Raw genomic sequence first — 72089 nt, forward strand, 5'->3', positions numbered from 1 at the left:
AGGAGCATAAACTGCTTATCTAAACCTTTTAAAATTTAAATAATTTTATACTTACTAGTTAATGGTTAAAGATAACAAAAAATTTGATATTTTCATGGACACAATCTCTGAGAATTCTCATAAAGATAGAAATTTGCTCTTCAAGTATTATGTATATTTTCTTTTTTCTAATTTATTCCACCACTTAATATCTGCACCATTTTTACTTCTCACCAAATGTGGCTGGATTTGAGATATTTGTACATCTCTTATATCCTAGTGAAACATCATCTTTGAATAAGTGGCCATTGATGTCAGTGGAAGCTTTGCCTGGGTAGGGATTTCACTGGCATCCCAGGATTTCGTTCACAGATGGCAAGGCACTCCAGGGACTTTGCAGGGAAGTAGCACTGAAACTATGAAGTCAGGGGCTATGGGGAGACTTCGGGATTTTCCAACTCATTTTTAGCTTTTGCCATTCTTAAGGTAAGGAACTGACCAATGATGATTGCTGAGAGGCCTCCAGCAGGAGAATGGCATATCTGGCAGTCATACATCAGCAAACTAGCCCAGACATGCCAATATCCAAGCCCCTTTCCAGTTGCTTGTCACAAGTGATGGATTATTCCAGTGGCAATGGAGAATGGTGTCACAGCAGATGAGTAGGTTGCGTGGTCCTTGCTTTAAAGAAGTTCTGTTAGTACCCAGGTGTTTTTGATTTTTCCATCCCATTTTGAGATGTCAGTCAATGGGTAGAGAAGGCAGGAAGGACTGTCTGTGTTGTCATATGGATGACTTGTGAGTTTTTTATCTTAAAATCTACACTTGACCCCTTAAACAAAGAGAATATTAAGCTTGATGAGCCAGTGCTCTAAGCTGATGTCTTGGTGTGCAAAGGCAGGAATTTGCTAGTGCTTTCAAGTGCAGAAACATCTGCAGAAGTGGGTGGAAGGGAAGTCCTTTGAGTGCACAGATAATTATTGGGATTGTAACATGATAGATGAGGTTATTTTCTCAGTTCTCTGTATGACTTCATAATGACTCCAACGCCTGCTGCTGCAAGTAAAAGGAAAGAATGTTGCTGCCTGACTGTCAACCAGAAGATTCAATGGCCTTTTCACACTAGAGAGGAAAATAAGGATTGTTTCTTCAATATTAATTCCTTTTTCCTTGGCATGTAAAAGACAAGAATCAACACCTACAATTTCTGGTTACAAGATAAAGTAGGTGCTGGATAATATTTAGGAGCCTACACACCTTTGTGATTCCAGCATGTTGCTCTTCACATCACTCCATATATCCTTCAATTATGAGGGGTTTTTTTCTTTATTTCAAGACCTGTTTTGTTTTGGATGCTGAATCACATGTATTTTTAAAAAGTGATTTGACAAGAATATCAAATGTTTTAGTTGATGTGGTACTAAATGGAACCACACACATATGCAGTTCTTCAAATTCATAACAAGTAAAGGAAAAACTGGGAGAATTTTCTCCCCATCATATATCAACATTTTGAGTTCATTGTCTTTGACTTTGTTAAAACACTATTTATCTCCTGTTACCTTACTTTTATGCTTGGAATAAGGCCGTATTTCTGAAATTCATGTAGATAAAGTTATTGACTATACTCGGTGTGAGTGGGGAGTGGAATAGCAAACTATAAAAGAAGAAGGTCTCTTTATATGAGTTATGTCACTGTTCCCCCCCATCCTCTACCCATTCTGAAGGATAGTACCAGCTCTAGATTATATTACACTGCTGAACATACTTGGGCCCACTCAAGGTTATAGAGTGCTTGTTCTCCTTCATCTTGTGTTACTGCTCTCTTGAGCTGTCATATTTCTGGCATATTCTATGTTCTATGATTCTTTGGAATTTAAGAGGAGGTTTGAGTCCTGGTGTGTTGATAAAAACATCTGTTTCACAGAAAATTCAACTAAACTGACAAATTCAACTAAACTGACATCTGTTGCATCAAGTTTCATAATTAGCTCCAGCTCTTATAGAGGAGTTTTCATTTCCAGGTGATAAGTGCAGTCAGAAATTGCTTTAGAATACCAAAGAAATCCTGTTGCAGCAGAACTCCTACATCTTCTTGACTTATAGCCCATGTCCTCTCACCACTTTTCCCATTTAAGTTACATAATTTTGATGAGGAACCAGTTACATACAACACTGTTGCAGTTTAACCCCAGCTGGCAACTCAGCCCCTCACAGCTGCTCACTCACTCCCCCACAGTGGGATGAAGGAAAGAGTCGGAAGGGTAAAAGTGAGAAAAATCGTGGGTTGAGATAAAGACAGTTTATTAGGTAAAGTAAAAGACTCATATATAAGCAAAGCAAAATAAGGAATTAATTCAACACTTCCCATGGGCAGACAGGTGTTCAGCCATGCCCAGGAAAGCCGGGCTCCATCACGCCTAACGGTGACTTGGGAAGAAAAACACCATCAATTTGAACATCCCTCCCTTTGTTCTTCTTCCTCCCAGCTTTATATGCTGAACATGATGCCATGCACTATGGAATATACCTGTGGTTAGTTGGAGTCAGCTGTCCCAGCTGTGTCCCCTTCCAACCTCGTGCACCCTCAGCCTCCTCGTTGGGGGATGGTGAGAAGCAGAAAAGGCATTGACTCTGTGTAAGCCCTGGCCAGCAGTAACTAAATCATCCTTATCACAGCACAAATCTAAAACACAGCCCCTAGTAGGAACTGTGAAGAAAATTGACTTCACCCCAGCCCAAACCAGCACAAATACATACAACAGCCAAGAAACCAGGCTGTTGGCACTGGAATCAAAATAACCACAAACCTCTTGTGGGAGTTTCAGAAAATCCCTTCTCTCCTATTTCTCCACTAAGGCTAGCAGACCTTGGCTGGTACTCCATATTGCTGTAGCTACAGTTCTGCCTTCAACTAGATTTTCAAGTTGTTTTTGCAGTACAATCTTTTGTATCAAAATATAACTTGATCACCTATGTAATTCTGAACAACTCTGAATTTTTTTCCCTTATGCAGTAAAGAGTTGATTCAGTGTCTATCAAAGGTTGTTCATCCACCATGGGGTGGTCTCAGCATAACTGACTGTGCAATGAGTGTTGCTATATACATTATCTTTATCTTATTGAAAGCATACTGCTGGGCAGTGGCTGCTGATATTTAACTTGGGACTTGGAAACATTATCCTCGTATTTTTCACATATCTGCAATTCTTTGTGGTACTATTTGTCAAGGTTTTTCACAGTTGTACCAGTTTGCAGTCTCTGGGAAGAATTTTTAGCATGCCTTCTAAATCATAAGCATTTTCCAGTTATTTCTGGAGAGAAATCTTTAGATTTGAAAATCTTTCCTAAGTTTCTTCTCATAAAAAGACACACAATATTGTTGTTTTATGCAATGGAATGGATCCTGGTGAAATTTTGACTTTGTCAGTGTGTAATTGTCACTGCACCTTGGCTACTTCCATCCGTTTGAACAGACCACACAAAAAAAGGAGACAACTCATCTATGATTGATTGTGGTTCAGATCTGCCTTCTCACAAGGTAACAGATAGAAAGAGCAAGTTGATATCACATTCAGCATTCTCTCTTTCCTCTTAAGGTTCAGAAGAACAAGAGGTTTATGTTTTCTCCCACGGGCACTACTTACGAATAACTCCCTGAAATTTAGAAGATCAGAGATATATTTGAAGGTTAAAGTCACTACACATTCAGGTAGGATGTCCTTGAATGTACAATTCCCAGACCATTTTGCATTGAAGTCCCACCAGGATACTCATATTGCTTCCTCCACTTTGGAAATGGAGTGCTTGGAATTAACTAAAGGCCAGATATAAGGATTTTAGCTAGGTATACTCATATGATTTAAATTTCCATCCCATTTATATTCAGATATGAATAAATCATAAATTTCTTAGCAAAATAAATCCTACATGGGAGCACAATCTTCCTCTTTAAATCTATGGGCACGCTTTCATATCAGAAGAAAATCTGCCTACAGAAAAGTTTGCCTGAAACTTGCACGGCTCAAAAGCTCTTACTTGCTATGCACCTCATGCACAGAATTGCCTTCTGCTGAGAAGTACAAGGAGCACAGACAGTATCTGGTTTTAAATCATTTGATATCACTTGTATTGTTCAAAAATGATTTTATGACATGTCCTTTTGCTCTGGTGATGATTTGTTGCTCTCTTGTGTTTCATTAAGCTATTATTTGTAAAGTGTTTTTTGATGCATTGCGTGAAAGCTGCAACATAAGCAATTTTATGGGTTGGAGTGAAAATTCAGGTATCAACAGGCAAGGATTAATGATGCTAATTATTCAAAACAATTGTTCGTTTCTTTAAGGACTTTGTTTAGAGGGAGGGGTGAATTAAAATGAGTGAGTGGATGTTGTGTGTAAGAGGTGTAAGCATTTCTACTGATGGAAGATAAAAGAGGAGATTGAAGAACATGAAAAATAGCTTCAAATATTATCTATTGGAATATGACTCCTATATGTCATGTAAATTACTCAATAAAATAGGTCCGTGCAAGCTACAGCAAAAGTAATAACACATCAAATAATCCATTTGTCAAGTACATAAAAAAAGGTAAAAAACGCATCCTTTATCACCTTCACCACTGACTCTAAACTACAGCAGGTTTGCTAAAGTGGACTGTACTATCCCAAAATTTTCAGGTGGAGGCATATGTTTACTGAATCCAGCTCTGTTCAGAGCAATCTGCTGGAAGAAGTATTACCCAGTGAAGAAAACATAGTTACTGGTTTCCTGTCTCTGTGACAGGGACAGTCTCTTCAGGACCAATAGTACTTTTTAATCCATAATCCTAGACAAACGTGTTTTCTGCTTCACAGGCTAGGTCATAGAATCATAGAATGTTTTGGGTTGGAAGGCACCTTATAGATCATCTAGTTTCAAGCCCCGTGCTATGGGCAGGGATACTCCTCATACACATTTTGGCTTGGCTCCTGTAACATCTGCTGGTTACTCCAGATTTTAATCCTGTTTCTGGGAGCTTCTGTCAATCCTGAGCAAGTGATCAGTTACTGGCCTTATCAAGATGTCAAGTAAAATCTATAATAACTGCAAGTATCAAGTGCTACTTGAATACAAGGTGAAATATGGTGGAGTTTTTTTCTACTTCTGTGCTATTTTGGGGTAAAGGATGCTCCAACCCCATTGTGCTGTTGTTTATCCTTGATAGTAGGATTCAATTTCTATCAAACCACCTCTTTCTAGAAAATGTGATTTTTTAATATTTATTAGTAATGGATTTATTAGATTGTTATCTATAAGCGCAGGCTTTTTTATTTCATACGAGAGTGCACATCTAGCTACAGGAACCTAACAGAGCAAATGAACTCTGCTTACCACATAAGAAACAATTTACAAGTTTAGGAGTAAAATAATTAGCCATCCAGCAGCACTAGATCTTTTTACTGATATATATGCTTTTTTCCCTGTGATTCCTCCTAAGATACTCACCAACTTTATGTCAGAGGGGTTCATGAACATTTCAGTACAGAAGGAAAGTACATGAGAGAAAACTTTTTCATTGTGAGGGCATCCTGCATAGCAACAGGAACAGGTTACCTTAAGATGGTGGGGAGTTTTTATCCCTAGATATACTCGAAACCAAATCAGACACAGTCCTGGGCACCTTGCTGTACTTGACCCTGCTTCAGCAGAGGAATTGGAGGAGAAGATCTCAAGAGATCCTTTCAATTCAGGTCACTGAAGTCTGTGATCCTTCAAGAGGTATTTCATAAAATCACATAATGGTTGAAATTGGAGATATGGGCTGTGAGGTGCCCAGACATGTATGTTATTGACTGATGTGATTTAACCTCAGTGGGCAGCTGAGCACCAGGCAGACACTCGCTCAACACTTTGCCCAGTGCTGTGGGGGAGAGAACTGGAAGGGTAGAAGCGCAAGGACTAATGGGTTGAGATATATTCAAGCAAATGCAGCCAAACCCAGAAGAATGATGCATATTTTTTCAAAACATTTAGATAATGTGTATTTAGGATTCCAATGTCTGGCACTTTAAAAATACTCACCAGGAAAATTATCTTTTTTTTTTCCTCTCATCCCGGAATGAGTTCCACAGGTATTGTTTCTCTATATGAGAAAGTAAGCATAGCTCTCACACTGAACTATAACCTACTTTGTTGTTCAACCTTCCCATTCCCCTGAGGTGGGGGTTTACCTGTGATAATCTTATTTAAGGCAGATAAATTCACTCTGTATCAGGCTACAGGAAAGCAATCTTTCAGAATGAAGTGAGAGTCCCCATTACTGTTAGTGTTTTACCTCACCCCACCAAGGTCCTTTGCAGCAAGGAAATGTTTGCACAGAGTATCCCAGTTGCACTGACTTCTGTATCATGTCCCATACTGCCACTAGGATTAGCAGGTGGAGAAAACATGGAGCAGTTTCTCTGTCAGACTGCAGCTTTAGAAAGCCAAAAGCTGTGTAAGTGAAGTGCCTTCTCCTTGTGGCTTTATTTATTACCTGTGTTAACTAGATTTGGGGAGACAGCTCGGGGAGATAAGGACAAACTCTTTCTGTATTAGCCTATTTCATTTGTAGTTTTCCTCTCTCCTGCTGGGTTCCCTAGGCAATGTCTGATACACCTAGAGATTTTTCTTTACTGGTAACTGCAACTAGGAGCATCAACCTGCAAGAAATGTCAATCTTCTTTGCATAAGAAAATGCCCGCAGCAAATACACATATTTCCATATGGAGTGACTTCCAGCTTCACCTGTTTATCCCACTTCCCAAGCATCCAAAAGACTGTATTTCAGTGCTGTCATGAGAATGATTTATTCACATTGTTCACTGGTGACTAAATCCTAGGCAAAACAGAACAACTTGTGGAGCTCACAGATCCAGCAAGAACTCTAAGTGAAACTCCTTCTTCCTTTCTGTAGGCTTCACATGGGAAAAGAAGATGCTGCTGCTCCATAAGGTAATGAATCCAAAGCATGACCTCTGTGTCTGTGAAGTTCCACTTTTCTTGTCTTCTACTAGAGCAGAAAAAAATAACAGTAGAGCTGAGGGACACACAAAGGTCTGACACTGGTGGTTAATTGCCTGCCCTGCTCTCCCCAGCAGCTGTGGGCTCGACTTGGATATCTCTGAAGCATTGCTGCCTTTTGGAAACCGGGGCAAGTCATAGCTTATGGCTGCAGGGCCACGGACCAAAGCATGACCTGGTTACTAATAAAACCAGGTAATTATTCCCTGATGGTTAGTGTGTATTCATTATAATGTGTATCTAATGCAAATGATTCATTTTAATTGTGTTCTCTCCTCCCTACGCACACTTAACTCCCATTGACAGGGAGGTGAGAACAGACTCCCTCCGCTTCCACTTATTAGCAAATGTTACAAGGATTATTCTGGTCGGGGAAGGTTTTGGGTGCTCTGCAATGATGTGTCTGACTCATTCCCTATTGTAGCAAGTAGGGAAGATTATTTTTGCAGTGTTAATATGAAAAAACATGTGGAAAATGTAATGCTTCAAAGAGGTGCCTTCTGTGGGAAGTCATTGCTAATTAGGTGGTACGTGGGTGTCATCTGGGTCTCAGTAAACTATAGGTCATGCCAATATTTGAATCCTCTGAAGATTTTAGTGTAATTAGGGGGAAATAATTAGCATTTCACCTTTCATTGGGAAATTGTGATTAATTGTGTAGTAACCTTTTTAATGATTTTCAGGTTTTCTAGAATTGCTAAGTTCCTTGCCGCTTTCGAAGCTGTGTGCCTAATGACAACCAGAGGGCATGTGGAAGTCTTATTGACTATCACAAAGGGTCCACATCGCTCTAATCCAAACAATTACTCTCATCACCTCTTTATGCTGAAATATTGTCCTAATCCACCTGAGACGTGAACCATACTGTGCTAAGTTCTGCATTTCAGTACAGAAAGACAGGTGCCCTGTCAAATCTAGTAGAAATTCGGAAGGAAATCAGAAGTGTCAACTATTTTGCAAAGAGTCACTTCACATGATAAAGCAGATTCAGGACTACAGGACTGAAGCTATGAGGCTGAAAACACTGTTTCTCCTAGCAAGAAATGTACAGTGTCTTACTCTCTTCCCAGTGGGTTTTAGAGAGATGAATCCCAGGATGGTACACCACTTCTTTCTGATGGATATAACCAGTCCACACAGAGGTGGTGAGCACAGCAGGAGACAGGAATGTGAGCAAAGTCTAAACCAGATAACTTCAGTAGTAATTACAGAGTAATCATAACTCAATCCCCCTGGGACTCTGGAATTATCTTGTGCTAAGCTCCTTGATGCTATTCAATTAAATGCTGTTTCAGGTGTGTGCCCAAGAGCCACAGACACACTTTTGATTGACATGAAGTCTTACCCATATTATGAAGGATTTCTGCTTTTGCCATTGATCGGTTATGTGCAATATGAACCAACCCCAGTAGAACTGTTCCCTGAGTCTGTTGCTCCCTTGCAGAGTATCTGTCCCTGTGCTTTTCTTATGGACACTGCTGTCTTGTGATCAGCTGTGGAATGCATCTCTGGGATCAAAAGTCCCTAAATTTGGCAGGTTTCCACTTCCTGTGGGAGGAGTACAGAATCAGATCATTTTCACAAAATAACAAAATAGTTTTTTGCCTTGGACCAAAATCAACAAAAATTTAGACTCCTAGAATACCTGCCAAGCCATACAAGGGGTTCATCCATGATCCAGACAAGAGGCCAGGACTCAGCGCTCTCTCTGATAGGCCCTTGAATATCAATTCCATTAGAATCACAAGACTAAACCTCCCCATATGTAATATGGGGTTTCTGTAACACAGTCAGGAGTATCTTAAGATATCTCAGGATAAGGACCTCCTCTTGGAGCTCCAAAGCATGGCTGTGTTGCTGGGATGCATGCATTGTGGATAAATCTGGCAGTTCTCTTGTATCTTAAGGGGACAGAGAGTTTGGTTCCCTGATTTGATGTGTAAAGCTGACAGATCCCCAAGAGGAATACATATCCCTCAGTAAGATGTGATCTGTTATTCTGCAAGAAAATGATACTGCCCTGACCATTCTGTACCATGGCTTTCCTCTTCCCAGTTACAAGCTGAGCAAGTACATAATCTTCAGATGTCACATTTGCATTAGAGACATGTGCAGACTGGTTCCCAAAAGCCTTTGATGAAGTGGTGTTAAGTGGGACAGAGCAAAGGCTCAGTATTTTTGATTCCCTGATGCCTTCACTGCTTTCCTGGCTGAGTACGGAATGGCCTCTTAGGAGCACTCCAAGGCACTTTGCTGTGTGGCATTTCAGCTGGTGCCAGCCAGCAGAATCAGACATGCCTTGGGTCTCAGTGGGGGACCTGCAGCAATCTCCTGTCCAACTCTCCCTGGAAGTTCTGTGGACCATATGTTGTCCCTGGCAGGTGCAACCAGCAAGACTGAGAGTAGAAGCTGGCAGTGCCCTGCCCGTTCTCCCTGAAGCACCACAGATTTCGGAGGAGTTGCCAGCCATTGACAGGCAGGACATTCGGCCAAGAGCCATCTGTCCAAGCTTACTTTCTGCCACTGCTGTTGCTGATGCCCAGCAAGTTCCCACAAGCCTGAGGAATGAACTGCATTTGACCTCACATAAAAAAAGCTGGTGCTGAGAGGGAAATGTGAAAAGAAGCCTGCAACTTTCAGCTTTCAAAAAGATGTATGAATCTGATACGAAATTAGGGAGAAGAGGAAGAACAGCATGACTACCTACCTTGCTGGAACAGAGAGATGTGTCACCATATGTGCATGTTCCAGGGCCTCAGGAATACTGTGCCTGGAAGAGAGGAGACATCTTCATCCAAAAAATTAATAATAGCTGTGCCTATAAAGACTGTGGTTTAATTACCCACATTAAACAGCTCAGCAGAGAGGGCAAGTAGTGAAGGTGACATGATAGGTTCTGCTAGCCTACCTAGTTTAGACATGATATTGCCTAAAACACGTCATTGGACTCCACAGCCATGTGCACATACACATGTGCATGCCCCAGGCTGGGATAATGCTGTGGGAAGTTTGCAGGTTATGCTGGGGAGCAGCAGGCAGTTCCCATACACTAAATCCTCCTTGAAAATAAATGCATGGAGGCAGGGGGGTGTCCCAGCAGCCTGAAACCCTGACTTTCACATCAGCTTGGCAAAGCAACCCCAAATAGTCAGACTTGAGAGAGCAGGAGTATCAAAAGGTGATGAAAAGTGGAAGATCAAAACTTACATGTGTTCCATGATGGCAAGACAAAGCAAATTTCCCCAAATGCCAGAGAAGCAGCCAGTGACTGGAACCACTCCCAGAGGTGGCTGCAGCCCAGACCAGCTCCAAGGAACATCCTTCCAAAACCCATCCTCTTCCTCTCTGCTTAATGTTTCTGTGTGTTTATGAGGAAACCTCTGAGCCATCTGGGAGCAGAAAGGCGACATTGGGATCAAACTGGCTGTAATTGTTGCCCAGGGACACTAGATGGAGAAACGCCTTTAGGGATAAAGAGTAGGTGAGGGGCTGTGTCACCAGTCTTACAGGAAAAAACAAAGGGAGTAAGAGCCCTCAGCTCACCATTATTGATGCTGTTGGCTTTAAGTTTTGCTTAAAAGCTTTCTGTTTTCGGATCCCATTACAGCTATACAGGCCATTAGTTAATTAAGTTATTCCAGCAGACTCTGTGAAAGCTTGGATATGTTGTTATTGCTAGCTCTCTCAGGCTCCCCCTCACCTCCCTCCCCTTCACCTCCCACCACTGACAGATTTGGAAAATACAATGAAAAACAAGACCCTGAGAGGATCAAAGAAGTTGTTCGATCACTGATGAGGTTGAGCCAACACAGCTTCCCTGTGCTAAGTATGTCAAATCACTATTTCCACACAACTGTGCAACACACAGCTTTCAAAAAGTTTACCAAACACATCGTCAGAAGTCATTGCCTTTTTTGTGTCCCCAAAAGTTTGCTCTCTGCCTCCCTGTGACACACCTCTCAGGAGCAGGAGTTTACCTATAACAAAAGAAACCCTCAATAGGAAGCAGCCAAGCCATCCATGCCTTGTAGAGGAAGGCATCGACATCCTCCAAGACAGAGGAAGAAACAAATGGGCAAAGCCAAAAAATTACTATCCCCACCTCTGTTTTCCCCAATTCATGTGCCAACACCAATAGTTTTGGCTGGGAAACAACCTCCTATGGTATCCACAGCCATAGATGCTTGAACTCTGGAGTGTCTCCTGCTGGTGTCTGAGTTAGTAGAGCTTGCGGTAATTCTAAAAATTGAAACAATGGGTCCAGGCTGATAGTCTCTGCTCCCAGTGATCTGAGCATTTTAGCACAGTGCCCTATTGATACAGCTCCCAAGACCTTTATCATATCTGACTGATTCTTCCAGTGACAGCCTGGTAATTAAAATCAAAGCGTGCAAAAGAACTGTGTTTATGAGTAAGTATCTATATGTAAAACATGCAGGTGGTACTGGTGGTCTCTGAAGACTCTCTGGATGCATCCCTCAAAAGAAGGGACACAAAGTGCTGTGTGGGAAAGTGTAACAGGCTGGAGGTTCAAGGCTTGAACAAAGAAATCACCATGAGCTGCCACTCAAACAGTTGTTTTTATGGGAATTCATATGCAGAGGGTTATGAATATCAAATCAGTCTTTGAACAAGACCAAGTTACTTTGATCAAGTAACAGTTGTTACTACAGCGACGAGTGGAGTCAATTAAAATGATGAATCTTGTACCCAGCATAGGCAACATTTGAGTTTCAGTGTCAAGGGCTTGGAGAAGATCACAACATTCTTCCAGTTTTGAAATAAGCCATACAGTTTGTTCCTCACAGCTGCAGATTTTACAACGAATAAAACTAGTAAACCTGAAGCTGCTGTGCTTTTCATTTAGCAGCAGGCTGTTTTATTCTTCAATAGAAAGGTGATATAGGTTGCATTTTGCCCAGTGCAAAAGCAGAAGCCAAAGGCTACTCAGCAAAGGCAAGAAGCAAACTGCTTTTGACAAGGGACAATGTGTTGTGTTCAGACTGCTTCTTATCAGAACATGTAACAATTTGGGAATTTGCTTCTTACATTTTCTAAGAGTGCATTTTTAGACTTGCTGACTAAATTAGATATTTTTTCTCCTTTCTTAGTGTCTTTACGGCAAGCAACTGGCAGCAAGGATGCAGGATTATCCAGAACTTTTCCCTTATAAGATTCAAGTCATGGTCTTTGTCATCAAACGTGATCCGAGGTGGGGAGGCTTTATCAGTTAACTGATCTTAAAAACTCGTGAAACTGGTAACTTGTGGCTGTATTGCTGTGCCTGAGGCTGACAAATTACTCTGTGTAGGTGTGTTTGGGCAGGAGGAGAGAGCTGGGAATCTCAAGGGGCTAAGCCACAAATTTCTTGCTTTTCTCACAGCCAGTATCTAATATTTTGTTATCATATATTGGGACTATGTCAAGTAGACTGAATTACACACTTGTCAATGGAAAAGGTCTGAACTTAACTGAAAACATAGAGAAGGGAATGAGATGAAAGTTGAAAATAGCAACAGGGAATCTAAATCCAGCTGCATTAAAACTCAGTGGATGCTAGAGTTTGTGTTATCTGAGTACGATGTTCAAAGTCTCCCTATAGTTTTAAAATAAAACTGAAAGGACATAATTCACTGTTGCCTTTTCTTGTTGCCTTGTCCTGCAATGTCAGTTAGTTCATGCAGAGTGCCTCAGAATGTCTGATCTTCCTCTGACACAGAAGACGTTATTCCTTTCATCAAAGTGAAAACTGAACACAGGATCATAGAATCATAGAATGGTTTAGGTTGGAAGGGACCTTTAAAGGCCATCTAGTCCAACTGCCTACAATGAGCAGAGACATCGTCAACCAGATCACCACCCAATCTGGCCTTGAATGTTTCCAGGGATGGGGCGTCTACAACCTCTCTGAGCAACCTGTGCCCTTATAGTAAAGTATTTCTTCCTAATATCTAGTCTAAATTTACCCTCTTTCAGTTTAAAACCATTACCCTTGGTCCTAACAAAACACACTCTACTAAAAATTGATCCCCATCTTTCTCATAAGCTCTCTTTAAGTACTTAAAGGCCACATTAAGGTCTCCTCGGACCCTTCCCTCCTCCAGGCTGAACAACTCCAGTTCTCTCAACCTTCCCTCAGAGGAGAGGGATTCCAAACCTCTGATCGTTTCTGTGGCCCTCCCCTGGACCTGCTCCAGCAGGTCTGTGTCATTCCTATGCTGAGTCCCCTAGAGCTGGATGCAGTACTCCAGGTGGGGCCTCAGGGCTGCTCTCAATCCATTCATACCCCAGCCTGCATTTATATCAGGGTTTGCCCTAACCCAGACAATCAATTCCTCATCTACTAAACAGTCCATCCATCAAATCCCTGTCTCTCCAATTCAGAGAGAAGGATGTTGTGGGGGACCATGTCAAAGGCCTTACAGAAGTCCAAATAGGTGACGTCCATACCTCTTCCCTTGTTCACTGATATAGTCACTCCATCATAGAAGGCCACTTGGTTGGTCAGGCAGGACTTGCCCTTGGTGAAGACGTGCTGGCTGTCCCAAATCACCTCCCTGTCCTCCATGTGTCTTACAGCTTCTAGGAGACTTATTCCATGATCTACCCAGGCACAAAGGTGAGGCTGACAGGGTCCTGCTTTAAACCCTTTTTAAAAGTGGGTTTAATGTTTTCCTTTTTCCAGTCACCAGGGACTTCACCTCACTGCCATGACTTTTCAAACATCTTGGAGAGCTGCTTGGCAACCAAATCAGCCAACTCCCTCAGGACTCTGGGAGGCTTCTCATCTGGTCCCATAGACTTATGTATGTTCAGGCTCCTCAGGGGCTCAGGGATCTGGCAGTGGAAAGGGGGGTGAGTGTTCATCTCAAGACAAGTCTCAGCCTTTGATCAATAAGCAGCTTCCAAACTCTGAAGTAATTAGTGACCAGACTTACAAAGGGATATAGGGACCTGAATTTCCACTGGGATGATGAAATCTAGTATGTCAAACTGCTTGTGAATGCTGACCCAGGTGCCTACTGGTATGACTAAGTTTTGAATTCCAGTTCAGGATCCCATAGGACCCTGAGATTTCTCAAGAGATGACCATGAAGTGAGATCAGCCATTGCTGCAGTCATAAATAGTTAACTGAGCTAGGGCTACCTTGTGTTTAAAGAGTTGGTGAAAAGTGAACCAGTTTGGAAGTGACTGTTAAATAAAGCTCTAGCGCTTGCAGTGCTTTAGACAGATTCTTCTTATACAAAACTACTGAGACTTATCAACGACTTTCTAGACAGAAAAAAGGGGCAAAATGCGGAAGGTCATGTAGTCTGTCTCCCTGCCCCAAGACAGCATATGGTCTGCCTAAAATAACATCAGACTGACGTGCAAGAGGGAAAAACCTGAAAAGCACATACTAAAACTCTGAAACTCGTCGGCTTGAAATTAGGCACTGCATTCAATTCATAGATACCATATCTCAGAACAGCCAGAGTTGAGTGGTATATGCAGTGCCTGAATATAGGCAAAGGCACTTCAGCGTATAGTTCTTAGCACCTTCTGTGTGAAAATGAATTATTTGAACAAAATAGCCCCTGGCATGGACTCTATCTTAAATTCCTTGTGGTGAGGGGCTGAGGCTCTAAACACAGGCTTTTCACCCTCGAGGACAAGGGTTACCAGGTGAAATGGCAATGGGAAAAGGCTAGGCACCAGGAAGGACTGCTTCATCCAGATACTTGTCTAACAACACTGAATGAAAATGGATGGAATTAAGCCCAAAGGACTGGATTGTTAGCAAGAGAAAATAGAAGCAGCCAAGTCCCAGCACCGCAGACAGCAGCTTGCTCCCAGCAGTCTGGGAGCTATTCAGGACCACTAAGTATTCAACCTGAGTATTTCCTTTCCCTGTTAATTTGGCCCTGTTTACACTGCTCTGAGTACAATCAATCAGCTTTGTGACACTGGCACAGAAGTGAAGCTGCAGATGTGATGAGACCCATCCATGTGGTCACACCAATGAACAAATGATCACAGCAGGTCAGGCCCACTTCTCGGGCATGGTTCACTTTGATCCTTTATGGAAGGGCACATTCCCATTGGATCATTCCTTCTGCCTCTCCACAGAAAGACTAAGTATATTGTTGGTCCCATAGGGTGATGGCATGATCCATTCATCAGTGGATCAATATGATAGACTCGACTGAGTGGGAGAAGACACAACATCTGTTTTTCACTCTGCCAGGAGAACAACTCAACCTCTTTGCCTCTATTACTCTTTCCAATATTTGTCAGCTTAAAATGTTACTCTTCTGGGGCAGGAGCTGTTTTTCAAGACAGTGCCACTGGTGAAATCTGCTGCCCACCAGCTCCCGGTGTGTCCCGTTTCTTCCCTGAGGGCAACTTATCTCTCTCCCAGTACTTCCCCATTTTTGTTCTGATGCCACCCTTCAGCTGTGCCCGTATAGCAAAAAATGATGAAGGTGGGCTGTGCCAAACCATCCTCTCCCCTTTTCCTTTTGCTGTTGCATGGGTTTTGGCACACTTTCACTGTGAAACCACAGAAACAGGTGGGGGCACAGGGCACTGGTGGCCCAAATAGTCAAGTCCAGGAGGAGCAGAAGGAAGAGAGACTGGGAGGTTCTGCAGCGTGGGTGCAACCATGCCCCCACTGTGTCTGCAGTGCCTAGTCCCAGGGCCAGGCTACAGGTCTAATCTGGGACTTCTACTAGTTATTACCGTGGAGTGATGGGCTATGACAGTTATTAAGCCCACGAGCACATTGACGCTCAGCATGCAAAACCTCTCTCCATGAGATGGGTTTTCTAAGGCCACTGTGCAGAGCCGGGCTGATCTCAGAGTGCTCTGACGTCACCCTAGCCAACCTGACCCCAAATGCTCGCTAAAAAAGCACCAAACGCCCTATTTTGCATTGCCTGTAACATCCCAAAACAGTGTCTGACTTCTCAATTAGTCCGAGAGAGGACTGCAAACTTGAAATACAAACTGATGGACTGTGAAATCCATATCACGTTGTCACCCACAGCACACTCTCCCTGCTCTGCACTGAGCTATAAATAGACTTTCATTATTAGCAAGCAGACAAAGGCAGCCTGGAAGATGTTCCACACTGACACTACTCCTGGCTTATGGATTTCTTGTTTTCACCTTGGTATAGGAGTGAAGACGGGGACAAGCAGGGAGGGGCTGCTCAACAGCCATAGAGCTGAAATCGCTTCTTGCCCTAACCAGTATTATTTCTGGGTTTTATTTTGGGTTTGGGTCATGGTTTTTTTCTTTTTTTTTCTTTTTTTTTAACATTCTCTTCCCTGGAGCCAAGAGGCTCAGAATATATTACCCAGTGCTACAGAATGTGTTACACCCACCTCCTCTCTTAGGTCATCAGCTGAAGTTCCTGTAATCTGACTACTAATTGGAATTAGTAATAATTTGGGAGTAATAATTTGGGAAAAACAATGCAGTCATTAAATCCCTAATGTTTTCTTTCTCCATGTTTTGTTTAAAAAAAAAAAGTTTATCTTTGCTTCAAAACATTTAAATATCTTAGAGGAGCTATTAACTTGGAAAAAATGAAAGGCATTTGAATTTTCTGGGAACAGGCCAATCCTGACATTTCTGTCTCTATTACAAAGAGCTTGAAACTCTGTCTTTGCAAAGAAAGAGCTTTGTACATGCGTTTCTGAGAAAAACAAATCCACAACGAAGGTGTCTGATCACGAGCACTGGTGAGACACAGAAACTGTGACCCTGAGGCATAAACCTGAAGATTTGTGTCCTTTAACCACAAGACACAGACACTCTTAATACACCCTTTTTCCTATGGTCCTGTCATCCTTTGACAAAATAGAAATTTACATTAGGAGCTGAGATGAGGAAAAGAGCTATCTTTTCCTGCTCATTCATACTTTGAGTCTGAATGCCAGCTCTGCCCTTCCCATGCACCAGTCCCCTATGACATGCAGCAGCTCTGTTTCTGCCTGGTTCCTTGGCACTTACAGCAAGGTCAATTAAAAAAAAGACATTGGCTGACCATTATTTGTAGAGCAGGAGTTTATTCTTTGACTAACAGAAATGAAATGGCTTGGCAGAAAACCCAGGAAGGTTTAGTTTTGGATCAAATAGCAGATTGAAGTTTTGAGATAGCTAGTTGTGTTCGTTTCCTCTGCAATCTGCTCTTTTCTATCTCAGCTTTTTTTTGCAAATGAAACAAACCCCCAAATGCCCATAACCCTTGCATGCTGTGTCTGTGAAGAAAATCTCATGCAGAGGGCTGAGTCTGAGGATGTTGTTCCATTAATGTTTCTTTCTCACAGCAGAGAAGTTCGCATCTTCCCAGCCCCCTTTTAGCCCTTCTGGCCCCTTGCTTCCCCACAATAGTTTTTAACTCCACAGCTTCTGCCGAGCTCCTAAAATGGTTTGTGAGGCTTTGCTGGAAATTGGTTCTTTGGGCAAGGGGAGGAGGGCATGTTGAACCCAAATGACTGTAATTAACCTACCTCTGTAAAATGATCAAGATTTTTAAAGTTTTGGTTTGGTCAGTTTAATACGTGTCTCATAACTGGTAGTATAGGTGAAAGGACAGTACGTTGCAGGCTGGGAGCATGGAGATGTATTTTTGACACTGAAGGGGTTGGAAAGAAAATGCTAGGTATTAGTAGAGCGGTTGGAAAGAAAATGGTAGGTATTACTAGAGCCACAGCCCTGCACAGGCTTGGTAAAACAGCTTTGAGAGACGCAACCTGTCCAGTCATCTTCAAGAAGTGTTACCTGAGTAGTTAGTAACCATATAGTCAAGACAATTCTGATTCTTCCTGTCAGAGTGATGCAGGGGTTACAGAGAAGGTGTCACCTTCTGTGGGGTTCCTCAGTGAGCAGTGCAGAGAAATGCAGCTAAGAAGCTATTAAACACTTATTCAAATGTTTCACCACAAAATCTAAGTTTAAGGACCATAACAAAACCCAGCAATATACCATTGAAAGCTGCATTTCATTTTTGCGAATTTTGTGGTGTATTATTTTGGGGTTTCCCGTGCTGCTATTCATCTTTTCCACAGGTAATGAAAACAAATTTCCTAATTTCTGAAGGTGTACAAAGCCATGACCAGTCATAACAATTTTCATTTGCCTAACCCTTTTTTAGAAAACCTTAAGACTAATTAAAGTTCATATGATGCAAAGACACTTTGGAACTCTATAGCGCACACTCACTGAGTAATGAAATTAATATCAGGACAATAGGGAATATTACCAGAATAACAAATGCTCCGGAGCCTTAATAACAACTGCAAAAAAGGGCAGATACTAGATGTTTTAAATCTATTAAGTGCTTTTGCTTTGTGTATTGACACAGGTAATGAGTTCTATGGAAAGAATGCTACACTTGAAAGCCTTTAACACTAAAAGCTTAATTTAGTGTGCAATGAATAATACAGGGAGCCCATTCATGGGTCGATCAGAATGGGATGAGAGAGCACCAAAGGAGCAGACAGATCATGTTAATAGGAAGCTTGAAACTTATTTAAAAATCTATACTGTAGTTAAAATTAGAACACAAATTGGAACTTGGCATTCTGTTGCTCAGGAAATTGGTAATGGGATACTAAAGCCTTGCACTTCTCTCTGTCTGGTCCTCGTTAGAAGAGGACAAAGGCGATGACAGGCACAATGTCGTGTATACCACGGGGAGTCATTAAAGAAAGTGCTAACATAAAGAAATCAGCCTTTTCCAGCTATTCTTGTAGTGTGGTGTGTGCTGTATTCCTCTATTATTCCAAGCATAGAAAAATATAGGTCAAAATATAGAATCAGACATTGTCTTCTTCATGAGTATTCCAAGGGTAGACAATAATTTTGGCTTTTGTTCTTTTTCTTTAGCTGTGAATTCTCAAATACCATTCAGTCTTCTGTGGCCAGTGGATTCATCTGGATCAGATGAATTGAGACTTCTGAATTAAATGGCTTTTGCTTAGACATGATGGTGCCCGGTGTCCCTACTGATCAGAGAAAAAGGTCAACGGGGGGTTTATCTCTCTCCCAGAGGAAAACTATTCTTATCTCAAAGTCCATCCTTGCAGTTAGGTAACATTTATCAGGACAGATCCTGAAAGCAAAAGTGAGAGAGGGAGAACAAAACTATCTTTCTATCTTTTAGAGGGATGATGCCTCTGAGTCAGGGCAGAGCCACCTGCCAGGGACAAATACCTCATTTCATTGTTACATTCTTCATAATCTTCCAATGAGACTCTGTGCCTCTAGTCCAGTGCCACCCATTTCATTGTAGACAAGTATGTTGCTGTCTGAACCACAAGCTGGGAAGCAGAAAGCAAGAAAAAGACCCTGGAAAATCCAATATGTAGCAAAAAGTGCAGAGGACAGATGTCCATGTCCCACCACAAAGGGACCAGAGCAGCTGGGTGACTTCCTCCTCTAACAGAGATCTAGCTAACACCCTGGAGAATGAACCCACAGGGAGAGTTCAGGAGAAGCCAACCATCAGGTGGATTTACATCCTGAAGGAAAAGGTGCCTGGAGATTCTAGAAAACACCCCTGGAGATAATTTCAGAAATAAATCACAGTAAAAAAATTACCAATGATTCTTAGGATAATTGTTTCTCAGAGTCACAGGAACAATAGAGAGTGGTTAAATAGTTTCTTGTTATTTTAAAACATATAAAAAGTAATAAAAAAAATTTAAAAATCTGTGTTCTGAGCAACGCCTTATGCAAACATAATGATTAAGAAAAAAAATTATTGGCTTAACTGGAGGAATAGTCACAATTTTTTTACCACTGTTCGATTGCCTTTTTTTTTTTTTTATTAAAGCCTGAATTCCTTGGCTGACAGTTTAATTATTAGGGTAATGTGATGGATAAAGGGACTTGCTCTGTAGTGCCTCCCACTTACTAAACACTTGCTTGCAATTGCAGCTGCAAAAAATGCCACAGTTCCTCAAAGCAAAGATAATAATTCCTTGTTGTCAGTGTCCTTACACTTATTATATGAACTTTTAAAGGAAAAAACACCTGTTCATCACTAAGTGCAGATTATGGAAGTCAGAGCTATATGAGACTCCAGATTACTTAAAGACTTAAGGTACCAGCCTTGAGCTGCTCTTGAGCGTCCATGCAGAAAATCAAACTATTCTACTTCATTGGGATTATCTGAGGGCATCAGAAAAGCACTTTGAGGATTTTGATTGTAGGTCTACAGTGCCTACAAGTAGCCTCTGTTCCCAATCAATTTTTTTAGACTGTTTGATTTTTAAAAAAATTAAAAATAAAAAAGTCAATAGACAAGAGGGTCCAGAATAACCACATAATCAATAGAGACAAAACCACATAATCAATAGAGACAAGAGCCGACTAGAGACAAAAAATCTTGAGCATTAGGAGAACAAATTTTACTGAAGATATGATATTACATGCTGTCATAAAAATTGCAAAACATTGCAGAATGATCTTCTGATGCTGGGAGAGAAACTGGCAAATAAAATTCTGTGGCAATAAATACAAGGAATGGCATTGTGGGGCTGGAAAAAACCCACTCCAAAATTAGCTGTACCCACCTAACAGTGCACTCTATATTTTTAAATATACCTCCAGAAAGAGGTGTTGATTCCATGCATACAGCTCAATGGAAATGTCAACACAGTGTCAGCAGGACAGTAGTCAAATGGTGCCAGGGATCATTACTAAAAGAATATAGAAAAAACCAGAATATTTCCTTCCAATCCAGTGTATGCTACTTGTATTCCCAGTGCATCATGTGCACTTCTGGTTATCTCATCTAGGAAAGGTACAAAAGCACTTGGATGACTGAAGTGAGGGACAAGAGAGGCAAATAAAGTCAAAGAACAGTTCTGAGCTATGACAGAGTCTTTAGCTCTGAAAAGGAAGAGATGTGGAGATGCTGTAACAGAATTTCGCACAGCATGGAGTCATTACACAAGAACTAGTGAGTACCAGATGAAATGATCGGCCAAAAGATTTACACAAAGTGCTTGTTCACGCAGTGCATAATTAAATCATGGAATTCATCACAATAGGATGCTCTGGAAGTTATAAATAGGTTCAAATAACAATTAGGCACTGCGTGGAAGGAGAGACTATCAAGGCCTGTTAAACTCAAAGCAGAGATACAGCAGAGATACGACAGAGGAAAACCTCAAGCTGGAATATGCCTGAAGGTGGAAGAGAATGCCACAGAAGTTGGGCAATATCAGCTTATTCCTGATTTATTTGGATATTCTTCCATTAGGCATCTTCCATGACTACGAACAGATACAAGTTATTGAGCTAAAAGAATCACCATCTGAGGCAGTAACTCTTTGGTGTCTTAAATCCAGCTGTGGAACCTCATATACATCTGTACATAAGGTGTTACCTCAAGAAAGGTTTGTTTCAGCCCTCCTTCGGTGAGATAACGAAGAAAACTGGAATATGTGTACAAGGGAGATAGCATGTAGTGGATGGAAAAAAAGGAAAGAAGGTGCTGTGTTTTATGGCAAGAGCATGTGTATTTTCCATGTAGTTCAGAAGTGATGCAGATTTGCTGCTGTCTCCACACGAGTATGAGAGGGAATAATGGAAGGAGATGGGTCTTTTGTAGGCTGTGAACACCTGAAGGAGGTTTGTAGTATCAATAAGGAATATCAAATGCTCAAATATTTGTTGGGGGAGCATGGTGGATTCAAACTATCTATGAAGTCCTTGAAATGAATCAGGAACATATCAAATGGTGGAGGAAACGATAAGGAGACAAAGTGTTGGGGATTTGGTTCTGCCTAATAGGAACTGATAAAAGGGAAGGTGACAGGTGAAAGGGCTGTGAATTGCTACTCTAAGAAAAAAGGAAGGAGTCAGAGAAAAAAAGTAAGGCTAATGGACTTCCCCCTAAAAAAAAATTTAAAAATAGCAAATTTCAGCAAACCCAGGGAACTCATCTGTAGGGTCTCTTGGGAAGGTAATTTAAGGGATAAAGCAAGAGAGTGTATTAAAGGCACGATAGCAGCCTGTCTTGATACAGGGAAAGGACAGAGAGCACAGTGAGAAGCCATTACAACTGCATCAGGAGTGTTTTAAGGGCCTGAAAATAAACTAAGAGAAAAAAATAATGACACAAAAGGTAAAAAAGTGCATCATTAAGGATGAGGGATAAAAACCTTGGGGAGGGTTTGGGATAAAATTGGTTGCAGGTTGAAAGGAACATATAGAGTAACATGAAAAAGTCTTAAAAATACATTAAAAGTAGGAAAAAACATAGGAAATTACTGGTCCATTACTTATCAGGGAAGGAGAATAAATAGCACATGATCCAAAGAAGACTGAAGAGTTCAATACTCTCTTTGTTGCAGACTGCACTAAAAAATTATGAACAGCTACTTATGGCAATTAATTTTAACAAGAGCATAAGAGGACAAGCTCAAAGAGAAAATTAACAGGTTAAAGACCATGTAGATAAGGTACAGCTATTCAAATTCATAAGGTATATTGGAATTCACCAAAGGATTTTGAAGAAGTTCACCAAAATAATCTGTGAACCATTTATGATCATCTCTGAGGACTTGAGAAAGACACAGGAGAGGTCAGAGTACTAAAGGAGAGAAAGGAGAGCACATAAGAAAAGGGGAACCCAAAACCATGGGGGCAGTCACATCACCTTTATCCCTAGGCTGACTCTGGAAGGAGTCACTGAACAATCTATAAGCACCATGGTAAAAGCCAGTTGATAGGAAACAGCCGACAGGAATTTGCAAAGAATATATCATGTCAGATCAATCAAATTTTCTCCTTGGCAAGGTAGTACAAGTGTTGGATGAGAAAGCAATAGTAGATATGATTACAGCTGACTTCACTGAGGCTTTCTCACAGTTTCACTTAACATCCTGTAAGCAGTTGAGAGGAAGATGGGACAGTGGATATTTCTAAAATGTGTGCTCATCATTGCAAACATATTTATTCACACTCAGATATTTTGCCTGTTCTGAGAAGGTCAAACAATCAAATTTTTTTAGCCAGAATATCTTAGCTGCTTTGAGGGCAGACAGCAGGACAAGAAGCTGCCATGCATTAGGTGCTTCACAAAAACTGGTCTTTTCCCACTGATAAATGGGAGGCAGCTGAAAGTGCCTTGCACCTTTGTTAAAGAGGGGTAATTTATCATCTTTTGCCTTGCATGAGAACATATAACTTGTTTCTCCCTGATGACAGATCAGGAGATGGAAAAAAACCAACTTCCCTTGTCTGACCCTCTGTATGCAGGAAGTGGCCATTGCCCTGGTGAAGTTAATGAGTGGTGTCCAGTCATTAAAGCTTTCTCTTTAATGCACCCTGTGCACAAGGGTGAAGTTTACATTACAGACGTGTCTTCGGATCCAGTAAACCCAGCATTTCAACTATTAATTGGAGCTTGCTATCAAACTCAGAGAGCATTACCAGGAGTCCTGTGAGGGTCTTTCATGAATGTGGCTCATTCATTATTGTTTTTAACACCTTGGATTATATTATAGAAAAGGCCCATAAAATTTGCTGATAAAATCAAGCTGAGAGATGTTGCTGAGACACCAGAGGGCAGGTTGACAAACAAAAATGATCTTTACATATTGAGGAGTTGCTCTGATAAAAATAAAATCAATAAATAAGTGTTCTGCTTAGGAAGGAGAACTCCAATGCAAAATGGGAAATAACTGGCAAAGCAGCAAAGCTGTAGCAAAGAAGTCAGGGTGAGAGCCGAGCACTAAATAGGACTCAACATTATGCTGCTGTGGCAGAAAAGACACATCTCATTCCTGACTGAATTGACATATGGGAGACACAGAAGATAATTAGGATTATTCTCCTTTATCTTGGTGGCAAAACCTCAGCTGGAGTATTGTGTCTATTATTGGGCATCCCACTAAGATGTAGAAAGATTGGAGAGAGTCCAAAGGAAAACAGCAAGGATAGCAAGTTTAAAAATGGCCTGTGGGAAAACTGACTTTCTTTTGTTTAGGAAATGATGATATAGAGAGGGATATATCAGTGGTCTCCCAGCACATGCAAGGTTATGGAAGAGGCCTATGAAGAAAGAGAAATTTGCAGAATAAATGGTTCACATTAGACTGTTAGAGGATGTTAATGAAGAAGGACAGCAGAAATACCTTAGAAAATTTGGAGAGCTCCTCCTACAGAGCTTTTAAAGAACAGGTTAGACAGATATTTATCACCGATGAGATAAAGATGTGATTAATGCTAACCTGTGTAGGAATAAATATCCTTCCACCCTATACCCTTGAATTCAAGTCTTGGCACTTTTTTTCCTACCCTATGGTTCAAAGGATTAGTAAAAAGGGGAGAAGGTAAGGAAGTTTTCACTTATAAATTGTCAGACAATAACACAAAAAAACCCAGCATTCAAAGGATATTATCTGAAAATGTAATTTTTACTCTGTAAGTGAAGAATTGTTTATTTCTGAATGCTTGGTGAACATATTTTGTCTGTCTTTGTCACATCTCAACTGCTGCTCCTGTCAGATTCCCTCATTTCACAGTCCTGTCTTCCCCCAAATTATCTACTTAAAGAGCAAGTAAAACCCATTTCCTGGTAGGTTTCATCTTGTCAGAAGAACAGCCTGATCATGTGCATGAATGGTTCTTGCAGCGCTTTAAAGTTGTACCAGCTACTTCCTCCCAAGAATAAACCAGAGGTTATGTTACCATAATGTCTGTTTTCTAAGAAATGAAAGGCAACTTCTGACTTGAAATGCCTGCTCTTGTGTCTTATCCAACGTAAAGGATGTTTCAATGGAAAATATCAGGGTAAAATTTAGCTTTAAATGCATTTTTTCCCTTAAAAGCCCATCTTTCACTCTGGAGTATACCTAGCAAACTAAATGATACCAAAGAAAAGCTGCCTTAAAAAGATGGTTCCAAACGCACAAGATTTGCCAAAATTGAATTTCCTCAGGTTTCTCAGATTTTGAGACATTTCTTAACAGAGTCAAACTTAGGAAAAAATAAAAACAATTGTAGCATCTAATGTAGCTCCCCTCCTAGCAAGACAGTTCTTATACTGTGTTGCATTAACCATGCAAGGAAGAGAGGGGGAGTCTGGTTCAAAGACTAATCCAGGGCTCCGGCCTAACAGAAGTGCCTTGCATTGCTGTTACTGAACTGACGCTTTTACAGCTTCATGCACTGTGCTGTTGGCGCTTTGCCAACACCATGGTTGCTCACCTGGGCTCACAAGATTGTCAGGTTGATCCCTTGTTCCCCAGGACTTCTGCAGCCGAAGCTGGAGTACTCCAGCAGGGTGGGACGACTACGGGTCAGAAGATGGAAAGTATATACAAACATCCAGGAGAATCTTGATTATTTGGGAACAGCAAGAAACTTCCATCTCAACATCAAAACCCATATGGTCCAGAATAAAGCAAGGCATATGCCTGCCATGGCTTCTCCCTTATCTACTCTGACTGGCTGGACTTGATGATCTTGGAGGTCTTTTCCAATATTAATGATCTATGATTCTATGACTGTCCCATTAGGAATACCCATGGAAGTGTCTAAGGCTGCTCAGATGGGACCATGTCTGGATGTAGAATGGAGGTTAGTGTATTGTCCACTGGGCTATGACCATGTAGGTTTAGACATGGGATGACTGGAGCTGTCATAGTCCACTCTTGTACAGTGCTGGAGAAAGTCATTGAAGCTTGCAAAAAACGAAAATAAACAACTAACGGAGGGAGTAACTGAGATCCACACAGCAGATCTGTGAGCTGCATTTGAGAGAAACAAAAGCCTTAGCCAGGGTAATGAACTCTTCAGAAAACAAAACACAGTTCAAAACAGTGGCTTGCAAGAGTTGCAATTCCATGCGTAAGGAGTAGCTGCATTTCCCAGTCAACAAATCCCTTCAGTAAACACTGGCAGCAACATAGTTTACTCAGAGAGAGCAACCAGATTCCAAAGAAACACTTGTCAGGCAGAGTTGGGAATGTCAATTAAATCAGAGCTGTTTTACTTCTTGTACATCACGCCAGTGCAACAACACTGCAGACACCGGGAAAGTCTTGTAAAAGGGGAGATGAGCATTTTAGGTTCACGAGAAAACAAAAGTTAGGGGTTCTGAAACAGAAGCAATCAAGTCTTAAATAATTAGTTCAGGGCTTCATTTTCCTTCCAAGGAGGTTTTATATTAATAGGTTGGGTTTACTGGATTTCAATACCATTAAGTCAATACCATGACAGTGACTTGCAGTTCTGTCCTTATTCTGCAAGGTAACACACAAGCAAGAAACCAAACAAGGCTAAACCTTAACGTTCCTGTAGCAGCTGGACATCCCAGGGGAGCTCAGACCCACAAGTGTTCGCAGCGCAGAGCCAGCGCAGTCCTGCCAGCTGCAGATCTGAGCCAGCTCGGGCAGGTCTGGCCTCAGTGGTTTGCAGCAACAGCAGAGTTAATCCACGTCCTGAGTAATCCCCTCACAGGTAATTAAGAATTGACAGTATCCTGGAATCACCTGAGAAAGGTGCACAGCACCCTGCTCATTGCAAGCCTAATTCTCTTGAAAATTCAGCCATGGAAATATAAGTGACATTACTGCAAAGAGTTTCACTGGGGACCAGAACACGCAAAGAGAGGAGAGGCACAGGCACTCCCCAAAGCTGGAAAAATCTCTTTTGGGTAGGGTTAAACTAGGTAGCAGATAGATCTATGGAGTACCTCCAATTTGCTTTTATTTAGATGTTCTGCATGGGAAATGTATGGTGTGTCCATCAGTGCTATGTGTTCTTTGGATGAATGCACGGCATTGAGTAAAAGTTAAATATGTATATATCTCTCACACAGCTGGACAATTTCAATAGGACATGGTGAAGAAACTATTTAATATTTAATAAGGAATAAATCAGGTCAGTAGCCGTGTGAATTCTTGTGCATTTACTGTTTGATAGTGCATTTACTGTTTGATGGATTTAAATTCATACAGAAGCAATATTACAGTACTAACCCAGTACAGATTAACTATACAGAGACTTAGGTTCCCCGTTCTTTTATTTTGAACTGCTTAAGTAACATTGACGACCTTACTGACCAAAGATCACAGAACCACAGAATGTTCTATGTTGGAACAGACCCACAAGGATCATTGAGTTCAACTCTTAAGTGAATGGCCCGTATGGGGATTGAACCTGTTACCTTGGCATTATTAGCACCACGCTCAAAGGCAAAGACCAAAGAGTTCCAGAAAGAAACAGCATTTTCTGGCATGCCAACGTCTGGACACTTAATTTGAGGTGTTTTAAAAAGATCTTGAGTTTCCCTAATGTACTGAGTCTGCTCACATCTGAGAACAAATTAGGAGTCCTCACTCCAGATCTGGTTTCAACCCATAAACTGAGGCACCAAAATTAATCAGCAATTTTGGAAATAATCTGCACCTAAAATAAATAGGCTTTAAAATCAGAAGATGAGAGTAAAACAAAGATGCTTAAAAAAAAAGTCTTGGCAATGAAAGCTGAACTCAAGTATTGTCTTTTTTTCAAGTGTGCATCTCTATTGAAGTCTCTTTTTGGAGATGGGAGGGTTTTTTCTTTCTCTGATTTCCTTCTCATCACTTAGGAAAGCTGCCAGCAGCTGAGGAGCAGGCACATTTCATGTGCTTACCTTTAACTTTATTTGATAGAGCCTAAACCATTACACTATTTGATTGGATCAGGAGGAGTGCACTGCGGCATTGCATCATTACCAGAATTTAGTTGACTGCTGGGAAAATGTACTTCTGATGTCTCCATCAATCCAGCCTTGTGTTTTTAGTGCCAGCAGGAGAGATGCTGAGGGAAGCTCCAATTCAGGAGCTCAATCCCAGCTCCTGTGCAGGATCTGTCCCCCGAGAGAAGACAGCACAGGCACTGACCCGCTTGCGTGACTTCTGCAGCCACTTGACTTTGCACAAGGTGACTGGCCCCAGCACGGGAGCGAGGAGCTGAACCGGGAATAACGCAGCCAGGAGATGTGCTGAGAGGCACGGAACAAGAGTGGAGGCGGAAGAGGAGGCTGTTGGACTGTGAAGCAATTTTTCAAACATGTGAGAAGCCTTTTCTCTTTTTTTATACTTTTTTTCCCTGTTCTCAAACAACCTCCATTTATCAACATATGAAGGAGATTGATTATAAAAGAAATATCCAGTCCACAAGAAGATGAGTCTAAAGCAACTGCAGCTACTCAAAACATGCAAGGACACCTTGGTTTTCCACAACTTACAGCCTTGATTTCATGATCAAGGACCCCAGAAAGAGATGCTAATCCCTGTCCCTTCCAGGTACTCATAGAAGCTTAGGGGTTCAGCATGAGAGAAACTTCTTGGGTTATTAGTATAGAGAGAATCATAGAATCATAGAATGGTTTGAGTTGGAAGGGACCTTAAAGATCACCTTGTTCCAACCCTCTGCCGTGGGCAGGGACACCTTCCACTAGACCAAGTTGCTCAAAAGACCCAGCCAGCCCAGGCTTGAACACTTCCAGGGATAGAGTATCCACAACTTCTCTGGGCAACCTGTTCCAATGCCTCACCACCCTCACAGAGAGCAAAATGAATCACTGGTAAAAGCTACTGCCTTTTTCCTGTGAGCGTACCTGTGCTGAAATCCCTCTCTGAATGTGAGCGAGGGGGTGAACTTGGTGTTGGTGCTAAATAAATCTTTGTGGCAGAAGGGGTTTTGGGGTAGATCTGTAATTGAGTTTGCTATGGTATTCTTTGTTCTTTTGAGTTTGATGTGTTTGGGCCAGGGAACCAGGTGGGACAGTTTTGTTTCTAAATGGTTTTAAACAATTATAACCATTTGCTGGTCAAGAGCCAGCTGAATATTAGCCAGCATGTTCCCAGGTGGCCAAGAAGGCCAATGGCATCCTGGGCTATATGAAAAAATAGTGTGGCTGGCAGGATCAGAGCAGTACTTCCCCTGTACTCGGCACTGGTGAGGCTGCATCTCAATTCCTGTGTCCAGTTCTGGGCCCCTCAATTCAGGAAAGGCATGAAGGGGCTGGAGCATGTCCAGAGAAGGGCACCAAAGGTGGCAAAGGGTCTGGAGCACATCCTATGGAGAACAGCTGGGGGAGCTGGAGGTGTTTAGCCTGGAGAAGAGGAGGCTCAGAAGTGACCTTATCACTCTCTACAAATCCCTGAAGGGAGGGTGCAGCCAGGTGGGGGTCAGTCTCTTTTCCCAGGCAACCAGGGATAGAATAAGAGGACATAGCCTCAAGTTGTTCCAGTGGAGCTTCGTGTTGCACATCAGGAAGGTTTTATTCACAGAAAGGGTGATAAGATACTGGAATGGGCTGCCCAGGGAAGTGATGGAGTCACCATCCCTGAAGGTGTTTAAGGAAAGACTGGATGTGGCACTTAGTGCCATGGTCTAGTTGACATGGTGGTATTTAGTCATAGATTGGACTCAGCGATCTCAGAGGTCTTTTCCAACCTAATTCATTCTGTAATTCTGTGAGTCTGTAATTTTATGGTTTGATTTCAATATAGAAACGAGTGGTTGTTATGGGATAGGTTCACAACAGTGCAGGCAGACTTTTAAATTATTTTATTGCAACCCTCAGCTACATAATTGATGTGATATATATATATAAATAATGAAAATATTTTACTTCTTAAACCCTTGAAAAAAGTTTGGCAGGAAACTTATGTTTTGGACTGAGTTCACCACATTCACCTCTCAATATGATTGAGGAAGGGAACTTAGCATTTTTCTATGTCAATCAAAGACTGTAGTTGTGGCAGAAGGATTCTTGGAACAGATCTGCTGTTGGGTTTCATTTGGGTACCTCTTTTAGGAGAGATTTCTTTTTTTGTCTCCTGCGATCTAATTCTTTGCACTTGCTTTGTTGTCACGAGATTTTTGTTTATTTAAGACAACTCCCAGGTTTCACAGGGAAGTGTTATTCAGTGGAGCTGGTTGCAGTGAGTGAGCACAGACAGGGTAAAGGATTGTTTCAGTTTTTCATTTTCTCAGTAGTGCAGTGCCATGGGGACACCACAGACCAAGACTTCAACTATGTTACCCCCAGAACCTCCACAGGATGCACAACTCCAAAGAGCTACAACGAAAAGTTTCACAGCACTCCCAGTCCTGTGACAGCTCAGAGCTCATATGGCCAGTTTTAATCTGAAATTGGCTCCAAACCACACCCTTCATGGCTATTGTCATGGTCAGACAGAGAAGAAACCTAAAGCAATTGCCCCAAACTCCTGTAATGCTCATTTTGAAAATAAACGTGGTCAAATGTTCCTTGAATTACCACACAATGGGTTAACTGATAACTTATCTTTTAATAAGCTTTCTGAAATCAGCTTTTACAAAGCCCAGCAGTCCAATATGTTGCCCACACTACAGTTTTTCATAATTAAAAATGCTTCTTATCCAGGTGCTTGTGTCTGTAAGATGCTTATAGGAGCAATTAATTATTTACTAAACCTTTAGCTGTTTATAATGAAAAATTCATAGAAAGTGTGACCATAAACAGACTAAGCTAGAAAAAGCTTCAGTAGATGAAGAAAAAAAAGAAAACTAAAAGCCTTTCATTTCAGACAGTCTAAGTGCCTTTTTACCCACCAGATCATGGTGCAGAATGGAAAAGTTCCTTTGTCCTATACCAATATATAGGATGCTGCTTGACTTTGAAGAGAGACACGCCATCTGTTTGACAGCTCTTCCTTCCACGCATCAGTCAGCTCTGGACAATGTTTAAAGCTATTTGCAAAGCTTGTCACACAACCAGCAACATCCTGATACTGTGGTGTGCAAGGACTTTCTCTTGCAAAGCAACTTCCCGTATTGACAGAGCACTCCCAGGTATCCTCATTTTTGCAGATTGTAAAGCTGTTTCACTCTTCCCCTGTGGCACCATCAAACCATCTGATTTTTGTAACTCCCCAGGATTCCCGTGGAGTGAGCTTAGGGGGATTGTTCCTTTGGGTATCATGTATTCAAAGTATCAAATGCATAAAATGACTGTTTGACTCCCTTTTATTTTTTTTCCCTCAGAAAAAAACTCCTTTTATCTTAAAACGTGGGTGAGCTATCAATTCTTCTGTACCATTACCCAAAAGGAACAAGCTACTGCTGAAGCTTTGCTTGACTGCCTTCATCATCAAATCTCATTTTTTTGTCATGGCATTGTCTGAAAAAAGCATCCACAATATATGGGGCACCCCTTAATGAATACGGCAGTGGAAGGCTGATGAAAGCTTTGTAAGACCGTTATGGGAAACAGAAAACAAAAGTGTAGGAGGTATGTGCAATACCAAATACATTAAAAAAAATAAAGGTAACCTCGTAGGAAATACTATTTTTCTACCCTGATCATTAGGCAAGAGGGATCTGAATTCCAGTATGCACTTGGTCCAAAGCTTTGATGGGAAATGTGCAGGTTTCTTTGTCTTATGTTCCTCAAAGCCTGCAAGATCAAAGCTGACCCAACAACAAACATTCAGCATCTCTCAGTTTCATCCAGGAAAAGAAGGGGAAAGAAAGGCACAGGAATCTGACAGTACTAGTGGTATGTACGAATGATATCATCTATCTTGACCATCTTGAACATCTATTAGTTTTGTTGGCATGGTCCCACATAACATCCATGTTTCTAAACTGGACGCATATGGATTTGATGAAGGCACTATTTTATGGATAAGGAATCAGCTGAATGACTGCATCCAAAGAGTTGCAGTCAATGTTCAGTGTCTGGGTGGAAACCAGTAGTGAGTAGACTCCCTCAGGGATCCGTACTGGGACAAATACTATTTAATATCTTCATCAGTGACAGACAGTGGGATTGAATGTACCCTCAGCAAGTTTGCAGATGACACCAATGACACACTAAAGGGAAGGGATGCCACCCAGAGGTCCTTGACAGGCTTGAGGAGTGGATCTATGCAATTCTCATGACCATCAACAAGGCCAAGTACAGGGTTCTGTGCCTTAGTCAGGGCAATCCTCAATATCAATACAGACTGGGGACTGAATCATAGAATCACAGAATCACAGATTCATTAAGGTTGGAAAACACCTCTAGGGCTATCAAGTCCAACCTTTGACCAAACACCACCATGTCAACAAAACAATAGCCCTAAGTGCCATGTCCAGTCATTTCTTGAACAATTCCAGGGATGGTGACTCCACCACCTCCCTGTTCCAATGCTTCACCGCGCTTTCAGTGAAAAAAGTCTTCCTCATGATAAACCTGAACCTCCTCTGGCACAGCCTGAGGCGATTGCCTCTCATCCTCTCGCTTGCTGCTGGGGAAAAGAGGTGGACCCCCACCTTGCTACAAGCCTCCTTTTCTTCAGGCTAAACACTCTCAGCTCCCTCAGCTGATCCTCATAGGACATGTCCAGACCCTTCCGCAGCTCCATTGTCCTTCTCTAGACAAGCTCCAGTACCTCAATGTCTTACATTGTTCTTACAGTGAGGGGCCCAAAGCTGGACACAGGACTTGAGGTGCAGCCTCACCAGTGCTAAGTACAGGGGGACAATTATTGCCCTGGTCCCTCTGGCCACACTATTTTTGATACAAGCCAAGATGCCATTGGCCTTCTTGGCCACCTGGCTCATGTTCAGCTGCTGTTGACCAGAATCCCCACGTCCTTTTCCACTGGACAGCTTTCCAGCCTCTCTACCCACAGCCTGTAATATTGCAGGGGTTGTGGGATAGTGGATTGAGAGCAGCCCTACAGATAATGACTTGGGGATACTGGTAGATGAGAAATGGGACCCGAGCAGGCAATGTGCACTTGCAGCCCAAAAAGTCAAATTTATCCTGGGCTGCATCAAAAGCAGCGTGGTCAGCAAGTCACGGACAGTTGATTCTGCTCTTGTGAGAACCCACCTGGAGTAATGTGTCCAGCTCTAGGATCCCTGGCACAAGAAAGACATGGACCTGTTGGATCGAGTCCAGAAGAGAGCCACAAAAATGATCACAAGGCTGGAGCACCTCTGATATGAAGACAGGCTGAAAGAGTTGGGATTGTTCAGATTTGAATAGAGAGGCTTCAGGGAGACATTATTGCAGACTTTCAATATACAGGGGAGAATTATAAGAAAGATGGAGCAAGACTTTTTGCCAAGTCCTGTAATGACAGAACAAGGGGCAAAAGTTTTAAACTGAAAGATGATTTGTACTAGATATAAGGAAAAAATTCTTTACTGTGATGTTGGTAAGACACTGGCACAGGTTACCCAGAGAAATTGTGGATGTCCCATCCCTGGAAGGGTTCAAGGCCAGGTTGGATAGGGCTTAGAGCAACCTGGTCTAGAGAAGGAAGACCCTGCTCATGGCAATAGTATTAGAACTAGACCATCTTGAAAGGTCCCTTTCTACCCAAACCATGACCATGACACTGACTCTGTTGGTTAGACCTTGGTGCTAAGAATGCAGAGGTTGTGGGTTCAATCCCTATATGGGTATTCACTTATGAGTTGGACTTGATGATCCTTTTGGATCCCTTTCAACTGAGAATATTTAGTGATCCATTTTCCATTTTTATTCCTCTTTATGTGGCAAATTGCTCAGAGTGATCAGGTACAGACAAACTTCTCAGTCCTGGCACCAAAGCTGTTCCCTGCACTTCTTCTCATGATGATCTCCCTCCACCTTTCTCTCTGTACTGCACAGATAACGTGGTGGAAGTCTTACTACTTGGACAAAGACCCAAGTCCTTTCAATCAGCATTTATAGTGAGGAAGTCCACAACAGAGTCTGGAGGAGGTGATGAGGTCATTGCAGCTATGCAATGACAGATACACTCTGCACCAATCTCTCAGTGACTCATGCTCCCAAAGAGCTGACTTTCACAGCAATGGTGATATTACACCTGATTCTCCTCAAAATGCTGCTAATCAACTGCTGTGTGTTGATATAAGTTTTATATTACCTTCCTTTATTGACTATCCTAAATGTGAAAAACAGCTGATTTCTTCTCTCCTTTGGTTTACATTTTGCAAAGATAATTGTGGGGCTCTAAGCGGTGCACCAGGACTCTGGGAGGTACAACTGGCACATGAAGCACCGATATTTAAAGCAGTATCACTCTGACTAACTTGTGTCCTGCTATTTTGTTCCTTTTTAAAACCCATAATCTTCATTTGTGAAAAAGAGTCAGCACACAAAAGTTGCTGATATCCCTGCAGGTGTCTGGAAGGTCTCCATGAGTTATGTTTTCTCTCTCTTTTTCCTAGAAATTCTTCTTTAAGAATGAAAGAAAAGTTCTGTGACAGAAGGCAGCCCTTCACACAGACATTTTTTGTTTTCTGTGGATGAATAAATCTGTAATTTAACCAATTTGTGCCCCAGGTGTAAATGAAAAACCTTGGCTTGAGAAAACTCTATACTCATGTGGCTACATCTTCCTAAGTGTTCAAAGCTCTGCTTCAAATGAAGCTTAGGCTTTTCACCTTCCCTGGAGGTGCCCTCCTCAGTGCATTATGTGGTTATTTGGGACAGAGCCATTTCATTTACTTCTGTTGACACTACTTTGCTTTGCGTAGCTGAATTAAGACTTAATGAGCAAGAGAAAATGGGAATTTCTCCATAATACAGTAGTTTGGGCACTCACCTGGGATACTGGACACTTTCTCCTAGTTCCTTTTCCAATGAATAATTAATTATTTATGTTAAAATAGAACAGCTTCAATATGTGTAAGTGAGATAGACACATCTTCATTACAGAAGAAGCTGAAGTAGCTGCTGGTGAAGGCTATAAGAAAATGCAAGCGAGGCACATTTACAACAGTTTGCCAGAAAACAGCAATAATCTGCCAGATGTAGTTTGGCTGGATCTTCCTTTTATGTTTTTGTTTTGGACTTCAGTCCAAGAACTGTAACAACTAAAGGCAGGAGGACAACAGCCCATCTCTAGTCAAATCTCTAATGGCACAAGACTTTTTTTCTTCCTTTAATGAATATTCACTCCACACTTTATTCTTTCTCATTTTCTTGGCTTTTAGTTCTGTTGTTTTTCTATGTGTCTTGGAAGATTATTATATAAGGACAGAATTAAGACTATCTTTTTTTCCTTTCTGCATATCTGATTGTTAGTTTCCTTTGATATAAGTAGCCACCCCTTCTACTTTCTTTTCACTATTCTCCCTTTCAAGTACTTTTCAGACATCTCTTTTGCTTGAGTCCACCCTCCCTATCCCTGCCCAGTGGCTTCTCTTCCACAGCCCTTGATTAGTGTCCCATCAGGTCTTCTCCTCCTTTTTCTTGGTGAAAACTGTAATCTTGGCTCACATTTCACACTGTCCTAGCTCTTGGGGGGCACATCATCCCTAACAGCCTTAAATCACTCTGGTCATCAATGATGACTAGTTCAACATAACATATCATAACTCTCCCTAGATCTCTCCTTGGACAGCCAGCTGTCTTCGAAGTCAGAAAATGTTTCTCTTTCTTTTTTTGTTCCTGCCTAAAATGCTGCCATATTGTGAACAGGTAGCAGTGCTTTCCCAGGCAGCCAGCCTGGGCTCCTCAGGTTCACCAGAACAAGTTGCACATCCCTCTTCTCTCAGCACTTCTCTCTTCTGTGATTCTATGAAAATTACTGTCAATTGACGAGATACACTCTGCTCTATTTCATTTCAGACTCCCTTCTCATCTGACTCCAAACCCCTCAGGACTGTCCAAATACTCTCTTAAAAGCTTCTGTACCATCCTCTTTCTCTCTTCTGCCATTTTCTCTCCCCCTATTCATTGAGAGTGACAATAAAACCAAATGGAAACTCACAGCTTGGTTGGTTTTTGACAGTTGAATGTTTGTAGAAGACCAGATGAGGCTCTTTCTGCAATCTGGTTCCCCATTCAAATTCAGGATTGTCTTTTTTTCCATGGCACTGAGCCGGTCTGCAGATGCTGCCTTTTATTCCTTATCTCCTTTGTGACTTTGGCACTCAGATCCCACATTCTGGCAGTTTTGTGCCCCTTATTCATGCAGCATTCTCATCTATATGAGCTAAAAATTATATTTCTTTTACATACCTGAACAATACTTGCTTCCCTGGCCCCAATTTTAAGAAAAAATGTAATACTGAAAGTCTCTCTTGAAATTCTCAAGATTCTTATTCATGTTTTTTAGCATTTTTTAAGATTTTTTTATTTTTCTTCTGGACATGTTTATCATTCCTCTTAATATTTTTCATGCCTCTGAGGATGAAAAATATTCAGCCATAGTTTCAAAGTTCACTAAGGGCGATGCTATTTAAAATGAAAATCAATAAAAATATAAAGAGACTCCAAAAGAAAAACCCTAGCATAACTGACCACAAGCAGTACATTTGTAATTGAAATATTAACCAGAAAAACACAGCAAGAAATCAGAGAGCATAAACCCTCATTTCTTTTCTTCTCACTTATATTTTGACTCCATTTGACCACTGCCAGGAAACGCATTTGTTGCCCTTTCCTCTTTCCGTATCACAAAGAACAAATTATTTAGACTGGACTGCAGCCTCGCAGTCTGTGCTCTGCACCCCAATCTTTCACTTTCACTTGGGCAGATAAAGATTGGCAGGAATGACAGATGAGAGCAGGAATCTATATATAGAGATACATCATCTCCATTAAACATGACCTGGTCATGAATTCAGTTCTTCCCCAGATAAAGACAATTTGGTCAGTGTGGATCCACTCTAGATGTGAACAGGTGCTCTAAAAGAGAAGAGGTGATGGAGCACACGGGACATCCTCTCAGCTGTCTGTCTTTGAAAAATTATTTGACTAGTCATTTCCCTTTTTTGGGCCTGCTGCTTGCTCAATTCCCTGTGGATCTGGTTGAGGAAGGTGCATAGAAGGACAAACTAGAGCAACCCAAACACCCTACACACAAGTATACAGGGCTGTACTCACCTTCTTGCCTCAGCTCTTACCTCATGACATCTGTCAAAAACAAAATCTTTACTCAGGCATATCCTGACATGGGGAATGGACCACATGGCTTTGTTTTTGGAGAGTGATTTCTTGTTCTTCTCATCCACAGAGCATAGGATCGAATCTCCTGCTAGGATGGATATCTTACTCCATAAACACATGCTGACTTTCTGACATGAACAACAGACAGAGTAAAGTCAGAGGACTTTGCATGGTTCTGCTGCAGGTCAGAAATTAGATCTAGGAAAAAAGCACTTGGTCTTCTTCCTTTTAAATCAGAGTTTCCCCCACTGTCTGTCCTGAGGGAAAGAATTAACTTTCGTAGGGCTGACAATTAAGCCCAATGTGCAACCTATATATCACATGTTATGTATGAGTGCTAGCACCCACTATTGATTTGATGGTTTTTTGCATATATGTGTTCATGTCCATAATCCCAGTCTCTACACGGGTGCATATACAGACGACATTAAAACACTCAGAGTGTTACAAAATCAAGCACTCAAAAATATGCAAACACCAGAGGTGACGGTTTCTATGCAACCATGATTTCATACAAAATCACGTAGATTATTTGGAGTTGGAATGTGGAAGGAACCTCTGGAGATCATCCAGTCCAATCAATCTGCTCAGAGCAGGAATGGGTAAAGCAGGTCACTCAAGGACGTGTCCAGCTGGGTTTTGAATATCTCCATGGATAGAGATTCAACAACCTCTTTGTTAATGTACTCAAACATCCCCATAGTAAAAATTTTCATTCTTCCTTCCAATTTCAATGTTTTCCTCACATCCCCATCTAGTTGTTTCTAAATCTGTGAATTCTGTTGTTTTTACCATTTTTTTCTATACCAGGCTGCTAGGTTTTTAGTGGTTTTGCCAACTTTCACAACCAGCATGCAGTTATTTCATCAGTCTCTCTAATGACACCAACAACATTGCCTGTCACATATGCAGACAGTGGAGCACATTAATAATGCTATCAAAACATTTTTGTTGTATCTATGAACTGTGTGAAAAAAAACTAATTAAGTTACCTTAATTCACTAAAAATTAATTAAAAACTTGGATGCTCATTGCCCAGAGCAAGTTAGCATGAAATTCAATTTGTGCTCATCTGCTTAAGTCTGGCAGAGTATAAGACGGTGCCTGAAACCCCTTTCCACCAAAGCCTACTGGTACCTCCCACTGTTTGCATTATGGTTGTTCTCTGTGTCCCGACAGTATCTGAAGCATCCAGTGCCAGCCCACATTAATCTGAATGTTGAGCACTTACTACAACATTAAAATATCTGGGTGTTGGTGTTCTTGTTCTATCTGTGCTGAATTCTCGAAAAATTTTGCATTTACTCTGACAATCCCTCTGGGACACACCTTTCTTTGGAGTCCACACAGCGAGCAGATGTCCAGGTGCAAATGCGCCCCTCATCTCAGAAAAGTTTTCTCTGACTTTTTCTACTAAAGCATCACCTCCACAGTTGTATTTAGGAAGCTACTGTTGAAGTTTTATTCCTGCTCTGAGACAGAATATGTCACCTTCTTCCCACCCTCCAGGCAGGCCTTGGAAAAATCTTTTCAATCTCCAGATCTATAAACCTCTTCCAGAAGGAATGTTCTGGAAATACATCAAGCTCCCTTTTGAAACAAGTTAGTTCTCCTTTTCATAGAACCCACATTCATCCCCAGTCTATCCGGTTCCTTGCCCATTTTACAATTCCCAGTCTTTCTTGCATCATTAGAGAAGTTTGACACTGAATCAATTAAATCACTCTAATCAATTCCAGAAGCAGGAAATATATTGTTTCTTTTATCAGGAAAGTAACCAGCTGGGTTTGGCTCACCCAAGGTGCTGATAAAGCCCCTTGGCATTCATATTTTTCTCTGACATCCGTGTCTAATTATTCTTTCCTTTGAATTTTGGAGTGTGATTAATCAGGTAAAGAGTTATTCTTCCATTAGCGCTTTCATATTCCATTCATCAAAGCACTTAAGTAAAAGCCCATGTAACATGTTGAAAATTTCCAGAAATAGAAGAAAACAAAGACTTCAAGATCAAGAGACTGATGCTTAGTGGTGCCGAGAACATAAATGAATGAATGAAAAGATGAATAAATGCATGAGTAAATGACTACAGTAAGGTGTTTAGGTAAAGTGGTGAGAGAAATTACTTAACATTAAACTCATTAATTCTCTGCCTAACCAGCTCCTGCTATACAGGGTGACCAATTACAGTTATTTCCCGGTTCTTAATAGATGATTAATTGCATTTTAGCCTGGCTATGAAGTTATTATACCATTATAGACTCCCCTGGTATAACACAGTCATGCTCTTTAGCTGGCAAATGCAGCCTGAGGCTACAATTTCTAGTTGTGTTAGGTCTGGTAGGCCTAAAATGTTATTGAAAAATAAGGTCATAGAGTAAATAAAACACTGAACTGTGGAAGATAGCATAACACTTTTCATCTTTATGGTTCTATTCCAGCTATTCCATGGCATGACAAATGATTTGAATAGGTGTGTCGTATAAAGACTTACACATCATCTTTTTAACCTTCATTATTTGAACTTACTCTTTTTATGAAACTTTTCAGACCTCGTGGAGCAAAGAATCCCATCAAGCATTACTGGGCCCAGCTAGGAGGTGCTGCAGCTAGTCATTCACAAAATGTATTAAGAACAAAAACACGACAGCTCTAATTATTATAAATGGATCATTAAATCCTTTTCAATTGCAATGTGAAGTACAATCTCTGAATAGCAAGCATCTCCTGGAAAAAAAAAATCTCTTCTCTGAAGTTTTAAAAAAAAAGATCTGTTCTGATCTGAATGTGATAGAAGGTGAAATGCATTTTCCTAGTGAATGCCAATGTTATTAAGGCATTAATAGCTGCTAATGGGGGGAGGTCTGGGATGAGGGAAGTAATACTTATAAAAAAGTTAATCTGCAAAAAGACAGCCTTGGATTTTCATATTTCAGCGATAGATTTTACAGCATTAAAGCTCTTGTGGGCAAGAATGAACAAGGTGACCTTAGAGGAATTTCCAGTAACTTTCTGAAAGTCACTGCTTGGAGAGAAGGGCTCCTCTCACACACTCTCAGGGGAGTTGGTGGAAGGCCCTTTTCCAAGCACACTTGAGAAGACTTGGAAATGTACGTACACATTAGCCTTTCCAAAACAAGAGAGGAAAAACAGCACAAAAGGAAAAGACCCCAAAGGGAAGAATGGAAGATACAGAAAGCAGTGATAATTCCCAAAATGCTATAATAGACCTTTTATCTCTGCTATTCTGTTCCGAATTTCAAGTACTAGTCTAAGACACATTACACAAGGGGAAGAGAGAGAATGTGCAGTGGAAGTGACAGCACATGCCAGAGCTCCTCTTTTAGTGTGTAACTTACACAATATACCCAGGACAACACACTTAACTTGGACTCAGGAATCAGTTATAATAGGGAATATTTGGGGCCAAAATCTAGACCTCCTGATCTGTAAAAGCAAGGTAAAAGAAATTATCAAATTAAAGCATAGGTGTCAGTGAGAGGTAAATACCAAAGTCTTGCATCCAAAGCATTTTGAATGCAGAAAGTGATGATAAGCTATTTTCATACACAATTTATACCCATGTTAAATAACTTTCTTGGATTTACATCAGCAGATAAATGACAAAGCTTATTCTTCTTCTATGCATGACTCTCTTATGGACTGTTTGACTACTTTAATTGGGATGGAACAAAAAAAGAAGAAGTATAGATAATTAATTCAGAGTGAGAGACATAGAGAAATGTTCACTGAACCTCTAAGTGGAGGTCTGTTGCAGGAACAACTACCAGTTCCTAGTTCTATTTATCCGTATACCCTTAGTTATTGAATGCCTGTAGTGGGTGATGGTCAAAGGAAGCAGGAGCTTTGCAGAATACAGATTTGTTATTGATGTAGAATAACACATGTGACACGCAGCCCCCACGCCCAATTCTTCCTTCCTGAAAAAAGCTGAAGTCCTTCACCACTGGCCTTGTGCACAGAAGTAGCACAATATTTGAGACTTATCACCAAAAACAATGGTTGAACCATGACTTGCTTATCTTCTCTCCCATCAGAGGTGATCATAAGCAAAAAATACACAAGGAAATCTAATTCCTTTCACAAATGCCTTTTAAAAAGGCAAAGGGTGAAATTCAGTAAATGGTCTACACACTAATGAATAGTTCTCACTTCATGAGAACTCCCACCCAGCCAATCTGGGGGCACTGCAGAAACACAATGCACAATTAAAACATCTATGTGAAAGCTTTTTGTGACACTGAAATAAAACCAATGTTTTATGTCACCAATCCAGCTCCCTTATATTCACAGCTACAATATACCAACCTTATTAAACCAATCAGATTGATTCTTATCCACTTCTTATTCTGAAAAGTTTTGTTTCCTCTGAAAGAAACTCTCTGCCAGTTTCCAGCCCAAATGCATTTCTCATTGTGTTTGCTCTCTTGTTGATGTTGTTGCCTACAAATACACCAGGAGGGTAAATATGAGGTTGGTAAAACAACTATTTAAGCGAAGAGACAAAGTTACCTCCAGCCAGACTGTGTTTTACTTGTGTGAGCCAGCCAAGCTCTTTCAGTCCCTCCAGTTAAGAAAGCCTCTCCGCTCCCATTGACATTGAAGTAACTACTCTCTGTAACTTCCATTTGGAGTTCACTTGCATTCAGCATAAAGATAACATAATTTCAGCACTCTCTAATTCACTGTATTTACTAGACCTACTCAGCAGATACATCCTGAGATACATACATCCTTTAATGCTCTTTCCATGGTTTTGCCAACTTGATATTTCATCATTAACCTGCAAAAAATTATGATTCGCTCCTCCTCGGTCATTTCCAGCTGATGAGCTCTGCCACATTGCCAGAATACCTGCCTTCAGTCCTGCATGACCTGGGTATTCTTCTGATTGATTTTATTTCTCATCCTGCAATCTTCTAAGTCATACAACACCTACCTCAGTCATGATAGACCCAACTTCCTTTGCATGAAGGATGTGTCATTACTATCACAAGATACTGTTATTCTCAAACCCCCAATTTTATGCCAAGTTATAAAAGAAAATATCAAACATGACTAGTGTCAAAATGTATCTTTAAGGAGCTCTGTTAACAACACCCACTGGTTCTGATAATTCATTGTCATTGCAACCAGTTAGTTATCTTTCTGCAAGCACTTTAAATACTGCACCCATCTTTATTTCACCAGTTATAGTGCTAATTTACATTGGAGAAATGTAGGAAATACACTGCACTGTTGATGTCTGCTTTTCCTGTAAGAAATCCATTGGGTAACTTAACACAATTCTAACCTCAATTCCAGATTGCTTTCTTCACCATTTATCACGCTTTACTCACCCTTTCCTTTGAAATGTATTTAGAACTTGAGGTTAGACCATGCTCCTCTTATTACTTTCTTCTTTGTTGCTGCTCTTCAGGTACTTAATTCAAGAAGAAGCGTGTGGCAAAGACATAGGACAAATCTGAGTGCAAGACATGAAGTCTGCACTTCTTATTGCAAGAGAGCTTATAAAGAAGGTTGAAGATTTAGTCACTTAAATGACTAACAGGTTCAGTGCAGAGGAGAGGAATAAAATTGTGAGGACTCGAAGAAATAGTGGGGAGCTTTTGACATTTTCTTTATGATTTCTCAAGAAAACAAGTCTGAAGCCGTTATGCTGTGTGACTCTGAGTGTGAATCTGTGTGTGTCTCAACTGACTGACTGTCTAGAAAGCCTTTGAATGAGACCCTACAAGTCATTGCAACCTGGTCTCACTCTCACTAAAAATTAAGGAATCCACTTCCTCTTTGCAATCCACAGGAAAGTAGACTTTACTGTTCATCTGCTCATGAAGTTGGTTATTTTGAGAAGTAAAGAAGTTACACAGTCATCACCTTGCTGTGAGTGAGGTCTCACTGAAAGATACACTGAAACACCCCATTTAAGTGGAGAATGCTGTTCTTCAGCTAAATCTAAATTTACTCCTGAGTGTCTTTGAGCTATGAGTTCATACCTCAGTGCCGTGAAGGACATCAGAAAAAGTCGGGCTGGCAATTACTTCCAAGTGAATAATTTATTTAACAAATTTAAAGACTTCCCTTTCGTGAATTGTTCCCTGCGAGTACAGAAGAACTCCATTTTAATTTGTTATGTTAAAAATTCTGCTGTATAATTTCTGCAAACAATTTCTGATGTGAAAAAATGAGGACATTCTTTCAACAGCCCAGTAATCACAGTGGCCACAATTATCCCATGATCACCAGGTAACATTCCTCTTCTCTTTGTTGTACCCTTTGCTTGTTTTATTCCAAGACTGTAAAAAGCAGTGATCTCCTCTTGTTTTAACTTCATGCATGATTTAACACAATGGAGCTAAGCACTCTACATCTCACTGTAATATGAATAATAATTCAGGGTATGATCTCTTTTGTCAACACACATCAATCTCAGCTATTATACAGCTCCTCTAAAACAGGCAGCAAAGCACCTCATGATATCCTAATAACATCCATTAGACACAGGAATTCTAAAATCCCCACTTATTGCTGTGGAAGAAAGGGCCATATATAAAATGATTACTTTGGGCATCTCTTGTAATGCTTAACAAGAGCGGAATGTTTCCAACTATCTAAGTTAGGTAATAATCAAGTCACTGCAGGTCAACAGAGAGGATTAAGCATCTCAGAAGGAGGGTTCAGAGTCAGATATATCACTCATATCTCTCCCGTGAAGCTTTTGGGGCATTGCATGCTCCCTGTGCATCATTCCCAACCAGTAGTCCTACTGCTGTGGGAAAAGTTTTCAGGACTGTTGATTCCTCATGAAAAATACTCCCTTCCCTTCCTCCCTGCTCCAATACACAGAGTTAGGAGGAGTGAGATGGGGGGAACAAACAAACTAAACAACTGTCATAGGAAACCTCACAGTAAAGCAGAGTGAAGGTGAAAATCCAGTAGGAAGCTTCATTTTCCTTCATGCATTGCTATATATTTCACTACATCTAGCAGGCACGTAAGGTCAGGAATGATACTTGCAGCTGGACTAGATGATCATTGTAGGATCCTTACTTACAACTGAAATAGTCTGTTCTACTCTATTTTAATCTGTGAAGGCTCACAAATTATGGGAGGGGAGAAAACATGTTTCTGGAAGCAAACTCTGAGTTGCTGGTAAGATTTATCTGAACCATTCCCAATGCCAACCCCAGACCTGATTAGAAGCAAAGTCCCAATGACTGGCTGAAAAAAACTTCAGGAAGAGGGCTGGGGATTTATTAGGATCTGTACAAAACTCTAGAAGGGATGGAGCAAGCCCATCACCAAAACAGAATCAACCTGCATGTACCATGGGGTGTTCTTCATCTAGAGATGGGACAAAGAAACAGACACAGAAAAGATGCAGCTGAAGATCATGAAAGTGCTCATTGAAAAGCAATCGAAGACCAAAAACCTCCCTTTCCTTAACAAGATATACCATAGAAATTAATAAAATTTATGTAGCAAGCAAGAAACATTAGATAACAAACACAGACCCATTTAAAAACCAGGCAGGAAAACTAACATTTAGGCTCAAGCTAAATATACTTGTGGTTCTTTGCAAATGCTAGAAAATTAACAAAGAAGAGAACTGAAATGCCTCTTTTAAATGTCAATATTGAGTTAAAAGAAACTTAGAGGAGAAATGTAATCCTGTAGTGACGTGGCAATATGCTTATTCACTGGAAGGTCTGCCAAAACCATCACAAAAAGGGATGATCGCAGTAGAAGTGAATTCAGCACTTCTTTCACCAGTAAATATGTTGAACTCAGGTTTCACAGACAGCTAGCATTAATCCTTCTGAAGCTCCAGTAGTGCCTCTGGAAAGATGAGAGAAGCTGCTAATGAAGAATGCTCCTTGGGCTTCCCACTGTATAAACGCAGGGACCACATGTCCAAGGCTTGACAGTTTCCTCAAGAACTCAGTCCCGTCTCCAGGACTCATAGAGAGTAGAGTGGTAAAATGAAATTATTTCTTGCCAGACAGAACATGTGTAATTCTTTTTTACTAGAACATACCAGATGAAGGTTCCACAAAAGAGCAATTTAGGGTTTTTGTAATTTGCTTTTTAACATGGAATAAACCCCTCTCTCCTCATTTCCTGCAGAAAGAGTAATTTTGCTAAGTTGGTCCTGGCAGCTCCAGTCAGAACCACCTACATGGCTCTGCTCTATCCCACATAATTTCATGAGCCACCAACAAAGTGTTGCTCCTCACTTTGTATTGGCAGTGAAGTGCTAATTACAGTCAGGCAGCCAAAACGTTCTGCCACCACGGAGGGGAGAAGAGCACATGGATGTCTGAGGACTGACTCAGAAAAGAGGGGACAAATGTACTTCTATCTTCCCTGGAAGAGTATTGTTGTTGCAATCAGTTACAGACCATAAGGATATCTTACCCCCACTTCCTGCAAGCCAGTGGTCCTGCCAAAAGCTGCACACAGTGTAGATGACTACATGGAGCATGTCAGAGATCCTAAAGGCATGGTTGTCCCTGTGCAAGAGCACATCATGGCTATCTATTCCCTGCTTGATGAAAAGCCAGTTTGGGAACAATCTCAGGCAACTTCGTCCCTCCTTCTCCCAGGCTTCCCATCCATTCTTCTGACTTTGACTCAGTACCCAAACTTCCCTCAAGCTCTGCACACAGCTTGGAGGCCACTCAAGGACAGGCAGATTGCATGAGTGTAAAATCCAGCTAAAATTGACCTAAAGAGTTTGTTTCCCCTTTTGAACAAGAGCTTGACAAGAGAAAATATAAAAGCTCTAACACCAGCTAACACTGTATCAGAGGCAATCACCACATGAAATGTTATCATCCTTTTGCATATGATAAATATTCAAGCCACATGTCTTTAAGGCACTAGGTTAAGGTGCTTAACATTTGAGTACACATCACTGAAAAAGCAGGTTGCTATTTTAGTACTAACTCATCTCTATTTTTAGTCTTAACACAGCTATAACATCCCCAGAAGCCTGACCACCCTGCTGTGATTAAATATCATACTTGTACAGTGAACTGCTGCCTAGATTTTAGTGCAGGTACATTTATTTTAAATTTCTGATCAGCATAGTACACCCTTATTCTCATTCTAGGCTATTAAAACAGAAGTGTCATTCTGCCCCTTGTTCATATTGAACCATGCAAAGAAATTGTTAATGGTGATTTACATTTTTATTGGAATTAGGAGAAGGACTTATATAAAGTTTTCATGCCTGTTGCATCATTGAAAGTTGCTGGGGCAATGAGGAAAAGTAATCTTGAAGTGCTAAAATATCATGAGAGGACAAAGAGGAGGATTCTAAAGATTCAAGATCTGAAATAGCCAGACATATCAGGGTTTCATTTGAGGTTTTATATTTTGAAACTTGGTGTTTGTCACATTAAACACAATACCATAAAGGACTTCTGAGATTCATGTGCCCCACTGTGTTCTGGCTGTTCTCTAAGCACCACTAGGCAATCAGAAGTCTCCTCTCAAGCCTGATGTCCTACATGCAGTGGAGTGCTTCAAGCGAGCAAAGAAATTTTGCTGTGACTCAGTTATTTTGGGAATAAAACTCATTTGCCCAAGCACAACTTCTGCAGTCACTTTGGGTGCTGTGGATTATCCTGCTGTTCTCCAGAACAGAGCAGTTCCTTTGCCAGTCAGATTTGGTACAACACATGTTTCCTGCCTGTAGCAACAATCTGTTCATGCTCTTACCCCACAGACATTTAACCAAACTTTAATTCTAGCAAAGACAAAATGCAGTGAATTAAGAGGATGCACACAGTCAGCTACCACAGTTCCAATGACTTGCAATAAACCATTATGCAGTGCTAAGTCTGACAATCTCCATCTCCTCAAGAAAAATTAAATGGTCTAGCCCAAATGACTCCACCTCCTCTGCCCCAACCACTCTCCAATGTGGCAGAAATTCTATGAAAAGGCAGACTGTGAGAAAAAAACATGTGTGGCTGGGAAATTCATGATTATCACATCAGAGATTGTCTCTGCAGTAAATTGGAGCTGGTGTTGCTTTCTGCTACCGATGGACTGAAAACTGAGCACACAGCTGTGGTGTATTACTGCAGTGTGCTACAGCCAAAAGCTTTTCCTTTTCTCTTCCATCCAGTGCTCTTGTTTGTGTCATCCAACTTTTATGTCTCATGCACCAAGAAAAAAGTCAGAACCACCTAGATGGCTCTGAGTAGGCACAACCATTTACTTTGTGTTTGTACAATTGTCATGACTGCAGATGAGAGGTCTGAACTAAGCCTATATGCCAGTTATCACTGGTATCCAGGCACTGTCCAACCACAAGTATGTCCAAACAGCAGTGTTTCCAGCTGGCCAAGAAGGCCAAGGGCATCCTGTCTTGTATCAGAAATAGTGTGACAGCAGGACCAGTGATCATCCCCCTGTACTTGGAATTGTTTAGGCTGCAACCTTGAATCCTGAGTTCACTTCTGGGCCTCTTACTTCAAGAAAGACATTGAAATGCTGGAGTGTGTTCAGAGAAGGCAACATACCTGGTGAGGGTATAAAGAGTAAGTCATATGAGGAGAAGCTGAGGGAGCTGGGGGTGTTTAGCCTGGAGAAAAGGAGGCTCAGGGGTGACCTTATCACTCTCTACAACTGCCTGAAAGGAGGGTGTAGTGAGGTGGAGGTAAGCCTCTTCTCCCAAGTAATAAGTGATAGGGCAAGAGGAATTGAGTTCAAGTCGTGATGGGGGGGTATAGATTGGATATCAGGAAAAATTTCTTCCCTGAAAGTGTTGTCAAGCACTGGAAGAGGCTGCTCAGGGAAGTAGTTGAGTCACCATCCCTGGAGGTATTTAAAAATTGTGTAGATGTGGCACTTATGGACATGGTTTAGTGGTGGGATTGGCAGTGCTGGGTTAACAGTTGGGCTTGATGTTCTTAAAGGTATTCTCCAACCTAAGCCATTCTGTGACTCTGTCTATGTATTAGTGAACACTGAGCAAAGTTTTAGGACAGGAAAATGGACTTTAGGCACCAGCTTTACTTTTTTATAGTTATTCCACCTAAACTGTGTTCCTTTGCTCTGAAACATTAAAAATACAAGGCAGCTCGAGTGCTGGAGGGAGGGCGATGTGTGTTGAAGGGAGTCCTCTCATTTTCTCATTCTGTTGCAGATGTTCAGGTCAAATATATAACCCAGAATGCTAGAGGAAGTTGTGAGTCCAAAAACAATCAAAAAAGTAATAAGATCCTCTCATTTTCCAGTTGCAAGTTATCAATCAGAGTAAAATACTGGCCCAGTCATATTTGCTTGGCAGAAGCTTTTCCCCTAGTGTGTCTGCATTACAAGCAAATGGTTGGTAATGATTTGTGTGCATGCAACACTTCTAAGTAATTAAAACAAACCTCTGTCTGCTGCAGAATGCAAATGTGCCAACAAACTAACCCAACCAAGCCAGCTTTGCCCAAGCTCAGTAAACTCAGCGCAGTGAATGGCCATTTGCAAGGAAACAGCTCTAGCAAGCAGCTGGACATCCACTTCCTTAAGGACAAGTAACTCCAGCTGAGAGATACTGTAGCTTGAGTGTTTGAAACATGGGGTTGGCAAATGAGTTTTATACTGATTTTATAGATCAATTAGTGCTTTCAAGGGGAGTGGAAATAGTGGCATGGGTTGATGTGGCAGCAGTACCTCATACATTGCTAGTCAATCTCTTTATCTCAAAACTGACAAAAATCCCAATATTTTCTACACTGAAAGGAAGAGTGATATAGCTGAGACATCACTTGTGATGGTCAGAACATGAAGTTTGTGATTTTCAACCTCCTTCATGAGAAAAGGTCAATTCTACCATGAGGGATTTTATCACTTCAGCTGGGACTACTTATAGTTCGTGACAAGGTGAGGGCAACTGTAGAAAGCAATGGCAGATGTTTTATTTGTTGGTAGCATCTGCTTTGGAAGATGGTAACAGCTGATATCAGTATTTCAGCCATTGCCTGGAGATATCACTAGTTCTTCCATTTGAATAGTTTGCATAAGGTCAGTGTGGGAGGTACGAAGACGTAATATTTTTTAGGTGAAGAGTATGACCTCTAGAAGAAGTGAAAGGACAAAGGGCGTGTATGTGTGTGCTTGTGTGACAGGTATTTTCAAAGTAACTTTGAACTGACTTTTGGTCACAGCTAAGAAAAGAACACTCACAGACAAACAGCTCCCCACAGAAATGAAATAGAAAGCTTTCATCTGCACGGCGTGGCAGGAACAACACAACATTTAATGATCTTTGCTTAGAATCACTGTTCCTTTACGCAAGAAAGAAACACTTTCTTTTTCTTTGGTATTTGCTATTGATCTTACCCCTGGTCTTTTTGCCCAATTTGGCATGCATTTGAAATTGTTCATTCATGTGTCTCACAAGCTTTGATGTCTGTGTGGTTTGAAGGAAATTGCAAATCACTGTTGTAGTGCACTTTCTGTATTACAGTAATTGCCTCTAATAGGGCAGGGGAAGGGACCTCAATCCATCCCGCTACCACCAGCTGGATGCCAGTGCCAGCAGGAGATGCCCAGAGACTGCAGGGGTCAGAAGGGCCCTTGAAGGGCAGCACAAAGGAATTTCAGCCACTCCAACCAGTAAGTTGGCACAGGGAATAAACAAGAGGGGCTAGAGAAGTGCACAAGCCTGCAGGGCTGTGATTATTGGCATCATGGATGCTCTTATGACTGGAGTGTTAGGATGGAAGGATACAGGCTTAGGAAGAACAGACAGAAGAGATGAGGAGGTGGTGTTGCCCTCTATGTCAATGACCCACTGGAGTTCATGAAGCTCACCTGGGCATGGATGAGGAGCCGACCAAGAGCCCGTGGGTCAGGATTGAAGGGTGGGCACGGACGGGTGACATTGCAATGGGCATCTGCTGCAGGCCACCTGACCAGAAAGAACAAGCAGATGAGACCCTCTATAGACAGATAGGAGTGGCCTCACATTCACAAGCCCTGGTCCCCACGGGGGACTTCAAGTACCCCTATATCTGTTGGAGGGACAACACAGCAGGGCATGAGCAATGCAGGAGGTTCCTGGGATGCACTGGATGGGCTGGTGGGGAATGTGAAGCTCAAGGGCAGCCTTGGCTACAGTGACCAAGAAATGGTGGGGTTCAAAATCCTTAGGGCAGTGTGGAGTGTGCACAGTAAGCTCACTACCCCGGACTTCAGAAGAGCAGACTTTGGCCTCTTGAGGAATCTGCTTAGCAGAGTATCATGGGATAAAGCCCTGGAGGGAAGAGAGGTCCAAGAAAGCTGGTTAATATTTAAGGAACACCTCGTCCAGCCTTGGAAGCAACACATCCTGATGAAGAGGAAGTTAGGTGGAAATGCCAGGACACCTGCATGGATGAACAAGGAGATCCTGGACAAACTTAGGCAAAAACAGGTAGCCTACAGAGAGTTGAAATGAGGACAAGTAAACTGGGAGGAATACAGCGTAATTCTCCAAACACCCAGGGATTAGGTTTGGAAAGTTAGCACTCTTATAGAAATAATTCAGGCCAGGGATGTTAAGGGCAATAAGATTCATAGAATCATCATAGAATGGTTTGGGTTGGAAGAGACCTTAAAAACCATCCAGTTCCAACCCCCCTGCCATGGGCAGGGACACCTTCAACTAGACCAGGGTGCTCAAAGCCCTGTCCAATCTGGCCTTGAACCCTTCCAGGGATGAGGCAGCCACAGCTTCACTGGACAACCTGTTCCAATGCCTCACCACCCTCATAGGAAAGAATGTCTTCCCAATGTTCAACCTAAATCTACTCTTTTTCAGTTTAAAGCCATCACTTTTTATTTTACCACTACATGCCCTTGTCAAAAGTCCCTTTTCAGGTCTTTTTTAGACCCCCTTCAAGTATCCCACAGAAGCTGGAAGTAGTTGATCTTTAAGGTCCCTTCCAATGCAACCCATGACTCTGTGAATACACCAGAGGACAAATCGCAGAATTTTGCAGAACTCAGCACTCAGATTAACATAAGAAACAAGTGTGGGTTTATAGTAAGTGTGGTAGAGGACAGTTAGCTGGTCCAAAACCTAATTTCTTAAAATATGTTTATAAGCTTCCCTTTCTCCTCAGTTCAAATACATAAAAAAATTAGGTAGCAGCAGCTTTGTAACTTTAAGAAACATTGACTGAAAGAGAATAATTTTCGCAACCTTAAATGAAAAGTTCCCCTTTCAGGTCTTCCAACACACATCTTTAACAGGACTTCTCTGAGGCACACACTGTCATTATCAACTCACTTCTATTGCCAACATAATCACTTGCAAATGTAATTTACATGCGAAGAAATATCAAGGTTATTATAAAACTACAGGAATTAGGCTAAATCACTGCCCTTATTTTACTCTCCACAGCCGAATTTCTCACATCTCCCTCTATATCTCCCCATTTATTCACACATTTTCCCTTAGATATGGCATGATTCATTTCAACTAACTACAGCCATTGAAAATTTAGGTTTGGATATATAAGATTGCCTCTTATGCTCTTGCTATTTTCAACAGAGAAAGACTTAAAAAAAGATAATTCTCTTCACAAGATAACTCACAGAACCATAGAATCACAGAATGATTGGGATTGGAAAAGACCTCAGAGATCATGTAGTCCAACCCCCTTGCTAAGCAGGTTCACCTAAAGCAGATTCACCTAAAGCAGATTCACCTAAAGCAGGTTGCACAGGATCACATCCCTCGTTTTTTTATTCTTCTGTTTTGGTGGGATGAATTGCCCTTAAAAATTGTTGATTCCTCTTTTTTTTCTAGAGTGAACATAAAAGACTCTCTCATACCATGTATCTACCTCCAAAATGGGAAATGAATCCCAGTCTCTGGCTTTCTCTCTATCCAGGTCCCAACACTATGTGCTCTTGGCTTACTCCTTTTTCTCTCCACCAATTATCTATCCACTTAGGAACTGATCTCCTGGGTAATCAGTTCCAGCCTTCAGTCATCACAGGAAGTCCTGTCATATCACACTAGTCATGCATTTATCAAACTCTCCCTTAAAAGTAGTTAAGTGATCTGTACCCGCTACTCCAAGTGAACAGCTGATCTGCATTAATCTCCTTCCTCCAAGGCTTCTTCTAATTCCCTGCCTAACCATATTTATGATCAATTTATACTCCATTTGTCCTTTGGCTTCTATCTCTTCCTGGAATTTACCTGCTTGTAGATATTTATAAGCAGTAATTACATTCTCTGCTAGCTTTCATTTTGCTAGTCTGAAGGAAGGAAGTTTTTAGATTTTTTTTTTTTGCAGTTTCTCTAATCTTTCATTCTAGCAACCATATTCTAATTTTTATACCCCTCTTGAATAATGCTTATGAGAGATGTCAGTTACTGCCAGGTCAGTTACAATGGCACTAAAATTTCCCTTTTCATATGGAGAAATCCCACCTAAAACACCCAGTATATTTTCTCAGACACTGTTACTATGTTTGTATCTTCCCTTTCTTTGGTTTTCTGCTGAGAAGACTTGGTTTTATAACAGACCTTCAAAACTTCTAAACCTTCCTCCAGATTTCATCCTGTGGCAGTTTTTCCAATCTTCATGAGCGCAAATCCTTTTGTATTTTAATCCAACACTCCTCTACCTTGATAATGAATCCCGATTTTTTTGTCATCACTTACTTCTGCTGATATGATCTTATTTCTCTGCCAGTATCTTCAGTGAAAACAAAAGATGAAATGAACTGCAAGAATTAGCTTTAAATAGCTACAGAAATAATCTTCTTAATCTGATGGGTCTGTTTTAATTATAAACTATAAGCTGTAACTTTTAATTATAAATTATAAAGTTCTAAAATTCCATTGCAGTAATTTCCTAGACGTATTAGTTCCTTTAAAAATCTTTACTTCCTCCTCATAGTTCTCTATGCAGACTTCTCAAATGTCTTACTGAGGGCTGAAGAGGTTCACTTCCGGAAAGAATCTGGCCAATAAGACCAAATCATGTTTATTTTATAGATAAATTTGTAGAAATGTTTCTGCAAAATTCTGAGTTAATTATGCACTGAATTTTTAGGACACGAACTTTAAGGTGGAGCTTATAGCCTGTATTTTTTAACATGATATACTTGAGGAAAGAATTCGTACATACAACACAGTTGTGACTCTTGGGGACGGTCCTGTGAAGGGTCAGGAGCTGGACTCGATGATCCTTTTGGGTTCCCTCCAACTCAGCACATTCTGTGATAGAAACTCCAATCTTTCCAGTGTGTGACACTTACCAATTCATTTAGTTGAGTGGAAAGTTTTTGTAGAAATGTTGCTGTGTTTTAGTGACTAGAACAAGAGAGAATGAATACATTTTTCTCTAGTCATCTAAAAGAAGATTGGATGTATATCTTTTGGAGCCAAATAATAGCAGTCTGCTAACCTAGATCCATACACTTGCCCTCACACTTCCCTTAGTTTCAGCAAAAGACTTTCTGAGAAAAAAGAACTATCTTCACTTTATTTATTCATAATCTTAGCATTGCCTCCTTTTATCATCAATCAGTTGTTTCTGAAGTCCACTCATTTTTAATATGTCTTGAACAATTTAAATCTCATAATTCTCTTATTAATTTTAAATTATAAGAATTGAGACAATCCATTCAGGTCTTTTCTACAGAAGACTTGACTTGACACCTTCCTTTGCATTTTGGGCAAAGGCTGCTAAATTCTTCCCCTCCAAAATAAGTTATACTGGTAACCTAGTATTGTTAACACCTTTGTACTACCACTGTCCCACTTGGCCTACAGAAAATAAAGTATCACAGAATCACAGGATAATTTGGGTTGGAAGGGACCTCTGGAGGTCCTTAATCCAAACATCTACTCAGAGATGGTTAGACTAGACCAAGTTGTTCTGAATCATGTTAAGTCAAGTTTTGAATGTCTCCAAGGAACTTTTACCTATTATGGACAACAAAAAGAAAACCAAAACCCAAGAAAAAACATATTTGTAGAAATTTAGAGAATGCTAAGACAGAGAATGCTCAGTCCAGCTGCCTACTTCAGTGTGACAAATACATATGTACATACCACACATATTACGTGTATATGTATATAAAAAATTAAGAGAGATAATTGAACGGTAACAGGAGGAATTAAACAAAAATGGAATCACTGCTACTCTGCACCTCATACAGATTTTACAAACTCCATTGAGCAAAAGCAGATATGCCACAGAAAACACTTCCTAAATGTGCACACACCAGAACCATGAATCTCTCTCCCTTGTGCTGCATTAAGTATGGGCTTTTTTATGATCTATCATTTTTTTAAGTCTTCATTTTACCTTTCATTAAACATTACAAAATGTGTCTCATCAGAAAGCATTGCTTTTTATGGCAGCATTTCAAGCTCAGTAACTGAGGAGACTTTATTCTGCATCTGAACATGATTTCCATTTTTCTTTTAATGAACTATTTTTATAGTGCAAGTGCATAAACAAATAAGAAAGTGAGTGGGCAGAGATGCTTAAGGTGCTTTCATAGGAACAAACTTAATTAATATCTAGCTTTCAAGAGGAGCAATTTGAAACCTGTATAAATGTTTTATTTGCAGACATTAAGAAGAAGCTATAGGGCAATTAGCAAGACCTTAGTTCTGGAAAGCTAGTTTGAAGTCTATTGCATCAGTTTGAAGTCAAGCCTTCCATCAAATATTTCTTCCATGCAGCTGTTCAAGGAGAAGTTCATCAAAGTTTTAGCAGGAAGAGAAACAGAGCTATACAAGTCAAGTCAGAAGATGAGTGGTTCAGTAAACAGTTTTGACTGACTCTTGGGAGTTATTAGATCACAGCGTCTCTGAGTATTGACCCTAGGGACTCAAGTCTTACCTTTGCACCAGACACTCATAAAATCACCCAGTTTTGCAACAACAGCAACCAAAAAAAAAAAAAAATCTCAAACCCAGCTACCAAATCTCTTTTAGTTTAAAGTTGATAATCCCACGTAGCCCTGCTGTGTCAGGGTGTAATGTCTTTTAACAAGCGTCTTGCCTTCCTCATGTGAGCAGACAGAGTAAGGAGGAGGGGATCTGCAGTTTCTGCCATCATTATGACCTTGACTGAGTTGAGTCCTCCCATGGCTGGCAAAGCCTGCTGTGGCTTTGTGCTGCATATCCCACCATGAGTGTTTGTTAATAGCCCTGCAGACCACAACTATCTCATTTAGCATCCGAAGGAGGGCTATGAAGATGGTGAAGGGACTAGAGGGGAAGTCATACAAGAAGCAGATGAGGTCACCTGTCTTGTTCAGCCTAGAATAGAGAAGACTGAGGGGAGACCTCACTGCAGTCTACAGCTTCCTCACAAGGAGCAGCAGAGGGGCAGGTACCAATCTCTTCTCTCTGGTGACCAGCAATAGGAATCCAAGGAGTCTTATCCTGGCAGTGGAGGTTTAGGTTAGATATTAGGGAAAGATTCTTTGCCCAGTGGGTGATTGGGCACTGAAACAGATTCCCCAGGCGAGTGGTCACAGCACCAAGCCTGACAGAGTTCAAGATACATTTGGACAATGCTCTCAGGCACATGGTGTGACTTTTGGGGTTGTCCTCTGCAGGGCCAGGAGTTGGACTTCAATGATCCTTGTGGGACCCTTCCAACTTAGAATATTCTATGATTCCGTGGTTCTATAATTTCTAGTCCAAAGAAACCAGTTTGAAAAGGAGCCATTTTTTTCTTAGTACATCAACATCTGATTCAACTGTTACACATTCCTCTCTCTTAATAGGAAACACGAGAAATTTGAGTAATATGAAGTCCCATTTCTTCCATTATGCTGTGGTGAAGGAGCCTCATAAGTACTCCAAAGAGCAGCTTTGAATGTGCTGTGGTCCTCAGCTTTTCTCTCCAAGCGGTGTTCATCATCCAGAACAGTCATTCCACTAAATTATCAGTTTCTGTTATACATAAGCTACATCTACTTGGCATCAGAATATCTAATTTTTTTTTCAGTAACCAAAAATTTAACTGATCAAATGAAAACACTAAGACATTTCAATTATTTGAAAAGAATAGCCAAAGATGCCAATAAAATCTGGGCTGTACCAATCAAATCATGATATGACCCTATGATATGACCGCATTAGCTTATATAGGAAGAAAATATTTTCAAGCTTAATTACTGATGCTTTTCAACAAATTTGGCAGTAAATCCAATTTTAACAATAACTAACTGCACAGTCATTAATTCTGGAACTTAAGCCAAATGTAGTCTTCCATACTGAGGACATCTGTGATTGTCTCCTTTGGAATTTGTTCCTGTGCATCTTATATAAGTGCGTCAGAAATCTTTCAACTCTGATCCCTTTGTTTTATTTACAGGACATGAGAAAGCAAGCTTGGAGACCTGTCAAATGAAGTCCAGAGGGAACAGAGGAGGGGGAAAAAATAAATTTTAAAAATAGTTCTGATTAACTTGTTTCACTGAAGGAAAAAGGAATAGAAAAAGGAAAAATGATTGTAGTCTTCATTTGTACATGAATAAAAGAGAAGACACAAGCATGCAGAATGTATTCAGAGACTAAAGCTCCCCAAAAAATTGGGTTATTTTTGGATACTGAGGTTTGTTCAGAGCAATGGGAGTCTCCAAATTCTCTGCTCCTTTCAGTTGAAAGAGCTATTTCCCAAAATAGTGCTTTTCCCCCCAAAGTTACACAAATCCTCTTCCACTTCCAATGAAACCACTCCCAGCTCGCAGCTTACTTGAACACAACCCAGATCCTCAGTTATGTATGTCAGTACATACTGATCTATTTGGATATTTTAGTTCTGAAAAAGATGAGCATCCTCTGATTCCATGCTGGCTTACCTTGCCCTCATCACGCTTGGCTGAATGGTGAAGCAAAGGAATATTTTTAGGTACTGAGGAAATGAATATTGAAAGAATATGCAAGATTTCCACACTATTCCTTCCTGAGTTAATGCCTAAATGCTTCTTAGAAGCCTGCATAGATCAAGGTTTTCCACTTACACTTCTGCTTTTATGTCTTCTATTTACTAGACTATATATAGTTGTTGCCACCAAAAAAAAGGTGTGAGGCATCTGACTTCAAACTGCACCCTTAAATGGTGCTGACTGTGTACTTTACTTGCAAAAACCACAAAGCAGAACAAATAAAAAGAGCTGTTGTAAGACTAGCTAAAAAGGTTCAGGTACTTGCCATAATCATTTTGCAGATGGAGATAAGCCTGAAAGAACATTAAAGTTTCACAGCAGAGCTGTGATGTGGAGTTGATCGTGTCAAAAGGTTAGAACAGGTTTTTTTTTTGCTTATCCTTCTTGAGAGTAGGTTGTGAGATATGTATAAATCATTCATATTCTGTTAAAATAGAGTTCTGATTCACTTCTTGAGAATTTCAACAGATTACCATACCAAAGCACACTTTCTGTCCAGCTTCTACTCTTCAGCTATGTGTCTTCTTTATTCTGTATCATCTTCTTCAACACAACCCCCACGTCATTTCCAAAAGCTCAGCACTTTGCCATTCTCATTTTCTGGCACTGTGATTTCTTTCTTCTTTTCAAGCAACTGTCAAAACTAACTTCTTCCCTTTTGAAAGCCTTTCCCTTTCTTTTGTCATAGAACTTCTACACAATCTGCTTTTGGTAAAAAAATTGCAAAAGTACTGCAGAAATACAATTCTTTTAGTAACTGAGTAATTTTAAATTTCTTAAAAAAACATATGTTTGATGTTCCACATTGTTGCCATTATGAAATTATTATGTCAAGAGCATCCATGCAATTTAAGAATGAAATTAAATGAATGATACTTAATGAAACTTAACAAAGCTAGATTACATCATGATAAGCTTAAGAAAATTATAATTTCAAATTTAAAAAAAATCCCACATATATTAGATTGCGTTTGATTGGAATTAATAACTTTTAGAAGGTACCATTTAAAAAAAGTCAGAGTATGGCATTTGAAATGGAAGAACCTGGTTCCACTTCTGGTATTCTGGGAGAGTACTTGGGGAAGAGATGGATCTGGTCAGGCTAATCTATATGTTATGTTAAGCACACCTTAAGTGATCTGAGCGAAGACACCCACAGTTTTTACTGCTGTTGAATCTTGGGTCTTCAAGCACATTCACTTGTAAAGATTATACATATCTGTGGCGTCATGTAGTACAGTAATGAAAAATGCTAGTATGGGCATAATATGAATGCAGAGAGAAATCCTACCACATAAAGTGTCTGTCATTATCCATACTGAACGTTGAAGTTATTTCTAGCACGGGTCAGGCCTACCTTTTTAAATATTTTACTGCATACTTTTAACTAAGTAAAATATTCATGAATATATTTCAGAATAATCGAATCTAATTTAGAATCTAATTTAGAGCTCTTCTATTCAACAGGTCATAGTCTTCTTCTGCTTACTTGTGAATTGGAGAACTGTTTCCTCGTCCGGAAAACATTTCTGAATGTTAAACAGATTGCACTGAAGAAATACTACTCATTATTTTCCTGTGAATGTATCTCAGGCATCCAAGCAGGCTGCGAAGAACCAGACCACGTGAGCTAACACATATGATGAACAGTGATGATTTGAAGGGAACAGTTTGCAAACAGTGCACAGATTGAAAAGTTTTCATCAGTGGTATTTAGCAAAAGCTTATAAATAACACAGATATTCATGAAAGTCAGGAAACATTTCTGAATTAAAATGGGACTTAAACACATGAAGATTTTGTTGGCATCTCATCCTTAATTGGTTGTACCTTTAACTTTGTAGGATCTCTGTTTCTCTAGAGGGTGTTTGGTGCAGTGACAAAATACTATAAATTCATGCCAAAGGGTCAGTTTCTTTTTATGTATAATATATGGGAACTGGGAGTGATTGTACAATGCAGGATGCCCCCACATCTGGTATCTAACACCACATTTCTTGTCATGGAAAGCACATGGACTTTCTAAGCTCTAACAAAAGGAAATAAATTAGAGGAACAATCAGTAAGTATTACAGGTTTGTGTAGCCTGGCTTTCCACTGAATCTAAGAATCATAGAATCACAAAGGATGGAAAAGACCTCCAACATCATCAAGTCCAATCTTTGATCTTATCAACTAGACCAGAGCACTAAGTGCCATGTCCATTCATTTCTTGAACACTTCCAGGAGTTGTGACTCCACCGCTTGCCTGGGCAATCCATTCCAATGCTTGATAACCTTCTCAGTGAAGAAATTCTTCCTGATATCCAACCTGAACCTCCCCTGGTGCAGCTCGAGGCCATTTCCTCTTGCCCTGTTACTTGTTGCCTGGGAGAAGAGGCAACCCCCACCTGGCTACAAACTCATGTCAGGTAGTTGAGAGCAGTGAGGACACATGAATCTGAAAGCAATGCCAGGTGCCAACCATGACAACACTGCAAAAGGCAGAAATTCTAGGTGCATACAAGTCTCCTTTAATTTTAAGGGTTACTCCATTGCTTGAAATAGACTGCTGAGGTTAAAAAGTAGAAGAATGAAGGCAAACAGCGGCCTGAGATACCACAGGATGTAAGTGGTGGTATCTCTTTCATGTTAAATTTTGCTGCACTCTCCCCCAGACCTGATGCTGTGGAGGCAGGATCAGGCCAACGTGCCAACTCTAGCGTCACAGACATGCCGGGAAGCAATCAGGCACTGTGTGAAAGCTGCAACAAACAGCTTGTTTCAGCAGTTTTCCAGCTTGACTTTCATTTCAAGGTGAAAGCAATGAACTGGGCTCTGTCAGAACTGCCTTCACCATCTCACAACAATGTGGGGACTGATGTGGCAGCGGGAATGCCAGCAGTAAAACTGGTAAAGCGTTCAAGGACTTCTAACGTTGTCAGAGCTTGCACCTAGAGCCCCAATTGTTTCTTACCAAGAAGCTGATCAGAAAATCCTCCCATTTTTAATTAGATTTTGAAATGTGTGCTATCAATTGTACAGACCTGTGAGGAATGCACTCAACCCCCTTATTTAAACTAGGTAGTTTGGTACAGGCCCTAAAGGAGGTAAAGCCTGAGCCACAGCTGGGTCAGTAACTCCAGAAAACCCACAAAGGAACAGAGTGACCCAGTGAGCATTGATGGATATGAGCCTGGAGCACTGATCATGCAATTAACAGAGGAATATCAGGTGGTTTGCACCTCTCATTTATCAAGGAACAGAGACAGTTGTGGGTACAAGGAGTCTCATGGATACCTTTCCATTGTATGCAATTTGACCGCAAGCCAACCACTTTATTCCCTAAATATGACAGCCTAAGTGAGCTTTCTTTGAGCTTACCCTGCTTGGCACCATGGCTGCATGTCTGTGGTCTCCTCTTGAGGTGGAATACCTCTCAGGATTGCTCTCTGAGGCAGAGAGACATTTTAACAATGATAGATCTTTGGATAAGTCTAATCTGAGTTCTCCCTAAATTGCAACTGGACTGCACACCAGGTGGAGGGAACCCTTATTTGCAGTAGAGTGCCTGATAACATGCTGAATTAATAGCAATGAAATCCATGTAGCTAATTCCATTAAATATAAATTAGGATCTATGACAATGCCTAACATTCATTATATTTCTTTTTTTTTTTGACAGGGGGGTGTTTTGGCATTTTTTTAAAGTCTGATACACATCTGACTGACACAATATTCAAGTTGGATAAAACTGAAAGTTGTTGAAAAACATCTGAAGGACAACACAAGTCATCGATCACAGCCAACATGGCTTCATGAGGCAAAAGTCCTGCTTTTCAAATCTGATTTCCTTTTATGACCAGGTAACCCACGTAGTTGATCAAGTTGATCAAGCCAGCTGATGTAATCTTTTCAGATTTCAATGAAGCTTTCAATACTATCTCTCACAGGAGCCTTCTGGACAAAATGTCCAGTCCACAGCTGGATAAAACATCATGTGGTGGGTGAGCAATTGGCTCAAGGGTCAAACAAAGGCTACTAGTGACTAGTGACTGGTGTGACATCAGGCTGGCCACCTATCACTAGTGGGGTTCCACAGGGCTCGTCTTAGGCCCTGTGCTCCTCAACATCTTCACAAATGACTTGTAAGCAGGACTGGAAGGGAAACTGAGCAAGTTTGAAGATGACACAAAACTGGGAGGAGCTGTTGACTCCCTTGAAGGCAGAGAGGCTCTGCAGAGAGACCTTGACAAATCAGAGGGCTGGCAATCACCAACCTTAGAAGTTCAATAAGGGGAAGTGCCAAATTCTGCAACTGGGCTGGGGCTGGGCTGGGATGTATGGACAGATTGGGGCCAGTCGAGGGAGGTGATTGTCCTGCTCTGCTCTGCACTGGTGTGACCTCACCTCAAGTCTTTTGTGCAGTTTTGTGCAGCACAATACAAGAACGATATAAATTTATTAGAGAGCATCCAAAGGAGGACAATGAAGATCGTGAAGGACTGTCAGGACAAGCCATACAAGGAGCAGCTGAGGTCACTTGGTCTGCTTAGCCTGGAGAAGAGGAGACTGAGGGCACTCCTCCTTGTTATCCACTGCTTCCTCACAAGGGGAAGCAGAGGGACAGGGACTGATCTCTTCTCTCTGGTGACTAGTGACAGGACCCGAGAGAATGGCCTGAAGTTTTGTCAGGGGAGATTTAGGCTGAGTATCAGGAAAAGGTTTTTCACCCAGAGGGTGGCTGGGCACTGGAACAAACTCCCCAGGGCAGTGGTCACAGCACCAAGCCTGACAGAGTTCAAGAAGGATTTGGATGATACTCTCAGGCACGTGGTGGGATTCTTAGGACTGTCCTGTGCAGAGCCAGGAGTTGGACTCTGATGATCCTCGTGGGTCCCTTCCAGCTCAGCATATTCTGCAATTCTGTGAAATGAAGAAGTTCTCCACTAAGATATGAATAATCCTCCTGTCTTCTCTCATTGTACAAGATCAGCAACTATTTCTGCTGCTCTTCACTCAAAATGATGCCAAAAAATGACAATTCAACTATTCATCCTCTGCAATGGGCACTTGGTAGAAATAGAAAATGGGTGTCTCCTCAAACATAACAGCAAAGTAAATTCAATTGCCAGTGTGTACATCTGGACTGGGAAGATCCACAATGAAACAGAAGTATTCAGCATTTTAGCCACCCTAATTTGCCTTCCTAAATTTCCGTTATATTTTCACCTGGATAAAATATTTGCTTATGCAGTTTCTGCAGTGTGAGGAGGAGATCAAAGAACGAAGTCCCACTCAAGGTTATGTCTCAAATCCACATATGATGAACAGTACCTTATCACTCATTAATTTCTTCACAAAGACAGTAAACCAACTCTAGAAAAGCTCCCAGTTTTAATCAATGGATGGAATTTGCCTAAGGCAACAGAAGGAATTAGTGTCAAAGCTGGGATAAACGCACTGAAGTGCATCTGTGAAAAAATGTTTAGAACTTCTATTAACACAAATTTGCCACAAAAATTGTCAGAGAACTCAACAGGAAACTTTGAATGGATTCCTTTCTTTGCAGACGGAGGCACAAATGGTACAACAAGGTGGCCATAAGATTGCCTTAATGCATTCTACAGACCTAGATGTAGTCGTTCCTCTCTGCATGTGAATATGTTTATTTGCCTCATGGTTTTTTATATCACTGTTGGCCTCATGTTCTTGAGGCTGCAAATCACTATTTATGAGACATTTTTCAATTTAAAATGAAAATTTGCAGAGCAAATTATACATTTAATGAATACCTCCTGCTTCCAGAAAGTCCCTCAATAGATATATGTATATATATATATATATATACACATACATATATGTGTATATATATATATATTTCCAGGTGGTAGGAATTAATTTGGCCTCTGCTAAACTGGTTAATATAAAATGCATAAATCATCACAGAAGCTCAGGAGAGAGCAACCTAATGAATGTGGTTATATGCTCAGTTTCATTCTTCATCAATATTTATTTGCTTTCTCTACCCCACCTTCTTTAACTAAAAGACTTTTAGAAGTCTTTTTTCATTTCAAAGATGACTCTAAATCAAACTGCCACTCCAAATGAGAATCTTCTTCCTGTATCTACCTCCAAAGATTTTCATGCCACTGCCCTTCATTGCATAGTGGAAACTCAGTGAAATATCTGTTGGAGACCACCTAGTAAAACCAATTTAGCTCACACAGAGTGGCTGCAATAAATTAAATCTTCATTTATGGTGCCAAAGGATCCATCAGGAACTGTTTCTTTAATTTTGTCACTATGGGAATACCTGAACTTCTCTCTCTGAACAGGCACACTTCATACCACAATCATTTCTTGGGTAAGTGGAAGTTTCTGATCTTCATCGCCAGCGACCTGCCTAGATCTGTCCCCTCCTCCCCTCACCTACTTGGGGCACAGCCACCTCCATCTCTATTTTTATACATTTCTCATCCTTCAGGCTGAGTAGGTTGCATTGATCCAACTGCAATCAGATCTTGCAATTGCTGGTGCTTTTTCCTGCAAGTTCCATGCACTTATAATGATGTACACACCCCTGGAGCCTGTGTGGCAACTTGCAGTTCAATGATTGTCTAATTTTTTCACATCACTGCCACTGATTTTGGGGTCTACAGTGAAGTTCTTTCTGTGATAGTTTTCCATCACATTCTTACATGTTCAGAGCAGTTCTTATATGCTATGTCCCATATGGGTTATGGCATTTGGCGACTGAAGCTTCAGTTAATTTCCCCACAAACATTTGCACAAGGGCTGGGCTGGTGTCTGCCAGCCTTGACTCACGTGCCTGAGCCCCATCTACGGTTTTGAGCTTCATGCTTCCCAAGGGCTGAATCCAGGCTTCAGACACATCAAACTGGTAGAAAAGAAAAAGCAAGAAAGCTTAAGTGAGACTGAAACCACCTAAATCAGGCCAGTGCCTTTCCAGACAGACATTGAGAGGATGACATCTCATTTCACAACCCAGGACCCTAACATCCAGTTTTTCCCTCTTCCTCTGGGAGCATATCAGGAACATAAGTCATTCTTCAAACAGGTCACACACTCAAAGAGATGTGGGATTTTCCAAACAGCAATTAAATAACCTCTTTAGTCTGTTGAAAGACATTTCCCTTATGCTTTGCTTATATTACACTTCTTTTTTTTCCCCTGCTTATATTTTCAGGATTGCAAAAAACCCCCTCTAGTCCTGGGAAAAGCTTCCCTGGCAGAGTGAAATCTTGTACAGAAAACTATTTTCAGATCTTTCTCCCATTCAGTGTTCTGGAGCATTCAGAAGAAATGGAACATTAACATCTATCACCATTATCAGACCACGTATTAATTGACTTTTTTTTGACAGGGTTACCTAATGGTTACAACCACCTTGTAATGAAGGTGTCAGTATGAAGACTGACTATGAAGAGCAATGATAGACCTTTTTGAATGCCTGTTTCTGGATGAAGAAGGGCAGTTTGACAGACCTTCACTCCAAGTATCTGCAGGTTAATAAAAGGGGATGTCACCCAGAGTCTGTCAAGAAACCAATTGAAATTAAAGCTGTGGGAAGTTGTTACTCTGAATTAACCAAATTTTCTCAAGCAAAATCACATCATGATGTATATCATGGAGAAGAAAATAGAGACATTTCAACACAGAAATAAACTGCAAAACTTTGCCTTATTTCATAGGCAACCTTTTTGGTTCCAGATTTTCCATCTTCTGTCCATCTTCAGAGGCTTAACAAAACAAAAAAAAACAAACAACAAAAACACTTCATGAAAAAGGGCATAATTTTCTTTGTAAAAGATAAGTTCATTCCACTGTTAAAATATTAATTACTCAACTGCTTGCTTAAAAAAATAACATCTAATTTCTCCCATAGTGGCTGTTGTACTGCAATCCCTGGAAAGACTTTGAAATACATCAAGGAAAAAAATGAAAGAAAGGAAATTTAAAATGCGTCTAGTGAAAAAGTCAAATTACTTTTCTTCCTGAAAAACTCTCCTTTGCTCCTCTCACAGGCACAGCGATGCTTCAGAGAGAAGTCTATTGTTTAAAGAGCCAGCACCAGCAATCTCCCTTAAAGTAAGAAAAAAAAATCAATCTGCTCTGGGATTTCAGGTCAAGGGATTTGTACCTTTTTAAATTAATCCTAGGAGTTCTTTGAAAACAAAGGAGTGAAAGGAAAAAGAAAATAAGAGAATCGGTACAAACTCTTGTCTGATTCTCACTCGTGCACTTGTGCCTCAGCTTAGCCTGATACCTGAGTGTCATACCTTGATGCTGCTGCTCCTGCTGGCACCAGGCTGTTTGCTTCTGGGTGACTTCCCAAGCACATCCTGCCACTTTTGTTATTGAATTGGATTGCTTCCAAAGCCAGATGAGACAGAGCCTGGAAATTCCCAGGAACCTGTGAGCTGGAGCCCTTCTTCACGGATTTTCTTTCAAGTTACTAAGGCTGGTCACATTTAGCTGCATTAACTCCTCTGTCTGGCTTGTTTCTTGAGCGTATGCTAGCCCTTGGGTGATGCTTTACTCTTTCAAGGAGGAGGAAATATCTTCTTCTCTCTCAGCTAGGGCTCACAAATCTTCAGGCAATATTTAAAACACAAGAATGTCAATTTTGGCTGAGTTTTTTGAAGGTCACAGTAGCACCTTGGTCTATCTATGGTGCCTCCAAGAACCCCACAAAAGAACAACCATCTCAGGTGTTCACAGTAGGATTATATAGAAGCAGGAGTCCTCAGAAGGACTGAAATAGCTGCTGCTCCTTTCATTGCAAATCTGCGGCCGCAGGAGACATTTACAAACATTCTTCCTGATCAGAGCTGCAGTTGCAGGTTGGTGTCATCCAAACTGGGCTTCCCAACCTAGAGTACATGCGTCTCTCCCAGATGCTGTCTGTGATCCATCACCATCACTTTCCAAGTGGAGAGGAGAGCCCAGTGTGTCTGAGTGAGGAACCAAAGAGGGACAAGTCGCCACTTCCCCTCATTGCTTCAACTACATTAACAGCCTGCACTGCCCCACTACCCTTTACCACTGAGGAGTCAGTCTCCATAACCTGCTCTGTAAACTGTTTTCCCCCAGGAAAACATCACTGATTATATCCTTAGACAGGGACTTTGACTGATGCTTGAACTAGTCCCAGGTGTTACTTTTATGAGACAGAAGTAGTGTCATGAAGGAAGATCAAAACTGAGCATTGATAACAAAATATTCTTCTTCCAAAGATGACACCTAGTGAGCATACTGTAATCACCCATAGGACAGCATTTCCTCCAGTTTTCTGAAAAGAGATGAATATGACAGACTGGAGTCTGCAGCTCTCTTCACTTCACTTTGCATTTCCCTTACAGTCCTGTAAAACAAGCCATTTCTCTAGGATCATCAAATTTTAATTCATTTAATAACCAAATTACCAACAAAACTAAATATGACAGTTCCATTTTCAATCCCTTCAATGATCCTCCCATTTTGCCATCCACAGTTGCCTGCCTTTACCACTTTCTCCCTTGTGCCTTGGCTCTGACACCTACAAGCCTCAAAGGCTTTATTTATGTTAATTAATAGGGAGGTTTCCTTCCAAGAGAATAGCTGGATTATCTGACTCTTGATTTAATGGCAGAGTCAGCTTTATATACTGTGATTTACTATTAAAAAATATGATCCAAGATAAAACTGGCCTTCCGAAATGTGTGAGCTGACAGCAGTACCCCTCTGAGTTGGGGTGTTTCAGCACTGGTTGATGTCACACACTTGAAGCAGGTACTGCAGCTTCACAGTCATCCATTTACTTTTTCATTTTCAGATTTCCTCTGCAGTCCCAGCTCTCTTTGTGGTATCACTCATTCTTCATCTCCAGGCAGTAACATAAGGATGCAGCTTGCCCCAGAGACATGATGCAAAGTGAAGTTGTGCTGTAGGTGTGTTTGGAAAAAAGGTAGAAGGAGAAGGGAGATTGACATAGTCACAACGGATTTTATAGAGGGAAATATTACAGATTTAGTCAACCTTGCCTCTCTTGTGGCCCAGGGTATTTGCTGTGTGCTATTTGCATGTGCCTCAGACGACTAGAGGTAGAGGGAGGATCTGAACAGTCAAATGGGAGGCTCAGAAGTAGGTTGAAAGCTGAAGATGCATATTTAAGGTCTCCATGAAGACTCAACATGCACAAATCCAGGCACTGCAATTAAGTCAGTGTGCAGTTACTCATCCATTAGTCACTCATTGGCTTCTCCAAATATACTGCAGTTGAAAGTCTCTCTGTTCCTCTTGTATAGGAAATTATGCACTACTGAGGTATGTTCAAGATTTTTCTATTGCCTTCTAAATCTCAACCATGTTAAACAACTGGCATCCTTTTCATTTGGCAGGCCAATGAAGGTGGAGGTCTTTATTTGCTTGGATGCAATTTTAAAACATGAGACCCTTCTTATCCTCTGACACGTGTAACCCTGACGTTTCCTTCTCATCCCTCCATGTCCCCCAAATAGCCAGCTGCTAGCCCTGAGCAGTTCATTGAATCATCTCTAGAAACAGCATCAATTGACACCAAAAAATTGGAAGAAAAGATGCAGGAAATCAGTTAAGAACATTGTTAAGGTCGATGCACATGACAACTTGTGTGCTCACTTCCCTCATCTTCCACATCAGGACCAAAGATGTCTTGATCAAACTTCAGCACAGCATTAGGACATGGTAGTCAGGTTCTCTGGTAATGAACACTGGTCAGATGTCCAATGCATTCATTCAAAACTGCTATTCACGATGCTGTCACAGACAGTATCATTTCTCCTGTTTCCCTTGCTCCTCTTGTATTCCTACATATCATATCATGGCTAGGCTTCGCAAACGAAGATTTGGGAAGGGCTCTACCCACATTTGTTGCAAGTATTCCTACATACACATCTGGGAATTTCTGCGAAAGGCAGTTTTGGAGACGCCATTGCTGGGAGGGTGTACAGGGACCATGACAATGGAGAACACAGAAAGTGGTTACCAGAAAAGGAGGGCTGCAAAAATCTAGTATGTCTGCAGGAAATTCCAGCATGCACCTGCAATGTCAACTGGGAGTGGGTGGAAAAGATAAAACATCAGAGATATGGTAATCCTGAACATTTCTTGCTTAACTAACACATAACATTTCCTTCATCCATAACACCTGCCTAGCAACAACAGAGCTTCCAGCTTCTCCTAGTGGTAAATCTCAGTGCAAGCCATGCTTTTCTGGACATCTCAGAGAGGTCATTGCCAGTGGACATATAATGGGCATTAGCAATTCTGAACATTTTACCAACCTCTTGTAGAAGTGCTGCATAAGTCAAACCTGTTTAGCTGTGCTGTGCCCCTGCACGAGAAGAGCACCGACAGACTGGAACATCAGTGCTTGGAATAACAGAATACTTTTTAATGATTTATGATTTGAGCTGGGAAACTTGCTAGCCAGATGGATCTGCGACTGAACAAACCAGGGCTGACCTGAGGCTACAGAACCTATGTCAGCACACTGCAGAGGTTTTACTGGAGATTGATTGTACTAACCCATTGCCACAAAATCATCTGGTTAATTTTTAAGGTTTTTTTTTAATTATTATCACTTAATCCAGACACTTTCTGTTCACTTTCTTATCTGATACTGATATATCAGTTTTTGAAGTTCAAGTCTTCTAAGAACTTACTTCAAGATTTTAAGTTTAATTATGCTTTTTATGTTTTGAGAACAGCAGGTAAAATTTGCAAAGTCATGGGAGAGAGATAGCAGACTGAAAGTACCAGTCATAGGATCATAGAATCATAAAGTGCTTTAAGTTGGAAAAGACCTTTAAGAACATCAAGTTCAGCTGTTAGCCAGCTCTGCAGGTCCACCACTAAACCATGTCCCCCAGTGCCACATCTACACATCTTTTAAATACCTTCAGAGATGGTGACTCCACCATTTCCTTGGGCAGTCTCTTTCAATGCTTAACAACTCTTTCAGGGAAGAAATTTTTCCTGATATCTAGACCTCTCTAGGCATAACTTGAGGCCATTTCCTCTTGTCCTGTCCCTTGTTACCTGGGAGAAGAGCCCAATCCCACCTGGCTACAACCTCCTTTCAGGCAGTTGTAGAGAGCCATAAGGTCCTCCCTGTGCCTTCTTTTCTGTGGACTGAACAACCTCAGTTCCTCATCTGCTCCTCATCAGACTTGTGCTCCAGACCCTTCCCCAGCTTCCCTGGACATGCTCCACCACCTCAATGTCTTTCTTGTATTGAGGGGCCCAAGGAGGATCAGTCTCCCTGTAACCAACTGAATTGTAACTCACAGTTTAGAATATGCATCAGATGATTCCAAAGTTGCTGTACCAACAGCTAATGGAAGTTAGAGGCTTATCTATTCAGAGTAGTTATCTTTTAATAGAGTATTAACTGTCCTCCTTCTTGCAAAGCATATTTCAAACAAACAATTTTGTGTATAAAATGAAAGAAACAAATTAAAAAATATCCAGTTTCACTATTTTATTTTAACTTCTGATACAGTATCTGAAAACAACATGTTATAAAATACATTCCCTATCTAAGGTTGAGTGTGTGGGCTAAAGGGCTCATGTCCTTCCTCATCAGTGTGTTCCCTGATAAATATGTGGGGGTTTTTCTCATAGTATCCTTCAAATAAATTATTTCAGCGTTACTGTTTACTCTTACTCTGATTATAAATTGTACATTTTAATGTCTACGTAATGAAAATTGCAGACAAACAAGTGTCAAATGACAGATGCAATACATTTGTCTGACTTTCTGGGCAAACATCCTGCTTTACTCACAAATCCTATTTTGCTTTTCTGAATATGGTCATCTAAATGAAGACCCTTTTAATTATTATTCACAAGCAGTGTGTATTATAAAACCATGTTTTCAGGTAAACTGAGATTTACCGGAAAACTTGCAATCACTTCAGATTCAGGATATGGAATCACACATACTCCTGCCTGGTAAACTCTGGATCATGATGTGTGTCCACATCTTCTTTACTAGACATAGGCTAAGCCGTTTGGTTTCTGGTAGACTGTGGTACATAACCAAATTTCGAGAGACTTCAACACTTTCTGTGACTTCAGATATTCAATTTTCATCACCTAAAATTCTCTTACTTAGAAATCCTTACCAAGTAGGATTTCCTCCTACTTACTTTCCATTCCCTAATATCCATCTAGGGATATCCTTATAAAGGTCAATTTTAATTAGTGTATTGAAGATTGAATGCTTTCATTAATGATTTAGAAGAGTGCGCAAACATCATATTAATTCATTGGATTGATGATACTAGAATGGAAAAGGACACAGTCAAGGCAGGAGAATTAAATGTTAAGTAGAAGAAAGAAGTTAATTCTTTCCACCAAAAATATCCTTTTTTATCTCTTCCTCAACCTTTTCTATCTTTTTTATCTCTCAGTTTGATTTTCTAATTCAGCAACGCCTTAGTAGGCATAGGTCATACTTTGTGTTCTCCTGAAATACAGTATTTATAAGCCTAAACTCTGAGTCTGGATTCAGCATGAGCTTTGCTGAGAACAGTGAAGCCAATGACATGGTACTCCATGTGACTGAGTAACCTCTCCTGGAGAGAGGTTTAAATGTGTATTGGTGCAATGTGGTCTCATTTTACCCCATCTTTTATGAGGGTGCAAGAAGATATAAGGCCTATATGAAAAAATGGGTCCAAATCAGAATGGTAACGAGTTGACACCAAATGTTTTGGAGCTCGTTGTTTCCCCTGTAGTGAACTCATTCATAAGTTTAAACCAGCTGTAACACATTATCACACCTGACAGATGCAATATTTTATCACACCTGCTTATAGCTTTTCCCATGGACTTTACAGTGAGGAAGATGATGCCACAAAATGGAGAATGAAGAAGAATTGAATCTAATATATTTCACATGTACCTGAAGATACAACCACTCTTCCCTCTGCTTACACACTTGGAATGAAAAATTACTTGGAAAATTACTTGCAGCTACTACATTTAGTCCTGCCTGTGTTGCTGTTTCAGCACACTGTTTCTATGTATCACTACCAAAACTAATTATTTTACAGCAAAACAAACAGAAACAAATAAATTGCCTACTTAGTTTTCAAATGAAGGCATCTTTGAAGACCTTCTAGACAACAAAATATAGAGGAGGATGAAAGGAGTGTTTTACACTTATAAATTAATTATAAGAACTGGTCAGGATTTTCTTAATGCTCTGCTTTGGATAGTTACTATACAATAATGTTTTCCAGGTCTCAGCTGTGAGTCAATGAGTAAACACAAAGGTATCATATCAGGGTACAAGTGAGACAAAGGGGAAATATTTCCAGATAACCAGTTGCTTGGTAGGTAGGAAATTCACTATAAATGTGTATGAAGCTGCAATTTATTGCTCTATCCAAGCTGATATTCCAAGATGCATCTCTTCGTTATGTTCCTTTGAGAAAAATTTATAAAAGACCAATTTGCAAAAGACTAGTGAAAAGAAATCCATACATGAAATCCCTGACACATTGTGAAGCATGATTTTTATTTTACAGCCAGGCCTTTGTTTTCCTCCCGCCCTTCCCACAACACAGTACATGGGTTTCAAAGGCATCTTGGAGACAATGTATGCTGCAAGAGAGGAGCAGATATGATAACAACCAGTAAACTCCAGGTCTACACCAGTGAGATTGGAGGTAAGCAGGTTTGCCATCCATCCATTCAAAAGGCTCCTTTTCATGCCAAAAGTACATTAGCTATGTGTTACACTACTAAGTATTTCACAAATCCATCAAACAACCACAACAACCTTATGACTGATGCTGTCCCATTTTTTCTCCCTATCTATCCCTGTTTGGTGTAGTTAGAATTTCTTTCTGGTAGCAGCATCACTAAGTATTTCAGAAGAGCCTCAGTACTTCCATGGCATCTCCAGAGATTTTCCCTTTCATGCCAAGCTTACACTTCCCAGCAGCTCCTGGGAATATATGTTTTACTTCAGTAAAAGCTGTTGCGTAACTTGATAGTTTGAAAGATCTCGTTGATCCCAGATACTCTGTGCTTATCCAATTTGCTGCTCAATACTATGACTGGCGTGTGCTCTATCAGACTACCTCTAATGAGATGCCTAAAGACTTGTTGACCCCTATGGCAACCCCAGAT

Source organism: Neopelma chrysocephalum, unplaced genomic scaffold, assembly GCF_003984885.1.
Source record: "Neopelma chrysocephalum unplaced genomic scaffold, ASM398488v2 Primary Assembly neopelma1_66, whole genome shotgun sequence".
Classification (NCBI taxonomy): Eukaryota; Metazoa; Chordata; class Aves; order Passeriformes; family Pipridae; genus Neopelma; species Neopelma chrysocephalum.